Source organism: Callionymus lyra, chromosome 13 (genome assembly GCF_982586985.1).
Source record: "Callionymus lyra chromosome 13, fCalLyr1.hap1.1, whole genome shotgun sequence".
NCBI classification, from domain to species: Eukaryota; Metazoa; Chordata; class Actinopteri; order Syngnathiformes; family Callionymidae; genus Callionymus; species Callionymus lyra.
The window spans coordinates 15172123-15244211 of NC_141830.1; the positions used below are offsets into that span (position 1 = coordinate 15172123).

At 38.3% G+C, this 72089-nt stretch overlaps 3 protein-coding genes across 3 annotated transcripts; all 3 read right to left on the reverse strand.

The window, feature by feature from the left end:
- Positions 1-18216: 18216 nt before the first annotated feature.
- LOC148067516 (calmodulin-1) lies at positions 18217-27300 on the reverse strand. Its single transcript, XM_087806289.1, has 6 exons — positions 27175-27300; positions 23196-23226; positions 22737-22880; positions 20037-20143; positions 19774-19909; positions 18217-19298 (listed from the first exon to the last, which is right to left on the reverse strand). Exons 1-6 carry the CDS (start codon positions 27175-27177, stop codon positions 19270-19272), a joined length of 450 nt encoding a protein of 149 aa, XP_087662415.1. The 5' UTR covers positions 27178-27300; the 3' UTR covers positions 18217-19269.
- Positions 27301-33206: 5906 nt separating this feature from the next.
- LOC148067517 (26S proteasome regulatory subunit 4) lies at positions 33207-37206 on the reverse strand. The gene is made up of 10 exons (XM_087805323.1): positions 37117-37206; positions 36883-36979; positions 36360-36484; positions 36069-36254; positions 35843-35971; positions 34811-34907; positions 34539-34728; positions 34134-34285; positions 33839-33993; positions 33207-33495 (listed from the first exon to the last, which is right to left on the reverse strand). Exons 3-10 carry the CDS (start codon positions 36417-36419, stop codon positions 33361-33363), a joined length of 1104 nt encoding a protein of 367 aa, XP_087661449.1. The 5' UTR covers positions 36420-36484; positions 36883-36979; positions 37117-37206; the 3' UTR covers positions 33207-33360.
- A 2637-nt stretch (positions 37207-39843) lies between these two features.
- On the reverse strand, positions 39844-50879 carry kcnk13b (potassium channel, subfamily K, member 13b). The gene is made up of 4 exons (XM_087805573.1): positions 50514-50879; positions 50066-50449; positions 45762-46528; positions 39844-40467 (listed from the first exon to the last, which is right to left on the reverse strand). The coding sequence occupies exons 2-4, from the start codon at positions 50403-50405 to the stop codon at positions 40312-40314; spliced, it is 1263 nt and encodes a 420-aa protein (XP_087661699.1). The 5' UTR covers positions 50406-50449; positions 50514-50879; the 3' UTR covers positions 39844-40311.
- Between the last annotated feature and the right edge of the window lie 21210 nt (positions 50880-72089).

The window sequence follows — 72089 nt, forward strand, 5'->3', positions numbered from 1 at the left end:
CATCTACGTATACGACTAGTTACCAGTTCCTCTTGGATAAAGGCTAAATGTCGTGTCCTGGTAGAAGTGGAGGAGGAGCAGAAGCATTAGGGGGACGAGGACGAGATTTAATAAGCGTTCATGACGCGTCACGGTCTGCCGAGGTTTGAGTCACAGACCACAGTTTACACCCTCCACATAGCAGCCACTAACACCTATCACCCCATCGTCTTAACAGGCCTACTTTCACCTCCGGCTGTGAACGGCAGAGTGCCCGTGTCGTTCATTCTTATGTAACTCAAGGGAGGAGAAGGGAAGCGGAGGCCCACTCTGTCTTTATGCGCTGTCTTCATTGAGTCTCAGTGGCGCCCCGGGGTGCGTGTTAAGCCCTGTAGACTGCGCACTGGAACATAAAGCACCATCGGAGCCACCGCAGCCTCTTCTACCTGACCCATCCATCCATCCACGTTTGGAGCCGGATTTAAAGCGCCTTTATCCGTCAGCGAACTAAGGCGAAGGCCGCGGAAAAAGGGGCTATTTATATGAAATAGATGCATCCTTTTAATGGTTTACAGAGTGAGAAAGAGAGGGGAGGGTGTTTGAGCATGAAAAAGCAGAGCAGAACAGGGAGGTTTTTTTTTTTAATGGAATCTAACATCATCCAATCATTTTCAAGTCCAAATAATTCCACGGAGCTTTTTATAGCGGAGTGTTTGTGCCGCTTCTGAGGCGATTATGACTGCACACAGTCTGGTGCAACTTTACTTAATAATGTGGCTTAATAATATAAGAGAGTACAACCCAAAAAAAAAAAAAAAAGGCTGAGTACCGGATTTTCCCCCAGTGTGTTAAAGAGTCCACATTAATATTTCAATGGCTGAGCGGTAGCGTCACCAGAAAATTGTGGCCACTCAAAGGAAACACCTGCCATCAGCACACATGAGTGCTTGAGTTGAAATAGGGCGGATCTGTTTGCATATGGGTTTGCGTGTCAATTCGAGTTGAGTTCTGGTGTCATGGTGGTGTCATGGATGTGTCTGGAGGATGCTGAAGTACTGCTACTCGAGCTGTACCCAGTTATTTCTGTGTTCATTCTATAGAAGATACACTCAGTTTTTGGCCTAATTTATCCTGGACCTCTATTGTACTCATCAGCATGTGTCTGTTTGTACTAAACTCTTAATTTATATGTACATAAGAAAATGCACTTAAGCCCCGCCCACTGAACACACTTTGTTTTTCTCAAGCTATAATCTTGTTTACCATAACCACTCCCACTTTGCAGTGGTTGGTCAAACATTAATGTTTGTCACACAGCGTCATGAAGTCTCCATCTCCAATGGAAAATGTGTACAGAAAGATCCAGGGCCTGCTAGAGGAGGAGAGAAGCCCATTACTGCGTCATAATGGACTCTCATTCTGCGAGAGTTCACACGAGGAAGAACTTTAGTAATAGCTTTGAAAACGGTGAGTCATCATGAAGAGGGACTCATCTCTAGGCCGACAGTGACATCATACTTACTACAGCTCAAATACAGACGCCTCATATCAGTATCAATATGACAGCGCGGCTGGTAAATCATACAGAATCACACACAGGCTTCACATCAAACTTGATATAGGCTGTTTAAGCAACACTTAATTACAGGAGCAAATCAATCAATAGGCTCTTATCAATGTTAGGAAAAGGAAACTTAGATAAATGTATCTATTTATAAGATATCGACAAGGCAACAACTAGTGATGGGTTGATGAGGCCTCACGATGCAGCATCTGTTGTTGGAGCTGAATCATGATTCAGTGTCTTTCTTTTGAAAGGCCACTAGATGGCACCTCTCAGTTTAAAAAAAAGATGCCAGGTCTCATTGAGTTTCTAGATCAGAGCTAAATGTTATAATGCAGAGAGTGAGGTATAAAATATTGTTACCAAGCATCACAAATGTGTATTTTTTCAAATCTATTATTTCATAAATATCATGCATTAAATCAAAATGTTGCATTACAATCGATTCGTCAGAATTAAGTGTATATTAAATTATATATAATACACAATATTGTACTCACCAAATACTTGAATCTCCATCAGTAATACTTCCATTTTCAGTTTGTATTTTTTAATTTTCAAGGAATTTCAGTTGCTTTAGAAGACTTGTTCTTTTCCACTCTTTCTGTTCTGACGTCAATCACAGCGACACAGTTTGGGATACAAATGAAAAACGTCTTTCCTACTTTTGCTCAAACACATCTATAGTGTGCCACTAAGCAATATCTTCCGCTATTGGACAATACGCAGCATTGAGTTCCGAACAAGACATTTCAATTCTGGACTGTCTGGCTTAACAACACTTTCATATGAATTTACTGTAAGTGGTGCTTATCCAAACCCAAGACTCTTACATGTCCATCATTTAAACCAGTGGTCCCAAGCAAGATGCTGCAGGTTTTGGATCCAACCAGTCAAGCACATGTTGTTAAACCAGGTGAAGACTGTAATCAGTTGATTGACAGTCAGGTGCTGCTCTATTCTTAGTATGCGAAATGTAGTGCGCCATGGATCGATGGACACTTTCTACCCTAAACGGCCGCCATCTTAGTGACGTTGACGTTGTAAATGGTAAGTTACGTCATATATATATATATATATATATAAATATATATGCGCATATATTTACAGTTGCATTTTCAGCCAGCAGTAGGAGGATGACACGTCTTCGGTGCTGATACCGGCGTAAATATCTCGTGAATATTTTGATTCTCATATTTCTTGATCCATAAAGCATACAGAGGCCAGCCATCTTGATTCTGCTGGCCTCCGCTGAAACACGACTGGATAAATGTCAGAATGACATCATTCGCTAGCTGGAACACAATTGGATAAAAGCTAGTGACATCACTTGCAAACTAGAACATGATTCATGTGCTGTGTCTCAAATCGCATACTAGCGTACTAAAAGTTAGTATTTTTGGTGCGTTAGTCTCAATTCTTAGTATGCGAAATTTAGTGCGCCATGCACACTAAATTGGCGTACTAACACGCCCACAAAACTGAGCATGGTTCGATGGACACTTAAACAGAAGTTACATCATATACAGTATAAATGCATATATATGCATATACTTACAGGTGCATTTTCCGCAGCAGTAGAAGGAAGAGATGTCTTCGCTGCTGATACCAGCTTAAATATCTCGCGATTATTTAGATTCTCATATATTTTCTTTATTTCTTTTTCCGAACTTGCAAAACGTGCTGCCAGCACGTGTCTGCGATAGCTTTCAAACAGCTGCTTGAAACATCGTTAAATAGTAGTAGAAGAAGAAGCTGTCTTTGCAGTGTTTGATTTGAGACATACTATCTGTGGAGAATTTGCATACTAGTTAGTACATACACTAAACTGATGCATACTAACTTCTAGTATACTAAGAGTAGTATGCGATTTGAGACACAGCAATGAATTCTGCTATTAAATTTGGCACTTGAAACAATACAAGAAGCACGGTCAAGTGCATATAAAATGACATAACATAAAGTTTCATAAAGTTTTATGGTTATATATTGAATCTTGGATTTACAGAAATCAAATTCTAATCTTGCAATCCATTTAAATACTTTACTTTGTTAAGGGGGGGGGGGGGGTTCGTTTCTAGATGACTGCAGCTAGCACTGCTTTGATATACATTTTGAAAGCTCAAGAAATGGATCAGACGCTAGACACCAAAATGAAAAAGAAAAAAAAAATCAATTTAGTTATGTAAATTGGTTTTATCGTTGTTAAACATGGTGCTCTATTTCCTGGAACAAATTCCTGAAAGGCTTTTTCCTCAAATGGTTAAATTACAATCAATACTTCTGCTGTTCAAGTGGAAGTGTTGCCATTTGGACACGTCAATAAAAAGAGAAGGAACATTGGGTTGAAAGGATACATGATAAGGGTTTAATGGAACAGCGGCAGGTACACGGAGGCGACGGGAAAACTTAGATTGATGCCTCAGTCGTTTAATTGAAAGCAGATATAATCCTGTTTTTTAAACGTGTGTGTGAATAAACAGGAGACAATAAGGATGGAAGGAAGTAGAGGGGCAAGTATTTGGGATCAGTCAAGGGAATGAAGGACGGTCAAGAAGAGAGTGCAGGCAGGGTGGAGCAGGTGGAGATGACTGATAGGCGTCTAGCAAGAACTAAAAGAAGAGTAAGAATTGGCTGGAGTTGGCGTTACAAGGGTGGATCTATCCCTTGATGGGTATTCAAAGAAAAGAAAATGTTGTCTTGAGTTGTCTTGTACTGTCACCAATGATTGATAGAACACAATGCGTTTTGTGTTGTTTCTCTGTGTGTATTAATCACATTTTGATATATTGCAAATAATAATAATGTTCTCATTTTGTATTATTAACTATTTGATGAACCATCTGACTCTGTAGTAGTATTCTATGAAACTTAACAAATCGAGGAACCTCAAGGTCCCAAACACCCCTGATATGAAGATAAATTATTTGTGAGCTGACACAAGGAGTTGGTTGTGACTGTACTTTATTTGTGTTATTTCATCATGTTTTTGTTGAAATGTGTGTGAGGAAGCCATTATTTGACAATGATTTTGACCTAAAATATATGGTAAAAACAGCATGTGCGGTGAAACAATGCAGGAACGTTACGTTTTTTTGACGAATTGTAGTTCTGCGAGGGACCTGGACGTGAAGCCCGTTGGCCTCTGTTTGCCCCTCTCACTCCAGGCTTATCTCCAGTCGGTGGCGAAGGTGGCACCTGTAACTCTGCGGTAGGCTTTGTCCATCACTCGCCGGCCCACAAGGGCCTCAGCCCGTCCATTATTCATCATCCCTCTCGGATGACCTCTCATAAACACTCTGTTATCATTTAGGATCCGGTGTCACATTAGCGGCTCATTTTCTCTCCCTCAAATATTGCTTTTCGTGACTTCAGACGGCCGACACCCGCTGCCGACACGCAGCCATGGAAGCGGAGGCCTGTGATTGGTTCCCCATAGAAAGGCTCCGGTCGAAACAGAAGACGCCTCAGCTGGTGGTAGCGAGTTTCAAGAGGCCCCCGCTGTCGTCTCAGGTTTTCATCTTCTGAGTCTCCTGCGGGTCGCCCTGGTAACCATTGAAGGAGTGCACTTGCTTCATTCATTAAACCCCCTGACACACTCGCTCAAAGATTTTAACTCAAGTAGGATTTTGTGTATCTAAAAATGGAAATTGTTTGATTACAATACCATTGTTTTTTCTGCCATGTCCTTCTTGTATGTCAAAGTGTAGCTTAAAAGTGTAACAACAAGGACATTGTTAGGAAGGAGAATTGTGAGCAAAAACATATTTCTCTATATATTCTACCTTAACCCCTGTGTTATATCAGGGTTAAGGTGAGGGGGCCCATGTTTTCGCCTGAGTCTACGCCTCCGGGTCACCTTGACCCTGAGAGTTAATGTAGCAATTGATGCTCAGTTGTCTTCATTTTCATCTTTTTCCAGAAAAAACTAAACAAGTCTATATTTGAAGTTTTATTTTTACATATGCAACCAGGACAACATCCTACACGGGCAGGAAGTACAGCAGGTAATTAGTCGCTGCATTACAATGGACTTACATTTTTATCTATAAGTCTAAAACGAGCAAATTTCCTCGGAAAAAACGCCAACTCTTAGTTGACACACGGGTGAATATAAAATGGTTAAACTATCACTTTAAGATAAGGTATGGTGGAGAGATTATTGATGTCAAAAATGATACACGTGAAACTGAGGGATGTGATATAGGAAAAACTCTGAGATAATCAATATATAAAGTGTCTTGTGATTTTATTGTGACACACTTCCTGTTTTGTTCTCCTTGTTCGAGTTTGTTTAGAACCTCTGAGCCTGTTGCTGAAACAGCAGCAGCTATAACTCCATCAGCTGAAGAGTATAAAGCCACACCTTTCCCAGCAGCGGGTGCCAGATTATAAATCCTCCCTACAAGGTACGTCACTTTTGTATTCTCCTACTGTTGGACTTCCTGGATTTCCTATTTTTGTGTTTTGTTAGTTCACCTAGTGCCTGCTTTTTAAGTTTATTAAGTTGTGTGTTTTTCCCTGACCAACGCACTCTTTGTTTTTCAGTCTTCCTTAGTTTGTTCTCCGCCCGGCTCAGTCCATTTACGAAAAGATAATATCGTTCTTCCTGTTGAGGACTGTTTGGTAAATACACATTTTATTTGGCCCACAAGCAAGACTGCTAAAACAATTTGTCCCCTGGCGCCAAAAATACACAAAAATAGCAACCCCCGCTATATGAATCAGGGGTAGAAAATAAAAGAAACAATATTTATCCATAGTTACAACATCTTGTCAATTCCACTTTGGTTTTAATTGCATGGGAGAGATCCAGTAAAGAGTGGGTTCGGCTTTTGTTTGTATCTAATGAACAGATGTGTTACTTTGTCAAGCTGCAATTAAATGAGCGAGAGCTACACGGAGATAAAGCAGGAGGAGTGACTGACTGTGTTAAATATTGTTTATTCCTTGTTACGCTGATTGGCAATAATTTGCACATTAACCTTTTCACAAGCGCTGTCTCACACACACCGAAGTATTAAAATGGTTTCAGCGTCAGAAACCTTGACTTGTTTTTCCATGGAGGAGTTTCCATGTACCACTGGGCGACACTGAAGGTAAGATAAACAAAGTTGAATTGCAGAACGGCTATTTATATGAAGGGAGTTCACAGGTCTGAATGAGCTCGAGCTTGTCACTGTTGAAGCCCGCAGGGGAGACTGGACCGCAGGGGCTGCCCACCAGGTGACGTGGGAGGACACTGATCTGTAGATGCTCTGATCTCTTTTGCAAATACAAGAAAAAGCATCAGAGCTTTTTACAAAATGTCCAAACCTCAGTAGAAAATGAGGATATGGGAACACGTTTCGTTGTTAATTTCCAAAGTACTTAAAGGGATAGTTCACCCAAAATTAAATTTGACTCATTTTCTACTCACCCTCATGTCTAAATAACTATCTTACCTGTTGAAATCATGTTGTTGTGAAGATGTTCTCTGGAGCTAACTCAAAAATCCCTCTTAAAAGTCAAAAAGCAATTGTTGTTTTGTGCTGTGTCTCAAATTGCATAATTCTCTTAGTATACTAGAAGTTAGTATGCATCAGGATAGTGTACATACTAACTAGTATGCAAATTCTCCACAGATAGTATGTCTCAAATCAAACACTGCTGCTACGCACTAACAGGAAATGATGCGACAGCTTCTTCTTCTTCTACTATTTAACATTGGTTGCAACCAGCTGTTTGAACGCTATCGCCACCTGCTGGCAGCATGTTTTGCAAGTTTAGAAACATAAATAAAGAAAAAATATGAGAATCGAAATATTGGCGAGATATTTAAGCTGGTATCAGCACCGAAGACGTGTCATCCTCCTACTGCTGCTGAAAATACACCTGTACGTATATATACATATATGCATTTATATATGACGTAACTTCCTTTTACAACGTCACTAAGATGGCGGCCGTTTAGTGTGGATGGTGTCCATCGAACCATACTCAGTTTTGTGGGTGTTTTAGTACGCCAATTTAGTGTGCACAGCGCACTAAATTTTGCATACTAAGAATTGAGTTGCACTTACGCACTAAAAATACTAACTTTGAGTATGCAAGTATGCGATTTGAGACACAGCATTGGACTTTTTTTTACATACATATTTTGGCCATGACTTCCGTCATGTGACTGTAAATATGGCACAAAAAAGAAAGATCATTTTGTGATTACAAACAAACGTCCCTTCCTGTGGGTGACTGCCAACCGTCCATCAACACACCGGACAGATGACCGGTCCATGCAGAGGACGCGCCACCCGTCCTTCCCCACACTGTCTCCGGGTCAGCATCTTTTCACGAATGCAGAACTTCTCCTTCCAACTGACAGTAGGTTGCTCCCCCTGCAGCGTAAACGTGGCCCACAGCTCATCCAGGAAAGAAAAAAAAAACTCTGACTCGGCTTGTTGCCTCAGCTTTTTTCGAATAAGCAGTGACTGCAAGAAGACAGGGAGGGTAGGCCGTGGGGTTACACAAACACAACGCACAGACAGATCCTAGCTTAAATCAGGTTGTCACATCACGTTGTCTGTTCAGACACACGGACTAGAACAACTAAATATGAGGTGAACTTTCCAGAGTCTTTCCTCTGGATATATATAGTTTTAAAGTTTACTCCCCAAAAAAAACCTGTACACAAGTGGAAATTAGTGAAAAACAAACTCCTTATGAGTAACTTTTAATGTTTTGATCAATAAACATGAAAACTAGTGATGAGGTTTCATGAAACACCTTCGCAATAAAGAGCTCAGCAGGTGGCGCTCTCGGTTTAAAACTGATATGAGGTTTCATTAAAATAGAGTTTGAGAGGTTATAGTGCCATCTATTGTCGACACTGTATCATGAAGCCTCGTCAGGTGTTTCATTAAACCATCATTCTTTCAGTAAGATTGTGCTGAGGATATAAACACAGATTTAGCAGTAGACACACTTGGCTTGTCCTTTGGCTCAGCTCTTCCTCACTGTGTATAGGACCTTCCATTATTTCATCAAAGATCTTTAAGTCATTCTATCTGGAGAATCCTTCCGCCCGCAATGCTTCTTGCGTCGGCACCACTGCATTATATTGCATTTGCATCGGACCTCTCTGCATCGCCTCTGCAAGACCCCCACCCCCCCCCGTCGTCGGACTGCAGCGCTTCACTGCTGAACGTGCAGCTCGGCCAGAAAAAAAAAACCCATTACTTCGCACTATCAATGATGGGGAATACATCAGATGGAGGAAATCCCTGGCAGGAGGAGGATTCCATCCTGGTGCTTCCTCAACTCCTCCTTCCCCTCCCTACTGCCTAGAGTTTCTTTTCCCCCACCATCCCTCCGTTCTCCTCATCCCTACTCCTTTTTTCTCACCACATCTCTTTCTGTCTCTTTGAATCGCTCTCTCTGCATTGATCCCTTTCTCTTTTTCCCTTCCCCCTGAAACTGGGATGAGGAAGAAGGGGGGGATGGGGGGTTATCCCCACCTCAGGAGCTACTGATGCTGATGCAATCCACCTCCACATCCCTTCATCCACGTGCCCCCCGCCCGCCCCCCAACTCCCTGTGCTCGTGTTTGCTTGGATTGCTTTTAGTGTTTGTCAGTTCGAGCTGCATTTAAATGTGCTGTGTTTGCATTACAAGGCGTGTTGAGAAACTGTCGGCCCATTAGAAATAAATCAGAGTTACAGTCGTAAAAGTGTTCACGTGACGCACACCTTTTCAAACGACGTGATTCTCAGATTATTCTTTCATTATATTAAAGCTTGACACGGACTAATGTGTTGATTTAGATGGATCTTGGACCTTTATTGTACTCATCAGTATGTGTTTGTTTGTACTAAATCTCTCATATTTACATTAGAAAATGTGCCCCGCCCACTGAAGACATTATGTTTGGTGAAGCATTGAGGTTAATCACCGCGTGTCATCAATCCAGGAATTCTCCACCTCCAAGGGACCCCTTGTAAAGACAAAGCGGGGTGTGATTACAGTTGGCTTGAAGGAGGGGTGAAGCCATTATTACGTCATAATGGACTCTGCTCTCGTAACCTCTCATTCGCCGAGATTTCAAACTTCAAAACACCGTCATGATGATGAGGGTCTTGCTGCATCTTGGAGAGGAAGAAGTCAACATTTGAAGCATGTGAGTGAGTCAGGAGAGTCGAGTCCTCACATTAGTTGTCCTTTAAAAACAGTGGGGAAGAAAGAAGACTAAATACAGGAGGATTATGGGCCGTACAATTTCCAATTGTAGTATCTAATAAATATGATTCAGATTTAATGAGGATCCCCTTATTGGAAAAAGAGCTGAATTTCTTACTAAGTATGTAATACATATGGATTGAGTTTCAATGAAATGTAATACATTTGAATTTTCATAGAGGTCTTCTGCCCACCTTGTGCCCTTTTCCCTTGACCTGATAGCCCTCACCCCTAGCGAGAGGTCAGTAGTCTACATTTTCCAAGACATCATGTCTTCGTTAAAAGGTACTCCGGTTTCCTCCCACAGTCCAAAACATACAACGCTTGATTGGGAACTTGGGGATATTATCTTTAGGTATGAATGTATTTGTGTGTCCTGTAACACACCAGTGTCCTTTTCAGAGTGTCCCCTGCCTCTCACCGGAAGAAACTGGGATCAGCTCCAAATGATCTCCCCTCCTTAGTATGTAATGTAATTGGATATAATTGAATTATAACAATGGGTCATTGAGTTAACCTTAACTAAAAGGTCATTTTTCTACATAATAATTTTCATACAAAGTTTAGGAGTCTATAACATTTAGACCAGGTGGACACACACACTGATAGACATGACTACATCGCCTGATTCTGAAGTCTGAGTCCTGAATAAAATAGAAGTTAATATGTGCTCATCAGAATGACCCTTCTAAAATCAAGGGGCCCCAAATAGAGAAAGGTTTTACAGTCAGGTCGCGATGCTTGACTAACCAGGCCAGGGTATCTGACCTCTGACAGCAGAGATGTCCCATATTATGTAAAACTGTCTATAATTGGGCGGTTAAAACTGCGCCTATTTAGGGACTTATGGATGTGAATATAATCAGGACGTATAGTTGGAAGAAAATTCACCCTTAACAATGAGTGTCAAATTAGTTTTAGACTTTTCAATGCCTGATGTTGACCCTTTTACACTCGGATTTCTGAACTCTGCTCACGAAGCAGCTTCAGTTGTTCCGTTTGATTAGTCCTGCCTGTCTCTCTTCCTCCACTCCAGCAGGACATTTGAACCGAGACTGTGATTTTATTTCAGTAGAATCGTACAGTCTAGAAAGTGTTTTGGGTTGCACCTGACTCACAATTGAGATAGTATCTAAAAAAAGATGCTGATAATCAAATGCATGCAGCTGAGGTGATGAGTTCAATGAGAGGGATTGAGATCAAATGCTTCGTTGAGCATGAGTTTTTAGATGTTTATTTTGATAAAAAGTAAATTGTTATGGGTTTTCTCCACTGTAAGGCTAGTCTTTCTAAAAAGGGCCCTCAGTCCCAGAACATAAAATAAAAAGTAACCACACATTGGACTAATTAAGGGGCAAAAAAATAATAATAAAAGGGAAATATAGTTATTTTAAATATATAAATAGTTCAAAGTACACATTTTTTTATCTCAGTTTGTTTGACTATATCATTCTTTCGTCTCTTCTGTTAAACTCACATTGAATATCTGTGGGTAACATGGAGCAGACCTGGGAAAAGTGTGGCCTGGAAAAATAAATGGATCTGATATCATATACATTCTCACCAATGAATTTATTAGTGATTTACTGATGAAGCTTCATGAAGCAGTGTCATTATTTTCAGAGTCCACTAGATGGTGGTCTCTGTATTTTTTTCTTCTGTTTTGAACAACTGTTAACTGTGAACAACTATAAAAATGCATTTGGAGAAGAAAATGCATCGTGAATGCTGACCCTGCCGTGCTGTGGAAGTAGTAGTGGTATTACTAGTAGTATTAGTAGTAGAAGTAGTAGTGGAAGTAGTAGTAGTATTAGTAGTAGAAGTAGTAGTGGAATTAGTAGTAGTAGAAGTAGTAGAAGTAGTAGTGGAAGTAGTAGTGGAATTAGTAGTAGTATTAGTAGTAGAAGTATTAGTGGAATTAGTAGTAGTAGAAGTAGTAGTGGAATTAGTAGTAGTATTAGTAGTAGAGGTAGTAGTGGAATTAGTAGTAGTATTAGTAGTAGAAGTAGTAGTGGAAGTAGTAGTATAATTAGTAGTAGAAGTAGTAGTGGAAGTAGCAGTGGAATTAGTAGTAGAAGTAGTAGTGGAATTAGTATTTAAAGTAGAAAAATTGGAATTACTAGTAAAAATTGAAGTAGTAGTAGTAGAATAAAAGTAAAAGTAGTAGTAGTATTAGTAGTAGCGGTAGTATTGGAAGTAGTAGTCGAATCAGTAGTAGAAGTATAAGTAGTAGGTCAAAGTGGAAGGAGTTGAAGAGTTTCCCCATTGAAATTAATGGGGTAGAAAAAGAGGAATAAAAGAAAGAGTGGAGGAGATAAAAGAAAGCTAGAACATAGCACGCTTGAATAATAACACTTAAATAAAGTACTTTTTCCACTATTTTTCCCCATTATACAACCCACTGACAACAGTCTGTCGAGGTAATGATGCCTCTTAGATCACGTAATTGTCCAGCCTTTCAATGTCATCAATCAACCTTCTAAGGATGTGGGAGTAAATTGGTGAACGAGGAGTAAACCCGCACGTGGAGAACCGGTTAATTGGGGGAAGCGTTGGTTGGTTAGCGGCTATAAAAGCGAGGATTCACCGCCGCATATGCAATGAGGGCAACAGGTTCATTGACGATGCAACGCATGTTGCATCCGTTCGTGTAAACTGCTGCTTTTTCTCTTCTTTTTTTTTCCTCCTCCCATCAGCCGGAATCCTAAATCATGACCTCTGAATATTGCATGAGGGTGAGGGTGTGCTTGGATGTGGTAATATTTCACGACAATCAAAGATGGATGTCAATGCAGTAGGAAGAGAGGGGGGCTGAATAAACGCCGCGAATTGATGAGTGATTGGACTCAATAAAAAAATGCACCGTAAGACAAATGGATCCTCCTGGGATGGAGGAGCAAGAAAAAGGATGGAAAAAAAAAGGAGGATGAGAGTGAGAAAATAAAGTGCCCCCGGTAATTGAAAAGGCACAAGGAGTGATTTAGGGATTGGGGGGGACAGTCTTGGGGGGGTGATTGAGAGAGAAAGGGGGGAGAAAGACGCTGCATTGCAGAGTGTACGGAGCAGGAAGAGCTCAACCCCCTGCGGTGCTTCGCTTCAGCACCTCTGTAGTCGTCATTAGTGAACGAGATCCTGCAAAGTCCAGAATAAGAAGAAAAAAAACATCACATTTTAATCCGAATGAAATGTTTTTTTCGCCCTGTTTCCCCGGGTGTTAATGATCGCAGGAGGGGGGGATGGATAAGGTGAGGTGTTTCACTTTTTGAGGGACAAAAGACATATTTATTCTTGCTAGAATAAAAAATAATAATAAAATAAACATTCTGATCCAAACAGGCGTGGAGCCTTATTTTTTTGGGACTTCTGTGACTGTTTATTCAGACTCCACACACGAGGATACATGTCACTATGGACACACACTCTCACATATACAGTACACACTTGTACTGTTTGTCATGAAGGCCCTGGAGGGGGGGGGGGGGGTCTGTCATGTGATATCTATGGCCGGTCAATCCTTCTCCTGTTACCGCCGCTGCAGTGCTGCTGCCGCTTCATTTACAACGTGAAATATTGATGTTCTTAATTTAACCCACGGCCTGCTCAGGTGTCCCGTCCGACCCTGGCCATTTCTAGGCATCCCATAATCCTACGGGATGCCTAGCAAAAACACCCCCCCCCCCGCCCCCCCCCCTCTCTGTGATTGGTCGATAGATTTATTCGGCTGTTTGGTGGATAGTTACGTAAGGACGTCAGTTACGGTTAACGGTCTGTTAAATATACACACGTTGATGTTTTTCAATGTAGCGGTTTGAGGCGAAACTATTCTCCGGCTCTTTGGTCATTTATGATCTTTTTTGAGTTTTGATATTGAACCTTAAGCAACCTTAAAGTGAGTAAAATAACAAATCAAAGTGACTAGAACAACAAATCAAAGTGAATAGAACAACAAATCAAAGTGACTTGAACAAAAAATCAAAGTGACTAGAACAACAAATCAAAGTGACTAGAACAACAAATCAAAGTGAGTAGAACAACAAATCAAAGTGACTTGAACAAAAAATCAAAGTGACTTGAACAAGAAATCAAAGTGAGTAGAACAACAAATCAAAGTGACTTGAACAACAAATCAAAGTGACTTGAACAACAAATCAAAGTGACTAGAACAACAAATCAAAGTGACTAGAACAACAAATCAAAGTGACTAGAACAACAAATCAAAGTGACTAGAACATCAAATCAAAGTGACTAGAACAACAAATCAAAGTGACTAGAACAACAAATCAAAGTGACTAGAACAACAAATCAAAGTGAGTAGAACAACAAATCAAAGTGACTAGAACAACAAATCAAAGTGACTAGAACATCAAATCAAAGTGACTAGAACAACAAATCAAAGTGACTAGAACAACAAATCAAAGTGACTAGAACAACAAATCAAAGTGAGTAGAACAACAAATCAAAGTGAGTAGAACAACAAATCAAAGTGACTAGAACAACAAATCAAAGTGACTAGAACAACAAATCAAAGTGAGTAGAACAACAAATCAAAGTGACTAGAACAACAAATCAAAGTGACTAGAACAAATCAAAGTGACTAGAACAACAAATCAAAGTGACTTGAACAAAAAATCAAAGTGACTTGAACAACAAATCAAAGTGACTAGAACAACAAATCAAAGTGAGTAGAACAACAAATCAAAGTGACTAGAACAACAAATCAAAGTGAGTAGAACAACAAATCAAAGTGACTAGAACAACAAATCAAAGTGAGTAGAAAAACAAATCAAAGTGACTTGAACAAAAAATCAAAGCGACTTGAACAACAAATCAAAGTGACTAGAACAACAAATCAAAGTGAGTAGAACAACAAATCAAAGTGACTAGAACAACAAATCAAAGTGAGTAGAACAACAAATCAAAGTGACTTGAACAAAAAATCAAAGTGACTTGAACAACAAATCAAAGTGACTAGAACAACAAATCAAAGTGACTTGAACAACAAATCAAAGTGAGTAGAACAACAAATCAAAGTGACTAGAACAACAAATCAAAGTGACTTGAACAACAAATCAAAGTGACTAGAACAACAAATCAAAGTGAGTAGAACAACAAATCAAAGTGACTTGAACATCAAATCAAAGTGAGTAGAACAACAAATCAAAGTGAGTAGAACAACAAATCAAAGTGACTAGAACAACAAATCAAAGTGAGTAGAACAACAAATCAAAGTGACTAGAACAACAAATCAAAGTGAGTAGAACAACAAATCAAAGTGACTTGAACAAAAAATCAAAGTGAGTAGAACAACAAATCAAAGTGACTAGAACAACAAATCAAAGTGACTAGAACTACAAGTTAAAGCAATGCGATTTTTAGTCGAGCGACACCAGTGGACTAAAGTGGTTGTTTTTAGCCCAACGTGAAACTACATTTCCCATGAGCACCCTCTAAACGTCGAAAGAGTTACCATGTCCTGGTTTGTAGCAGATGGACGAATTGTCCAGACTTCCATTGATGAATAAAGGATGGATATTGATGAGGTAATGAAGTCTTATGACGGCTTTGTAAATAACCCCCCACCACAACCGGCGCGATATGTAGCATGTTCACACCATCCCCAAGAACTTTGACAGTGAAAATAAAAATCACACAAAACACCTCAAGTCATGGTATATGAGTCATTGAACTAGTTTGAAGTTGATGTGTCATTACAAGTTTTTTGAAAATATTTTAGTACGAAAATATTAAGGTACCCAAAACTAGCCAGAGTTGCTTTAAAGTGACGGCACAATAGTAAATATATACGTATATCTATAAGTTATAAAGATTACTACTTAAAGTGACTAGAGTAGTAACATTACTAATAGAATATCTGCATTACTACATACATGGTAGTACAATTAAGTTTATTTTCAATATTTTACACATATTATTATAATATAATACAATTATTCATATTATAACGCAGTATCAATGAACCATGAACAATTAAAAAGTAGCGCTTTAGTCCGTTTACACCATAAAATACTTTTTTTTTCTTCTAAAAAGTTCAAACTTACAACATTATTTTAACTATGTTCTTATCAGTTCACACGCTTTGGAAATATGGGGATTCCATCATAATATATATATTTTTTAAATTATCATAAGAAGTAGAAGAAGGTAAATAAGATAATAAATACTTGAAAAAGGTATGTGGAAACAAGGTTTACGTTTATTATTTATGAGCAACTGATAATAAAAAAGCAAACTAGATTATATATAAAATATTGTAAAACGAAAATAACATTTAGCTATAAACACAAAATAATTAAATATAATTGTATATTCTTAAAATATTGTTTTCACCATGGCAGCCATGGGGCTCTTAAAAAAACCCTTGTTGATCCGAGTCTCAGAGAAAATAACGACTGAACCATGTAGCTGGACTCTGTGGGAGGAAACCGGAGCGAGAGCAGAGAGAGACGTGAGGAAGAATCAATCTGTGCTTGATCTGCTGTCCGAGGAAAAAACAAAAATCTTCTTCTCTTTTAATGGCAGCTCCTGGCAGACGACGCTTCCTGTCTCTGGCTGACCAGGGTGGTCGATGATGTCAGCGAGCGTCTCTCCAAACAACTGTCGACCAGATCCTGAAACCAGAGCCACTTGGTGGCATAAACCAGTTTGCTAATAAGGTGTATGTCTATATATAGCCAGGAATAATGGATGAGGACGTGTAGGCGGGAGCCTGAGCTTCTTCTTCTTCTCCTCCTAACATGGTTCAATGATGGTCCAAACATAGTAAGAAGAAGTTTGGAATTCAAGGTGATTTTTTCTCTTCACTGCCTTTCTGGCTTTCATAATAGCAGCCGAGCATCGTGGCCTGGTTTTGCCTTACTAGGACAAACATAGAGTCATCAACAGAAGCATGGGGGTTTATTCAAACTCCCACTAGCCTTCTCCAACCAAAAAAAAAAAACCATCCCAGTTACAGCATGTCCCTGTTTCCTAGCAACCAGCTGGGTCTTGAGAGAGGAGAGGAGCGTCATGGATGTATATTCACAGCTGAACGCGAGAGCAAACACTCGCTCCCCAGTGAGCGACTCCTTTTCCCCGCAAACTGGCTTCTCTATTGGAGCCTCGCTTGTTGACAAACATCTGAACCTTATTGTTGTTTCATTCAGAACTTCAAAATAAAAGCTTGCATACCTTTAACCAGACAGTAAGATAATAAAAAAAAAAACCAAGAATCAAATTTAGCAGATTTAGATTGTTTTTCTTTCTTTAATTTTTCAATATTTATAGAAATCTTAAAACTGCTGGAGGACCGCTTACGGCCCCCATCCCACACTCTCTCTGCAGCGAGGATTCTGACTGCTCTAGTAGAAGAACTCACATTTCCCCGATCCTTAAAACTCTGCATTTACTGCCAGTTTCTTTCAGGATCAATTTTAAAATTCTGGTTTTTACTTTCAGATCTATTTATGGTCAGACTCCTCCTTACACCCCAGCTCAGGCTCTGAGGTCTGTGGATCAGAATCCAACTAAAGCTCTATCCAGTAACTCAACCATGGGTCAATAAGATATTAATATATTTGACGAATTGATGGAAAAAAAGAAGTTATGACCTCTCCAGATTTGTTTTATGAATACAAAACGAGTGGGTCTCCGATCTATGGTGTCAAAAATGATAATTAAAATCAGGATCCGTTCATCGACCTCAGGGATGACGATGGAAATAAAAATAAATAATTGTTAACGTGTCATTCCACAGTCATTATAAAGCATATTGGATCATTCTTCACTCCGGTCACAAGCAGATTTACCCTTTTCAACGGGACAAACCTCCACAGAAAAGTTCAAATTTACAACTATTTCAATTCCGGTCACCCCTCCGATCCCTTCCACATGATGTGCAGTATCAATGACTTGCTGGTGAAATCACTTACAGAAGCCCCATGATGCATTGTTTTTACCCAGATTTTAAATCAAGTATAAACTCTATAATTAACAGCTTCGAGAGTAGTTACAAGCTGCAACATTTATTAATATGATACACTATTTTTTTCCTCCATCTTTGGGAGTCATTGTTTTTTTTTCCTTTTTTTTTTTTTAATAGTCAGATGTGGGTCATGAGAATCAATAATTCCAACACACAACTTTCATTGGCCCGACAGGTTTAGAATTTATTTGTCCTCTGTACCCTTTGTCTTTTTCCCAGCTGATACAATTCAAGTTAACATCACAAACTGGATTGATAAAAAAAAAGATTCAAGTATAATTTTTAGAGTAAAACACATGTAGGATATTAAAATGAAAATAAGCTTGGGCTACATTTCCTGTGCAATATATAGATATAGAAACTGCAAAGTCAGAGTTCTGCTTTATGTTGGTACTAATGTTAGATTTGTTATAGTCTTTGATTTAGAGAAAGTGTAGGATCAATAGACGGACAACATTTAAAAAAACAACAAGAGAGAAAATAAAGTTCATGGTCTTTTATTTGAAAAAAAAAAAAAAAAAAGAAAAAAAAAGAAAAAAGACTAGCATGTACAACTTGGAATGAATGTAAACTGAACTCCAGCGAGCAGAGGAGCGAGAGCAACGACACTAGTACGAGTACTTCCCTCACTGCCCGACTTCGAGTCAAGAAAAAGAAGAAAAAAACATAAAAGTGAAGGCCAGTGGTTCCCTCTTGTAAGAAAAGAGGACAGACTCCATCTTAGCAAAAAAAGAAAGAAAAAGAAAAATCATAAAGAAAGCTCACCTTAAGACTCTTTTAAGCCCCTCTTAAAAAAAAAAGGACAGGAAGCACAACTAAGATGGCCGTCCGAACAAAACAGAAAAACATGCCAAACATCTGAAAATGTCATTTTTGTACATAGTTTTTCTCTTTATCTAGCATACAATTATGTCCTATTCCACCCGAGTCAGACTCTAGTCTCGTCTCCCATCCTAACAGCACAGGGTTCCTTCTCCAAATACAAAAAAAAAAACTGTACCAAACCAACAAGAGGACAGCTTATAGTGGAATCAGCACGCTCTGGTTGCCCGGAGGGGGGATGGGGGTTAGTGCTCCAGTCTCAAGCTGCATGCATGAAGAACAGAAAACAGAGAGAGAGAGAGAAAGAAGAGATGGCCGTCCCAGACATTTACCACGAGCAAATGGAACTGGAGGAAGTTTGCCAAATGCTTCCGCTGTAGTCTGAAGGTAGTAGTTACAGGGTTCGTTGTCATTATTACGTTGTCAAGTACTGATGCTAAACTGCTCTCTGGGGCGAGGGGGACGGGGTCACTAACCATCGTTATCATGCAGATATTTTTGTGGATTTTTTTTTATAGTTTTCCTGTGTGGACAGAAGGATATTTTATTTCAACATTCAATATTTTCTATACAGAAACAGTATGAATAAATGAACATTTTGTCTTTTCCAAGAGGTAAGTAAAACATTTGGATTTTTTTTTTTTTTGTGTTTGTTTTTTTTTCTTTTCTTTCTTTCTTCTAAGAGGGGACAGGATGGGGGGGTGAGCAAGCTTCACTTTGCAGTCATCATCTGTACAAACTCTGTGGAGAAAAAAAAGCAGAAGACAACAGGAGGTCAGGGGTCAACTCAAAACGTTCAATTGTCCGCGAGACGGTGGAAATTGTTCAAAAGTAGGACACTTTTCAAAGCCAGACTTATGGACTGTTAATAATATACCGACAGCCTTCTAGAAAATGAGCGCAGTGTCTCATGTAATGTGCTCGGGGACTGACAGCGGGGGGGAGGGGAGGAGGAGGAGGAAAGTGAAAAGGCTGCCGGCGCGCTGATGATAATGCAGAAGGATGGATTTCTCCCCTCTCTGCTCTTTCTAATAACTGCGCGACACTCCTCAGAGAAATACGCAGATTTAAAAATAATTTGATTGAAAAATGTTTTCGGTTAAAAGCCGCAGCAGCTCGGAAAAACACTCGAGCCGCTCCGTCTGCGGTGACCACGGAGCATCGGTTTTTCAGAAGCCGTCACACTTTTGCGTCTCAGCCGGAGCTGCATATTCACCTTCATAGTTGACTTGTCCGTCTCCGTCGATATCTGCTTCTCTGATCATCTCGTCCACCTCCTCGTCTGTTAGTTTCTCGCCCAGGTTCGTCATGACGTGACGCAGCTCGGCGGCGCTGATGTAGCCGTTGCCGTCCTGGGTTACACGGGAGGAGGGGATTAAAAGAAAAATTCCGACCCCCACGTCTTAAATTCCCCCCCGGAGTTTATTTTCTACAGGCCAACTTTAAAAACAGCCAGTGACGAATGACCCCCCGCTTTACCTTGTCAAATACCCGGAATGCCTCGCGGATTTCCTCCTCGCTGTCCGTGTCCTTCATTTTCCTCGCCATCATGGTCAGGAACTCTGGGAAGTCGATGGTTCCATTACCTGGAATAGAGGGGGAAGTGCGACCTTGATTTAATCAACTATGAAAGAAGCATCCAATTCCCTAAAAGCAGATGAGCACGGGTGACATAACAGAGCATTTTAGGCGATGAAAGCACAACCTGGGTTCTGGTCACAAGTCGCCGGGGAACACATTTTGGAAATTAAATCCTCATTGATATGGAAAAAGGCTAAATCAATTTAAGTGATTTTTAAATTATTTTTTATTAACCATTTAACCAATAAAACAATACAATTGACAACACAACCATATACGGTGTTGGGTAGCGATGGGGTCTTTGAAAATAACTACACTGGATCATGAAACCTCTTCGACCCATCACTGGTGTTGGTTGTGAGACGAGTTAAAATGCAAGCTTGATGCGACTCCAACCATTACATACATAAACATAAAAATGTTATATACTAGAAATATAAAACATTAAAGTGCTAGATAACCCTCAAGCTTGCGTTTGAATACAATGGTCCGCCTCTACTGTATTGTGTTCTACTGGCACCTACTCGCAGCTAAACAACACCAACATCATTTTGTACGACAGAAAGACGATCTCTTTGTGACTTCCTGGTAAAACTCTTGATTATGGTTGGCGTGGTCCTACCCCTGCCAGAGGCAACCAGACCACCCTTATGGACGCACTTCTAAATCACAATGCTGAACATCATGGGGTAGTCAACGACCTTTTGGTGGATGTTAGGAAATGCTTCTCGTGAGCAGCAGTGTTATCACAAATGCACGCATTCTACGGAGTGGGTGGTCTTACTCGCAGCTGAGATAATGTCAGCTGCTGCGTTATTAAGTCCACGTACACGTGCATAAGGATCAATGTCCATGTTGTCATGTCAAGACGGGATTACCCGGGGGTTAAGACCCCTCTGACAGGAAGAGAATCCGTGGGGCTCTCCATGGCTCACCGAGGGAAGCAACAGGGGGGGTTAGTTTGAAATCTCATCCTTTCATATTGAGCAAGTGTGCATGTTGGGCTATAACTAGAAAACCACAAAATGCATTTAATAATCATTTGTTATGGAAATGAAGGTTACAAAGGGCAATGTAGCCGGGAGGATTAGTCTTCGAGCAGGGGGGATTGTACGCAGATTAACCGATGACAAAGAAAAGCTTCAGAGAATAAAAAGAAAATAAGACGAGTACCGAGGGAAAAAAATAGGAAAGGAGTAACATGATAGAGATGCAGTTCTTGGGCAACAATCTAAAGACCCTGTTACGCATTGCGCAATACGGCAAAAAGAGGCAGCACATGCCGCCACTGGAGGTGGAACACGGAGGAAAAGGAGTGGTCAATTTTTTCTTTTAATGGATTAGCTGAACGGCTTCTGCCAACAAAAGCTTTAACATATTCATACACTTATTTTTCCATTGTGACACTCCTCACAAGGCCCTTGGTCAGCAGATAAAGATGAATCTGAAAAGGACCGGCTGACATCCTATGGCTGCTAATGCAAGTACTGGATGTGCAAAGTGCAGAAAGGCCTTATGTAACCACTTTTATTTTCCATTACTAGCTTCATCGTCTGACCTAGATTGCATCAGCCAGGGGAGGCAGAGGCAGAACAAGGGGATGTCAGTGATGTGTGTGTGTGCATGTGTGCGTGTGTGCAAGCACTAATGATAGTGAAGATGTTTCAATGAGGAACAAGCAAAAAAAAAAAAATGTCCAATCGATTTCCCCTTGGTCAATGTTGCCCATTAACTAAATCCTATAAGCTGACTCTGAGGAAACATCCCACCTGATCGCCCAACATTCCCGTTGGCTGCACAATGGACTTTCCAATTATTGTGCGACTTCTTTTTCTTCACACGAAATGTGCAATGAAGGCTTGCTTGAGAAGAATTAAATCCTTATGCATGCATGTATGACTGATCATATCTTTGAAGATAGGAATTAGTTTGTGCAGCAAACCAACCATAATTTGTATTTCAAGGCATTTCCCCCAATTCTTTTTGTACTCATGTTATTTCCAATGCAGCAAATCTAATAAACTACATTATTTAATAGTACGTTTTTAGATTACGCTAGTTTTTAACAGCAAGTGAGCCAAAAGAAAAAATGAAAAAAAATGTCCAGGGGATGAGCTTGTATCTCCTGCCCCGCGCATGACTCCACTCGTCAGCTATGAGCGAGCTGAGCACTAAACTGCTGACACACCGCGACACGTCACCTCATGGGAAAGCTGGTCCGACAGTTGGCTCAGACAGTTGGTAGAAAGAGGTGGATCGTTGGAAACGTGATGGATGTTCCACTCTGGCAACTGTTACTTTTGAGGGTAAACTAGATTCCGTTGTAACAAGTCCCACAGAAGTCTATCAAGCAAAAAAACAAGTGCAGTATTGCAACTTTAACTAGCATAACTATTGGCTTAATCACATTTTTTCAAAGTTATCTTTGCACGGTTATGACACGTCAAAATGCTAATGCCTGTATTTCAAATGACATTTACTTTCCATGGGTTTGCTGCGATTGCAAGACCATTCTCCACTAAGAAATCTAAGAATAAAGATGCGTGTAATCGTCTACCAAATAAACAAGTTCTGGACGTAATAACAAGTCTAACTTACCGTCAGCGTCGACCTCATTGATCATGTCCTGCAGCTCGGCCTCTGTGGGGTTCTGTCCCAGCGACCTCATGACGGTGCCAAGTTCTTTGGTGGTGATGGTGCCGTCGCCATCCTTGTCGAATAAGGAGAAAGCCTCCTTGAACTCTGTAGACGTGAGGGAAGCAGAAAAACACCTTGTTGGACGATTTTCAAACGGTCTTTGAGGAAGAGTAAATGACACTTCTGTTTGTAGACTACTTAACTTAGCAACTTAAGGCGTATAAAAGCACTGACTGTGGCGAGGATTAGCCTCAGAGGTTTATCACGAGCAAATTCGCTACAGAGGGATTTTGACAAGTATCCAACCGCTTTGACTTCAGACAGCCAACATGTATTTGTAAAGAATCTCTTTTTTAAAAAAAAAGTTGGTTTGAAGCTTGACTGCTTGTGTGAATGAATGAAACAGGCCTGTGTTCCTACCTGCAATCTGTTCCTCTGTTAGTTGGTCAGCCTGTGGAAGGGAAGAGAAAAAAGGTTTCAAACAAACGAGTCACTCAACACAAGCAGTTATTCCAAATTCAAACAGTAAAGTCATCACATTCTGCAGCAACCGTGCCCACAGACTTCTACACAGTGGACAGAGTGTTTTCGGCTCAGAACCCAACTTGTAAAGCGTCTATTCATAAGTTGCCAAGAAATACCGGAGACAATCTCCCTACCAATCCCAAGTCATGCTAGCTTGCACACCGAGTTATTTAGTAAAGCTAATACTACGACTCTAACCAAGTACGATTGGAATGCAAACATCTGGTGAATTACATATTCAACTCACCAAAGCCATGTATTTAATAGTGTTAAATATGCAAGACATTTTAATGGTCAATACGTTTGTACCATTATTTAACTAAACGATCAGTTTGACAGTATGCTAGTTAAAAAAATTACAAATACTGCTCCATGGCAAAAGTTTAATCTGTGTTAATTTCAATGCAACTTTCAAATGCAGCAGTTTGTTTAACATTGAAACCACAAAGCAACTTTTCGTGCTCCATTATTACACTCGTAAACTTATTAGATGTCAAAGAAACAGCTTTTCCATTTTAACAAGTAGTCAGACGAGAGGTTGTGGCTGGTTTGTCCCACATGAGGTTATTGCCTAGCAACAAGCTTCCCTTATAAAAACAAGTCTGGAGACCACGTCGAAGCAGTCTAGCAGGATCAATGTAGGATAACATTGGACTGATTTATGAACTCTACCACAAAAGGGAAAGAAGCCAGCTGTGTTGGCTTCTTCGAGAAAAAAAAAGGGAGATGGAAACACCTAATTTAAATGGAATGAAGAGAATGCTGATCTTTTTATATAGGCCTATAAAACACCTTCCTCAGCACCACTGCAGGTAAAGACAAGTCACAGAATGTTTCAATTTGCCACCTTACAAATTAAACTTGTTAACATACCATATTGACATTGTGCTAAGCAACCAGTAAACAGACTTTCTTCAAACGGTAGTTCTAATACTTTCCATCGTCGGGTTTCTAAGATTGACATCACCATTTGCTATGAACCACATTTCTGAAACCAATATTTACATTTTTCCAACCAGCAACACGGCTGAGTAACCATAACACGCATCCAATGAACTTGCGCCTTTGTAAGCTCACACAAAACTATTTATCTTTTAAAGTTTGCCATACATACCGGTTTTTCTGGCCAATATTCTTTTTCACATCTATCTGGGGGCAGTTTAGCAAGCTAGCAACAACAGGATGGGCAGTAATGACTCATTCAGATGTACTTTTAGGATAAGCTGATGTGATTCAATAAACTTCCTTTAATACAATAACAGCTTTGCTTCCCCCTGCATGGGTCTTTCATCTCCAAGGATGAATCATTGAGAGACTTTCAGCCCTGACATGAGGACACAAAAGCAAAACTGGCCAATGGGCCGTGCCTCAACAATTGTAATGCTTTGAACACATAAGGGAGTTTGTGAAATTAATGGTAAAAATTTGAACACTGACAGGATCCATCTGCCCTCAGAACAAAATTAACTGGTGTTTGCAGTTATATCTACTCAGAAATCCATCCTAACCCCTTGAGAATCCTAATAAATCTAATCAAGGTATTTCAACATAAGACCCAACGGCATTGGTTGGTCAACCGCTCACATCGTTGGTAAGGTAATATTCTCAAAAAGTATTGTAGTTCTGAAGGTGGTTTGATTGGCCAGCAAAAATAAAACAACATGTAACATCTTCATGTTTTCCTGGCTTCCCACAAAAAGAATGGATGCTCAGACAATGAAGCTATTTTTCCACAAGTAAATTATAGTAGACACACAAGTACTTGTGCCTAGTATTGTTTTAACAGAAGGTAAATTAGTAACAAATCTATAATGATCACTGTTATTTAGGGATGTAAAGATTTTGATTCCCATGTTGATATGTACCAATCGATTGGCTGCTAAAAATCATTTCCATTAAAGAACAATCCAACATGCAAGCACCATGTGAAGCTCAAAATTGGTTAGATCTTCCAATAGGTGACAGTAATGTTATTAAACCTTAATTGACTGTAATACATCTGCAACAACTTACTTTGAAAAACGTATCTTCTTCATTAACAATCTTTTTTTTTTTTAAACATGCATGTTTTGTTAATTTGTCAGTCCTATAAGCTGCTGGTTATTTTAAAATTCGTACTGAAACTTTCTTGTAACAAAAAATGATCAAAATTTTTTGCACTACATGACAACCAAAACCTCTGGACACTAATGGTGGTCATAGATGTTTTGTTAGTCGTTCCTGTTGAATGTTGCAAATTCATTTAGTTCATTTGGCCAGAAGTGCTCTATGGGTTTGTAGTAGTTGTGTCTTGGTTCAAAGCGAGATTAAAGTTTCTTTGTTTATTTCTTATACACATAGTGATTTAGAGATCAAACTAGTGAATGCACAGGGAGACTAGTCAGGCGAGTTTTAGACATGGCAGAAGATCGAGAGGGTCATGAGACATCTCTACTCCATTCTAGACCAACCCAGGAGGAGTTAGTCTCGGTTTAAACTAGGTTAATAAATCTATCCATGGATTTATAGCCACAGAAGGGGAGTAAAGAGTTTGTAGAACTGGAACTTTTGTTAGGTGGTCAACATTTAAAAACAGGTGATTCAGTGACTTTGTTACACACAAGCAATTCCCTGAAAGAGCATCTCCATACTGGACCAGCTGTCACTATGACAGATGGGTGTGACACACCATCGCTACACACCCTGGCACTGGGCTACAAACAATCGGGAGTTAGTGTGACACACATTCGGACACAAACAACCACTTAATCTCTTTGAAACTGGACAAAAGCAGGAGAAGCCCCTGGGGGGAGGGGGCACTTCATATAGGGACAGGAAGGGCGACCTGCAGGGCGAGCCAGAACCAGAACCACCGTATGGTGTGCGTTGGTGGCGAAGCGTGGCCAACTACCAACTCCGTAGAATCTTCATCGACAGTGGGGATATGGGATGGGCTTGAGTGTTGCAGCCAAGTGTGTAAATTATTCACTGCAGAGGATCAAGTGTCCGACACGTTACAAAACATACATCGGCCAACAAGAGCGTCACAGGAACACGAGAGGGCCCCCCCTGGACTTGTTCAATACTTCCACTTCCAAGACCACCACCTCATGCTCGTATTGACCAACATTGTTCACACTCATTTCAAGTGACATTCAAGTACGATCATTTCAAACCAGTCTAGAAAAGTGGTCCAGGTCGGATTCTCACCTCCAGGTTTTGCATCATACCAACAAATAGTTAAATGCATTTTATTGAATATTAAATAAAAAGGATTTGACTTGTATAAAACTACAGATTAGCAAGGGAGTAACCAAATAGGTTGACGTTTTTATATATATATATATATATATATATATATATATATATTTCGAAATTACCCAGAATTCCCCCCCAAAAAGTCCATATTTCTATCCTATTCCTTTACGAATGGCGGGGATAAGAGAGCACATGGTTCCCCACGTATGTTTCTATACACGCCTCTGCACGGACAGCAGGAAGAAAAAAAACGCATCATGATGTTGCAAAGAACTAGAAATATTGTTTAAATAATCTGGAGAAAAAAAATCCCAGTCCAGATATTTTGCTCGATCCGCAGCCGGCATCCGGCTCCCTGACCTAGTATAGACAATAATGCTCCACGAAATGCGCAGTTATGAGCGGAAAATAAAACATAAATCGGCGATTAAATATCATAAACCTGTTGAATAAAAGCGGAATTATTTATTAAGAATAGAATTGGCGATTGAATTAAAATACATTTACGGGCGTTTCCGTATTTTTACGCATAAAGCCCGCGCGAAAGACCTCGAAATGACACATCGTTTTTTTTTTTTTTTAAATAAACCCGGTGAAAACATCGACATATATGTAAATAAGAGTAAAATATACGTACCATGATGGACGGGTTGTGTGCTTGTCGGTGTGCGGCGGGAGACTCGGAGCGTGCTCGTCCGTTAGATGGAGTTCCACTTGTAGGTTAGAAAAAGCGGGTATATCGGCCGTGGCCAGGAGCCGGGATTTTCTTGTGTGTATCCCTCCGCCGCGCTGCTGGCGCGGATCACTCACTTCCTTATTTCAAAGTCAGTGCAGCGGCTGCAGACTCCAGATCAGCCGAGCACATGTCACCCCCCAGATCTGCACCTTTAAACACAGTTTTAATGCACTTTATTAACACGTTTTTTTTAATTGGATCATCCAACTATGAAGTGATCATTGCATGTCTAAACTAAATAAACTGCGTAATGCTGTGTAAAACTTGTCATTTAGCACTTTAAATAAACCAACAAGATCACTTTGCATTGGATTGTATTACAGTTCTGCAGAGAACTGCAGAGATACTGCATTAAAAATACATTTAATAACAACTAATCCACGTTTAAATGTAAAACAAATACAGCTTCAACCCATCTATATTTTTAAATTCACATTATACTAAATTAAACATTAATTAAGTTGAAGTAAATGTCAAAATACTCCTTTTGATTTTTTATTATGACTCAGTACCCAGTATTCCAGTGGGTCTATTTTCCCCAACGCGGATGGATACCGCCTGTGAAGACAAGCGGCCTGGTTGGCACAGGAGAATTTGCAGTCACCGGTGTTAAGTCGCTCCGGATTGGCTGCTTCAGACCCGCAATATTATACTCCATGTGTCGGCGACGTTGATTGGATACATTGGACCTGCATTGCACCAGGCAGTGGCGCTTGATGAAAATATATTAAACGTAAATGTGGCTTATATAAACAATCTTATACATATGTAAGGTATTCTAAAGGTATTTTTGTAGTTGCTACGTAAAAAAAATGAATTGTTTAAATAAAAAAATAAAAAAACGTATTCGATCGCCTCGTTTTTTAAAGAGTTTTTGTGATAAATACTTTTTATTTCTGAGCGTTTGATGTCATGCTTTTGTATTTAAATGTTTATTTTTAGTGTCTGAGTTGTTCATGTGAAACGATCAATATTAGGATGACAAGGCAAACGCAGACAAGTTGTGTGGACTTAGGAGTTCCGCGTTTGCTCAGCGACTGGTAAAACTGGCCACAGCGCCACCCAGTGTTCAAAGAAGGGACAGAAATGGAATTGAAACTAGAAAGATTGCATTTCCAGAAGAAAATGCAGTGTGAATGCTGGCCGTAGCTGTAGCTGTGCAGTAGTAGTATTAGTAGTAGAAGTAGTAGTATTATTATTAGTAGTAGAAGTAGTAGTATTATTATTAGTAGTAGAAGTAGTAGTAGTATTAGTAGTAGAAGTAGTCGTGGAAGTGTAAGAGGAATTTATAGTTAAAGTAGAAGTAGAATTAGTAGTAAAAGGGAGAAGTAAAGTAAAAGTAGTAGTAGAATTAGTAGTTAAAGTATAAGTAGTATTAGTAGTAGAATTAATATTGGAAGAAGTAGTAGAATTCGTCGTAAAAGTATAAGTGGTAGGTCAAACTGGAAGGAGTTGGACATGAGTTGAAAAGTTTCCCCATTGAAATGAATGGGGTAGAAGAAGAGGAATAAAAGAAAGAATGGAAGAGATAAAAGAGAAGTTTTCCACAGACTAAACACAAACTATATCTACACAATGAGAGAAACTAAAGTTTCATATCACCTCTGGGTTTTGAACCCAAGACCTCAGTCACCAAGAGCGAGGTTCATACCACGAAATGAACAGAGTTTTATTTTTTCCTATAGCTTGTCAAGTCCAACTCTTGTTGGCGTCTTTGGACTGAAGCCATTGTTGTGAACTTGGAGCGTCTTCTCTCTCTGACTGACTGACTGAGACCCTCCATTACCTCACAGTTCACAGGTGCTGCTCATTAGTGACAATGACTGAAGCAGCTGCTGCTGGTGCACTCTGGGAAATGCAGTTCTTTCACACACTGAGATTCAACTTAACAGTATTGAGCAATGGTTCCTGTATTTTTGATTTTGTCTTTGAGTTCTTCATAGGTTCTAAAAACATTGTTGTCTCAGTGCATCAGTGAATCTGTGATCCATCGCAGGGTCTGGTTGAGGAAGTCATGTGTTCATTTATCCACGATTGCTTTCACCTGATCAATCGTGTCATCTTGGTCTTTGTTCAACAAGTAAACCTGGACGCTCTTGTTTGGATTCATCAACTGTTTACTTCTGCTCCAGGTTCTTCTAAAAGGAACTTTTTCCTGCTCCAGCCACACTGTACTTTATTATTGATCTGTTTTTACTTTCTCCACTGTAGTATTACTTCAACTGTAAAGTGTCTTCAGATAACTTTGTTGTGATAACACACTTTAAATTAAATTATTATTATTATTATGAATTACTCTCAGTACTAGTACTACAGGTACTCGTAGTAGTATGAGTACTCGTAGTACTAGTACTCGTAGTACTAGTACTCAAAGAAGTAAAGTAGTACTAGTATTCGTAGAAGTACTACTAGTATTCGTAGAAATACTACTATTTGTACTACTCATAGTAGTACTAGTACGTGTAGTACTCGTAGTAGTACTAGTACTCGTAGTAGTACTAGTACTCGTAGTAGTACTAGTACTCGTAGTACTAGTACTCATAGTAGTACTAGTATTAATCGTAGTAGTAATTGTATGTGTGGTACTCGTAGTAGTACTAGTATTTGTAGTACTTTTAGTAGTACTAGTATTCTTAGTAGTACTAGTATTTGTAGTACTCGTACGTGTAGTTCTACTAAGAGTGAAGGAGTAGAGGATTGAAGAAGTAGAGGAGTGAAGGAGTAGAGTATTTAATGAGTAGAGTATTGGAGGAGTGAAAGAGTGAAGGAGTGGAGGAGTGAAGGAGAGTATAATTATTGGTATAACTATAGGTATAAGTATAAGTAGAACTATAAGTATAAGTTTAACTATAATTATAAGTATAACTATAAGTATAAGTATAACTATAAGTTTAACTATAATTATAAGTATAACTATAAGTTTAACTATAACTATAACTATAAGTTTTACTATAATTATAAGTATAACTATAAGTTTAACTATTGAGTAGTGAAAGAGTGAAAAAGTGGAAGAGTGAAGGAGTGGAAGAGTGAAGGAGTGAAAAGAGTGGAAGAGCCAAAAAGTGGAGGAGTATAAGAGAGGTATAAGTATAAGTAAAACTATTAGTATAAATATAAGTATAACTATAAGCATAAGCATAAGGCAGTACTAGTGGAATTAGTAGTGGAAAGCATCACAGATTGAAGTGGAAGGAGTCAAAACATGAGTTGAAGAGTTTCCCCATTGAAATGAATGGGGAAAAAAAGGGTAGAAAAAGTGGAATAAAAGAAAGAGGGGAAGAGATAAAAGAGAGGTATAACATAGCCTGAAAGACGGGTACGAGCTGAATTGATAAAAGTTTGAATGGTTCAAATCGGATTAAATTTGTGGAAGTAGAAGTGGCACAAAGTTTACGGCAGAAGTAAGAGGAATAATAAAGAGAAAAACAGGAAATGAAGCATTCACACAATAAAATATCAACAATTCACTGAAAAAAAAAAGAAATTGTTTAACAACAAATTACGAGAATCAAACAAAGTCATAAAAGTATTTAAATAAATACTTTTAATAGTAATGTATTATAAGTAATTAATTTTAGTTTCAAATAAAAAATTAATTCTGTTTCATTTTATTGTCGTAATATTTTATTTTTTTATTTTTTTGGAGCGCCTTCGATTTGTTTCCAGAGCTCAGTGTTCCCCACACGTATTAGAGAGAATATTCCCTTATATGGTCATGTCCTACCAGCAGTCCCATGATGCATCTCCCATTTATGAAGACGTGATGTTTCATTCTAAATAAGGCCTGAGATTTCACACCTCTGCCCAACAATACTTTTTTATTGGAAAAAAAGAAGAAAAAAAAACCCTGACTGATCCCCCTGTGTTTTGATAACTCTTTAAAATATAATTTAGGCGCAGACTTCCTTAAAAGGTGACAGTCTCAGGGCAGTCACTTTTAAACCTAACTCAGGTAAAGTATGTTCATGTGATCGTTCATGATGCTTTATATTAACTTTAACTTTATATGGATTTCATTTGACTTTTCATGTTGATTTCCTTCTTTTTGTGTAATTATTTCCTTTAAATGTCAACATTATCTGGTAGTGGTGGGTTTAAAACTTTATTTGAATTTATTCATGTTTAAGATGTTATTATTTTCGTGTTTTCAAGAAACATCTTTAGACATTTTTATCCGTGCAGGCTTTTCCTTAATTTTCTGAGACTCCTGTGTTGTTCTCGGGGTTATCTTGACCTTTAAAGTATATACTGTATTTTATTGACCCTGGTCTGGAAAAGCCCTCTACAAATATAACTTACTTACATACAGTATGTAACTAAACAAATTGCTGATTTGTGGAACCTTCAACCAATAATGACAATAGAAGGGATTCTGAAAAGGCTTTATGACACCATGTCCGAATTTTCAATGGCCACTAGATGGCACTCTCCACTGTATAATATTTAAAACCACTAGGTCAATGAAACCTCAAGTCATTTCAGAATCAGAAAACTTTAATTGCCAGTGTTGTAAACACAACACAGGAATTTGTTGTGGTCAGATTATAATTATATTATATATATTATTAAGATGAAATAAAAAAATATGGAATAAAAAGAGATGGAACACTTACAAATTTATCTTGTTATTATTTTATTTTAATTGATTGTTTTTTTATTAAAAAAATGCTGTATGTATTGGCTATTGGAAAAAACAATTTCAATAAAGTTTTACCTTATCTTAAATTAAAATATTGACATAGAAATAAAAATAATGAACAATGATAAAAAAAAAGACTTTAATAAAACAATATCCATGACCCAGGCAGCAGACGAGTATTCTAAACCGAGGGCCCCAACTGCTGAGCTCTTAAAAAGCTCTTTGTATCGTGAAACCTCGTCAGCTGTTTCACGAAAACACCAGAGATTAAGGAGGGTGAAGAAGAGAGTGCAAGCAGGGTGGAGCTAGCTGGCAGCTGGAGTTGAAATAGAAACTTCAAGAGGACATTCATGAGACACAGGAAATAATGGAGGGCTAAGAAAGGAGCCTTGTGTAACCCCGTTGATTTAACCCACTGGTTCACAGACAAACCATGTGACAGGAAGGTCCGGCAACAGTAACTCGGAAGCAGACGTTGCCGTCTGAGCTTAGAAGCTTTTACCCTCAAGTAGCACGGTTCTAGAAAGTGTTACTTAAACTCAAAGAAGCGGCGTAAGAACGTGTAGAGGACACTGTGCACACATCACGGATCAACGGCAACACAGATGTGACATTTCAGAGAATGCCAACACTGCGGTCAGCACTGCCTGCTGTTTCAGCAGCCATCAGTGTCTGAGAGCTCACAGGGCCTGTTCTGAAGAAGAAAAAAAAATAAAAATCAACTCACAGCCCAGTTGCCTTGAGCTGACAGGGCGGACGCCTCATTAAAGCCCTCGTGGCTCTTCTTCCCGGTGGTCAAGCAGCGCATGTTTGATTTGAATATTCGTCTTCCTTCTGCTGATTGTGCAGCTGTTGAAATGCGTGACTGATTGTTTTGTAGAGCAGAGGTGGCTCTTGGAAATTGATTGGACGCCTGCTGCATGGGCCCACTTAATGCTGAGCATCCAGGATCCACATGGATCCACATCAAGGCGAATTAAATCAACATTGACATCTCGCCCCCCCCCCCTTCTTCATAGAAGACTGTTTTGAATAGAAGACACCAACGACAAATCACAAGCAAACTATTTTTCTTTGCATTAGTTACACTCCGGTGCAGCATTAGTTCACTGACATTACACAGCCTCTGCAGGCTGATGTTGAAAACACACTCAAGTCAGTGATGAAGCTGGAATGACATTAAGCCTCATCATGAAGTGAAGGGTCAAGGTCAATCGCACAAGTGGTCAAAAAAACAATTGAAGATTAAATAAGCAAATATAAGAAAAGTACATTTAGAGATGAGGCAACTCAGTTCTATTGTTTTATCATTTATTCATGATGTTTAACAGATAAGAATGTAGGGGGAACCCAGACATGCACGAAATATATCAAAAACTCTATGGGGAGATGAAGAGCTCGACTCCCTCACATGACCGAGGACATACAAAGGTGGGGGGATGAAAGGGTTAGAGGTAGAGACCCTCTGGTGTCCCCTCCTGCTTCTTGTACAGGACGTTCTCCTTGGACTTCTTGAAGTCTTCGTTGGTGACTTTCATGCGACGCTCGCGCAGAGCCATCAGGCCCGCTTCGGTGCAGATCGCCTGAAAATAAATAGTTTGTAGACTTAAGTTAGTTCACATCTTAAATAGTAACATGAAATAAATAAAACAGTCATTGAAAGATAATAAATGAAGAAACATTGAATCCCGTTTAGTCATTTAATATTCGATAAGCAGACCGTTATCTTTATGTGAATTCTGATAAGCAAATACGGAAGATGATTTCATTTCAACATGTTTTTCCTTCACTGGCCACACGAGGTCAGTATAAAACAACTCAATACGTAGGGTAAAGAATTGACATTAAATAGTCAAAAAATGCATTATTCAAATACAGTCAAATTACACGTCAGGGAAGGGGATGCCTTTTAAGTCTGATTTTCACCTTAATATCAGCTCCTGAAAGGTCGTCCTTGGCCAGGATGAGGTCATCAAGCGTGACATCATCAGCTACTGTCATCCTGCTCGTGTGAATCTGAAAGATCCTGCGCTTTGTTTTCTCATCGGGCAGTGGAAACTCAATCTTGCGGTCAATTCTTCCTGTAGACGGTCAAACAAGATAGAAAAATCTTTAAAAACACACATTACTTTACAAAAAAAAGGAATATTAATTCAGTTACTAAACATAAGTTGTGTTTATTTTAATAAAATAAGAAGCATCTCATCACAGTTCGACTCACCGGGTCTGATGAGAGCAGGATCCAGTGTCTCTATCCTATTTGTGGCCATGATCACTTTGACGTCTCCCCGCGAGTCAAAACCATCCAGCTGGTTAAGAAGCTCCAACATGGTTCTCTGGATCTCCCTTTCGCCTCCCGAGTTGGAGTCATACCTGACACGGCAAAGACAGAATGTGAATTTGATTAATGACTCAAGGAAATATTTAGACATTCAATTTTTTTAATGAGATCTCGGCTCCTTCATTAAAATCACTGTCAGCCGTCAATATGTGCTCTTGGGTACATTGATGGTTAGAGTCAGCAGGACCATCTATAGTTTCTCAATCATATCCATATGAATAGCGGAAGCAGTTTAATGTCATTCTTGTTCAAGCAGTCACTCCTTCAATCAGTATCCACGTGTACCTCTTGGTGCCGATGGCGTCGATCTCGTCGATGAAGACGATAGACGGAGCATGTTCCTCTGCGACCCTGAAGAGCTCTCGGACCAATTTGGGACCATCTCCGAGGTACTTCTGAATCAACTCAGAGCCCACCACTCGCAGGAAGGTGGCAGAGGTCTGATTAGCGACGGCCTTGGCCAGCAGCGTTTTCCCTGATGAGAAATTAATCAAGTTCCATCTCAGGTGAGGTTTTGAAACGGTAAAAGAAGGAGAGCGTTTAAGAAAAGTATCTACCTGTGCCAGGTGGTCCATAGAGGATAACACCTTTAGGCGGTTTGATGCCCATTTCTTCGTAATACTCTGGGTGTGTCAGAGGCAACTCAACGGACTCCTGCGAGAAAGACAAAGATGACAAATGTATACATTAAGAACACTCCTCACAACTAGTATAGTTTATGATGCACTTTATATGTAAAGCAAAGTCTATATTTAAACAAAAATCTAATTCAATGGATGTGTTCTAAATTCCACACAAGATATGTCATGATTTACGATAAAACTAAAAACGTTCTTGCCCTACTGTGAGGCAACACTGGCCATGCTTCAATAAAGAGAAAAAATGACTACATATGGAAGTTTTTTTTTTTAATTAGTAGTTGAAATGTTTACTAGCATTATGAGAACACCGAAAATAACAGTGCAAACAAGGCTGCACATTTCAGGCTATTTAGGTGAACACAAATAAATAAAAACAATACTTTTGTAGAATAAAGATAAACCTTTATTGAACAAAAATGTTCAAATCAAAAAGCTTTTTTTTTCATTTACACAAGAAGGAAGATAAAACCCATTATTTTTTATGCTTTCATACATATGGCAGGAAGCTTCTCTCATCTCTTTAGAATGTCTAGCAAAGTTAACTGCTTTATTTAATACTAGTCTTTGTTGTTATTTCGAACTGCTCATACTCTGACTGCTTTAACAGGTGCGAGCATGTGACGACAGTGCAAAGATAGATCTACATTTTCTAGATCAGATCGAATATCTTACACATGGATCAGAGGATCCTTAAAAAAAAAAAATCCTTTTCCGTTGTGCATGGTAATAATTGATGTTGTGTCGTTCAGAACACCATGCGCCTGTAAAGGCACATTTAACAGAAAGTAATTGTAGCGGAACCAATTTGATTTAGAATTGAATCGAATTGAAGATTAACTTTAGACTAAAATGCAGTTAAATTGCGTGGGCCTTTACCGTTACATAGAGCAATGAAATGTATCTCTTTGGTATAAAGCAGAATACTTGCAATAATGCATTTTGCCGTACCTTTATTTCTTGAATCTGATTATCAAGTCCACCAATATCAGCATACGTTTCTTGAGGGGCCTTTTCCACCTTCATCACTGTAACAAGTGGATCCGTGTCGTCCATCAACACTCCGATCACAGCGTGAACCTGTGAGGTACAAAAAATTATTTTAAATTTGAGTATTTCTTCAACCAAAGAATGTTTGAGGATATATTTGTCAATATATTTGAATGGACCAAATTACCTTGTGGTTAAGCAAAACGGAGCACCCTGGCTCCAGCAGATCTTTATCCACAAAAGACAGGATGCTGACATAGTGCTCCGATCCCACAGAGGTGGAAACGATGGCATGGTTGTCGTCGATTATTTCTTCCAAAGTACCCACGGACATGGGGGTTCCGCGCAAGTCGTCCACCTTCGATCTCTCTTCCTATAAAGTTTTTTACAACACAAGTTATCATGACATGATGGGAACAAATATCATAAACTGCTAACTGATCACAAGTAATAACAATAATAATAGTGCATTTCTGACCTCCTGTTTCTCTTCTAGGGGTTTCATTTGTTCCTGGTTCCTAATAAACTCCTCCTCCATCAATAGATAATCCTTGATCCGCTCCTGTTTCAGCAGCTTTAGGCGGCATTGAGTGTGAGGAGTAACTGAAATAAAATATTGCCATTTAAAAAAAAGAAACATGTACAACATTTTGTTTTTTAAAGATTTTGACACAAAAACAACACAATACAAGACTGTCAACATGTTCAAAGAATGTGAGAAAGATTAAAAACAGCATGAGACCATTTAAAGGCTTTACAATAAATGGTTTCTTCATTGCCATGTCAACCGTATACAGTGCAACACAGCTCATTGTTGGCTCAATTATTTACTTTGGCAATAATTGAGTAATTCTTGAATACATTTCGATTAATGTTAATATTTCTGTTCTACATTTATCTTCAAAATAAGTACATTGCTCTATTGCTATAAGTCCAAGAGCCACTGTGAATCAAATTAAACTTTTTTGTTGGTAAATTTTCTCCTCCAACATTGTTCTTACCCAATGGAAGTTTGCTGGCAGCATCTGGTCCCTTTGTCTTCTTCTTTTTCTTGCCAACTCTGGTAGGAATTGGAGGTTCATATTTCTTCTTTTTGTCCTGAAAACAAAATTACAAATTCAGATTATTGACTGTGGATTTCGAGCAAAACTGCATTTCCCGAACATGTAGACACAGAAAGACATTCTCGACAGAGTTGGACCACAACAAATAAAAAGACGCTGTGTCATTCTCACCTTGTCATCCTTCTTGCCTCCCCCTGGACCGTGACCTCCACTTTGGCTTTGACCCTACAGAGATACATAACTAAGTTAATCCAGTGATAAATGAACTGGGCAGAGTCGTTAAACGGATCAAAATCGAAATTAACGTAGCAAACTAGCTCAGCAATGACAGCATCGTAAACATGGATACAGCGCTATGATTCGTGGCGAAATTGGTTCGTTTGCTTTCTCGTACGAACATTATAAAAGAGCAGACAAATTGACAATGAACACGAAACCTTTATATATTTTGTTTTTCCAATAATATTTAGTGTGAATTGGCTCGATGAAACAGAGCGCTGCTAGCCGGCAGAGCTAACTGAGCTAGCCTTCAGAGTGATAGCTATTTTTGTAACTCAGCCTCCTCTTCGTATATACAACTGAAATATGTCGGACGTCGTTTATGAAATATAATATTAATATTTGGCCTGTTTACAACGCTTTATCTTGCGAATAATCCAGGTATTCCAATAAAAACTCAGCCGAAGAGAAAACTGCTTGCTCACTTACCATTGTTGCTCGTCGCTATGTTGTGACGTCAGAAGTACGGCGACTCGAAAGGATTTCTCACGACGCAAAACAACGTTTATAAATAAACCGATATTTGAAATAAAATGTATAAATGATAATAATTTTAATAATCAGAAATAGGTAAATTATCTTTATTATATTTTATACTTTAGTTTGATTTGCATTTCCTGCAAAGTGATTAAAAAAATACATTAAGAATATGTTTATTATTAATAAATACAAACAAACATGTATTCACCAATCGAACGTCATGCTGCTTTTGCTCAACCATGTTATAGAATAAAAAAGAGTATTTCAAAAATTCCCATGAATAAAAATGATATCTTTGTCTTTATTCAGAGTAAGTAAGTAAGTAAGTAAGTAATTTTTATTTGTATAGCGTTTTTCTAGACCAAGGTCGCAAAGCGCTTTAACAATCAAAACAATATTCAATAAAGTATATACTTTAAAGGGCAAGATAAAACTGATAACACAACAGGAGTTCCAGAGTGTAGTGGTTTACATTAGACAAGAACATTTTAATGGATGTTGTATATATAGAATAAGAACAATATTGTACAGTGCTACAGAGATCCATATGTCAGGACGACATTCCCTGTAGCTCTAATGAAAACTCTCTGTTAAAGGTCAACTACCAGCTGTCTTCTGAATCACAGGGACTATTTACCGGTAATTGCCTTCTTTGTGACTTGCGATATGTAACATATTTACATAACTAGTAAACTAGTAATTAATAACTAGACAGACACCAGACAATTATTCTATATAATTACTTCATCAAAGAATTTGAGCCACTTTAATCTACCTCTCCTTGAATGAGAAATGCATATCCATGAACATAAACAGTTAATATTGACAAAAGAGTAATTCATAGAGCAACGAAACAATTGATTAATTTCCCCGGAGCATTGAATCTATCACTTTGAAATGTTCAAAAGAGTGCTCTTCAGGTGGGATCAGTAATGAGGACTGCAATGTCATAATCTCCCTGTTTGGTGACTCAGAGACAAACAAAGACTGATTTGTTTTTGTCCTCTGGAGGCACTTGAACACACAAAGTGCGCATCTATAAACGACTCTGTATTGACAGTGTTTATTAAACCCATTTGTAAAAGCATCTCAGGTGGTTTTCACAGCCTCATCAAAATATATGTAATGTTATATGTGATTAAGTGTGGTTTTGTTGTGTGTATGAACATCTTTTTTGGGGGCATTTCCTATTGGGGCTTACTACAGTAGTCAGCCTCCTTAACCACTTATGTTTTCACTCATCATGTCCTCTGTAACCACATCTATTTACCGCATTTGGTGCCTTCCTAGTATTTGTTTTCCCGTGGCATCTCCAAAAGATTGAATCCAACACTTCCACCCACTCTACTCACCTTGTTGAAACCAATTGTCTTGTCTCTAGACTAGAAGCCGATAATGAAAAACATTTTCTCGACTACTAAATATATTATATAATTTCCACTGCTACGTCCATATTGCAGTAAGTTTGGATTCTGTCCCAGTGACTTAGGGCCAGAGGCAGGTGACACCCTAAATAGGTCAAACATATGGACATATAGCCCACATATTGCATATACGGATAAATAACTATTCATAATTGATGTGCTGCCCTACATAATACATACATTATTTATCATTTTTTACTTCTTATCCATGGGAGTGCTAATATAACAGCTGATTGGTGGTTCAATTAAAGGGTCTTCATATTCAAAGACCACTAGATGGCGCTCTATAATCAAGTGATGAGTCAATAAAGCTTCATGAAGGAGTGTCCTTATTTTCAGTGCCCACTAGAAGTCACTCTGTCCTGTATAATATATGGCTTTAAACGACGGGTATTCATTTGAAACATAAATACATGAATGAACAACAGAGCAAATGCAATAATTTCTGTAAAAAAAATAGAACCAGAGCCATATCACAGTTTTGTTTCTCTCTCAATCCTCATAACTCGCATCCAACACGGTCAAATGAAAAAGGGAGAGTAATTAAATATACCCTTAATATAATTGTTATCTTTTTTATTTCAACTGTATCCCAGTGTGGCTCAAGCATGTCAATATTTACACCTTCAGTAAAAAGTAATACATTGTGTTACACTAAGTTAGTTATTGAGCACGAGCCACTGAAATGGAAGCATCTTTTGTTGAGTCCGTTTATTGTCATTGTAGGTACATCATCATCATGTACTGGTCATGCTACAACATGGCTGCTTTAACTTGACATAAACAACGCAAATGAACGAATGTGGTGAACGATGTAACAAAGAAACTACTTCACGTTATTTATTACAAATTGACACATAAACAAGGTCTTGGAAGTGAAATTGAGTGGAAGTCTTGGAAGTGAAATTTCTATTAAGGCTCTTCCCCCCCCCCCTCCATTGCCATGGCAACAGTCCTTAGAGCCTGAACATACAGCAGAGCAGATTCCACTTGTGAGACTCAGAACAACTATCATGCATCATTCATGTATCCGTGTCCTTGACGTGGAGTTTATGTTGAGACGGATTTCTCAGTCCTAGTGCAGCCACTGAAACAATAGTTCAGGTCATAATGTCTGTGGAGGGAAAAGGCAGTGGATTTGTCTCATCTTTGTATCTCCTGAGGAGGATCAAGATTCTCTCGCCTATCTGTCCACACTGGTCTCTGCCAGGCGGTTATTCATGATGCCAAGAGCTCCCACTCCTCCCGAGAACCCGTTTTGATGGGAGCTGGAGCCGCACGGTCGAGGATGACCGACGGCCATCTCTGAGAGCTGCTTCTGCATGATTGCCAAGTTCACCTAGAAGACAGCAGAACAGAAGAACAGACATTGTGTTATGAACATCATGTTCCCATGAATTGACACAAACAACACCATTAGGATGGTAGGATGCTAGGATGGTAGGATGCTCCATCCCAGGTGTGTTAGGGAGAGGTACCGCAGGTCCTTCCTCCCTGCTGCCATCAGACTCCACAACAAGAACACAGCAAGATAAAGATTTAACAGCACCTTTCTTGTTATTTTTGTAAATATGTTGTATATATAATATGGTGCAGATTTCAATTTTATTCTATTTAGATTTTTTTCATTTTATTATTTTATTTCTGGGTGTTTTTATTTGTTTGTATATTGCTCTGCTGTTTAAACTGAATTTCCCCTCGCGGGACAAATAAAGGATTCTGATTCTGATTCTGATTAAGTGTGTTTAATTAATAAGTGTGATATACACTCTACAGTGTACAACTCTATACCTTTTCTATTCTTACAGAGTCATTCCAAGTCAAGGGAGGAAATCCAGCCCATTTAATGAAGCAGAAAATGAATCTGAATAAACACATAATATTGAGATGATTATAATACATATAAATGCATACAGCATTGGAAATAATAAAGAGACCACTGCAAAAGTATTACTTTCTCTAATTTGACTATTTATACGTGTGTGTTTTGAGTAAAAAGAACATGTTAGTTTTATTCACTAAACTACGTTCTCCCAATATACATATAAAATATTGTCATTCAGAACATTTATTTGAAGAAAACTGACAAATTGTCAAAATAACAAAAAAGATGAAAACTTTTTCATATCTCAAATAATCAAATAATGCAAATAAACCTAGTCGATATTCATTTTTAAACAACACAATACTAATGTTTTAAGTTAGTAAGAGTCCGATCTTTAATCACCGTTTTCATGCTTCTTGGCATGCTCCCCCCCAGTTGTTCACACTGTTCCTGGGTGAATTTATTCCACTCCTGGTGCAAGAATTAAAGTAGCACGGCACCCCATGACAATCAGAAACCCTCTGCCAAATTTCACAGTAGGTACAGGACACAGTGATTTGTCTTTGCCAAGGACGCATGAATCAAGTCACATACAAAGTTGTCTTGGGAGAAAACTGCTCTTGACAATGTTCTTCCAACTCTGAGGATTTGTTTTTTCAGCAGATCAGTGCAAGCTCGGTCAAGAAAGCTGTGGACGGAGGACCACCAGAGCAAGATCCTACCATGGCCAGCCCAATTTCCAGACCAATAAGCAAGACAGCTGGGATTAAAAATTCCACCAAATTTGTTTCCTGAACTCATCATTAAAATATTAGTATTGTGTTGTTTAAAAATGAATATGAAAAAATATTAGATCAAAAATATAATTTATGACTAAAATATAACACACTACAATAGACTAAATTAAAAAACAAAGCTCAGCGAGAGTAATTCCGTGAAGCGCAACATGTTATTCATTAAATCATTATCATCCACTTATTCTCTTAATATGGTTGCTAAGCAAGCGAAACGTGGAGGACACAGCGTTCTGATTCTGATTGCAAGAAATGAACATGTAACAGATCTGATTATGATCCACTTTATTCCTAATAAGAACTGATATTGTGATTCCAAAAGGCTATAAATTGGGAACATGATTTAGTGGTCCTGGGCTCAGAGTCTGTCATAAGGCCGGACAGGAATCACCAAAACTGTTCCAGGGAAAAGTATTTATGTGGCCCACCTTGACATTTAAACTACAAAAACTGCTCATGTGATCATGAGCTATACTACTTCGTATCCCTTTATTGTAATCTCTGTGATAACCAAAGATATTTTCAACATTCTCTTCGATACGGTAACGCTTTAGAATGGGGAACACATATTAACTTTTAATAAGCTACTTATTTATACCTGTATTAACAGGAGATTAACCACTTATTAACTATTATAAAGTACAAACTCACACCTTATCCATATCCTACTCCTAATAATATGATATTAAGGAGTTCACGCTGAACAACACCTTAATTACTGATTATAAGCAGGAAATAAAGACATAATTAAAATTAAACTAGCTTATCTCTATTTACCCCTTATTATGTGTAAGTACAATGAGAGAAGAAATTCCCTATTGATTATACCTTTAAAGTTAAAAAAAAAGGACTAGTATTAATAGCTTACTAATTTTTCATAAATAAGTGTTTGCAATTGTGACTGTGTTCACTATTTTAAAGTGTCAACATATGCATACTTCAGTTATAATTGTTTACACGATTTCTTATTGTTGAGTAATTGTAAACAGGTGTTACGGTGAAGCCAGAGTATCCCTATCCTTTGACTTGCTAGTAAGAGAGTGTGCTAGCTAGCTAGAGCAACAAACTTGTTTTTAGCTGAACTAACAGAAATATAGCGTACTTGTGTTTGTTGCAGATTTACTATCGAAAGCCATTTTCAAGAAGAACTTTTTAAGAAAAGATGGACTTCGATAAGAAAGTTAGGGCGATTCATAGTGGTCATATGATTTGTTCGCCACTTTTAGTCCTAAATAATGTTGCGCCTTTAAGAGGTTAATGCTTATTCTTTTTTTGTGTAAAGTTTAAAAAGACTCTGATGTTGTTTCCTCACTAAAGACATTTATTCTGGCCACACGAGTTATCTCTCTGTGATGCAACATCTCTTTATACTTCTTTCTTTAAATCGTCAATATGTAACTCTGGAGGGATTGACTCCACATGGTTCTCATTCTTGGGTGGTCTGGGGTGCAATGTGATATCGCTGCCGATTGAACGCTGGCTGTGGTTGTTCTTCCGTGTTTTGTTTTTCGTGATGACTTTACCAACATTCGATGTGCGAAGCGTGTATTGTTGTCATGGAAACCACACCGACTCGTAGTCCGGGTGATATTTTCACTGATGCGCTGATGTTGTGCTCATTTGATAATGCTTTAAACGTCTTATTGACCACTGGAGGCCTTTGTGTGAAATGCACTGGATTGAAGTTATGCTTAAATCAGAAGAAAATGTTTCACAGCCTAAATAGAGGAACTGAATAATGCTCATTTTCTCAGGTCAGCCTCCTTCCTTTTAGCTTGTTCTGATCCTCCGTCCTCACCAGGCCGTTAACTCCTCAACTCTCTTTTGGTCCGACATGTTCTGTTCCTCCGACATATTATGACTAATCGGTCTCTTCTTCTTCTCGTTTTTGTCTCTAAAGACCCTATAAACCACTCATCCAACATTACGTACTTATGTACTCAAGCCTCTCTTTCACTCCAGCTGCTAAAGTCAACCTTGACTCTGCAACTGCACTTTATTTCTTCATCTCTCAAGATTTCTGTGCACTTTGCCTTCTGAAAAGATTCAATGAATATTCAAGACCATCCAAGATAATGAAGATAATAACGAAAAGTTTGCCCTTAAAGCAAAAGCTTATTTTTTTTTTACATAAAGAGATAAAGAAAAGAATGATAACATTGTTTACACAAGCCCAAAGCGTCTAAATCATGATTACCTAAAATTACACAACCACAGTAATTGGTCTCTATGGATACAAAGACAGTACTCTCCTCCGAGCAACAATAACTTTGTCTCTGCAAAATAGAAAAGCAATTGTATTTATTAAAGACCAGCATATAAAAATCTCCACACTGCCAGGGGTGAACATATATGTGAAATTTAAGTTGAGTCCATGTCACAAAGCCCTTGGAAAAAGAAGTTGAAGCTGAAAGCTAATCCTGTATGTTAGCAATAGAAGCCAATTTTGAGAAGTGTAAGAAGTCATTTTCAGTCCCAGACTTGTAAGTGAAGAAAAAGTGAAAACCAAGGTGTCTTTATCTGAGAAAAAACTCCCCATTGACAGCAGGTGTCTTGGTTGGAACAGGCAAAATGCCCTAAATGGCTACCAAAGGTGTTAAGAATGGAACATTGTTCAATATCCTGGTCTAGTTTCGCTGCACCTTGCCAGCCTCATGTTCATGTGGTACTTTTCAGTAGCCATTAAAGGGATGGATCATCCAAAATTGAAACTCATTTTCTATTCACCCTCATGCCGACAAAGGGTTGGGATCAGAGTAATCTCTTCTTTTTTAGAGTTACTTATGTCCGTATGATGGTCGCGAACGAAGCTCATTTTCTTCGTCTATAATGTATTTTTAAGGCCCATTAAGGCCCAACAAGAGTAATTGTAAATTTCATGAAAGCTCCCAACATAGACTGTAGACACTGGCAGCTCGCGCGGTGTTTAACAGTTGTGTGTCCTGTCTTGTTAGCCTTTTAGCTTCTGTTCCAAACAAGCTTAAAATACAGATTATTTATGTTTTTTTGGAACAATGTCTCATGTTGAGGCTTCATTACAAAGGGGACGTTACACGTGAGCAGTACTGAGGTATTTGAGGTATTGGTGATCACAATATTTTTCTATAAGGCACACTTAAACTCAACTTAAATTATCTTAAAAATCAAAATGTCCCCCTTATAACCTGGGGTGTGTCCCAAATCATGCACTTCTGCACTTACACTTAATATTTTGAGTGCAAAAGTGCGTCCCGATGAGCAGTGTGCAAAATGTAGTGCGCAATGAGCACTCAATTGAGGCACTCAAATGGCCAGGAAACTGAGTGTGGATCAAAGGACGCTTTCCACCCTCAACGGGCGCCATCTTAGTGACGTAAATGACGCTAAACAACGCTTCTTTGCAGCAGATACCGGCGTAAATGTCTTGAGAAAACATTCTACCAACAGTAATAACAAAATGAAACTCAACTTAATAACTTTCAATTGGCGAAAATCACTGTCGAGTTCCTACGGCTGGTTGCAATCAGTGTCAAAAAGAAGTAGAAGAAGAGACGGTCGAGTGATTTTGGGTAAGTTTGTAGTGTTTGATTTCAGACGGTACTACTGTCTTTCCAAATTTGAACTAAAGCAATGAACTTACATAAGTGCACGATTTGAGACACAGCACTGGTGTGCCTTACGTAATAATTTCGGTTGTTCTTACTGACCTTGAAAGGATTTTATCATGTACACAGGACTTGATAAATCTATCAAAATGTTTTAATAATGAAGTAATATCTATATCTATTTTGTAAGCTACGAATCCGCACCATTATGGGCCATAGCATGTATCGGTGAGGCACTATGGGAACATTGAGTAATACTTAATAGGTACTGTTCTTCAACATTATTATATGGTGTGTGTACAAAGACCCCAAAATGAAACCTGGTAAGAGACATAGTAGTCCGGAGTATACAGTAACGTAAAGTAAAGTATGTTGTTCTGAAGGTAGTCTAGCACAGACAATGGATGCTCTCGAAGAATTTGTCTCCCACCTTGTTTGCTGCTAGAAAGTCTCTCATGGATACAATCTCCCCCGACATCCTCCGACCCGTTTCGGTCTCGCTCTCGTTGATGCCGTCCGTCTCAATGGACGGGTCTCTTCGGGTACGCACTCGACCGGGGGCCACCACATTCCTACGGGGATGTCTGTGGGAATGTTGGCCCCTCCTGGGTATGCAGCAGCGGCCGGGGGCCTTTAGTCTCCGCAGTAGACAGTTCAGGAACTGCTTGATGACGATGGAGATGACGTTGAAGAGCGAGTAGATGCAACAAACCCCCGTCAGGATGAACAGGAAGTTGCCGATTTGATACGCTGTCGTGGCTTGGCCTTCGTAGACCACCCGCTGGCTGCTGACCATATCTCCGAACCCTATGGTGCTAAAAGCTACAAAGCAGAAGTAGAGCGAGTCAAAGAAGCCCCATCCTTCAAACGACGAGTACATCAGGGAGGCACAGCAGGACACCAGGATGGAAGCAACTCCCAGTATAAGCAGCACACAGTAGACGGACGGCTTCCAGTTAGCGGCGGGATCTCCCTGTCCCGCGGCGTCTCTTCTCGAACTGAGTTTCGCGCCGTTTTGCGGAAGCGCGACATGGTTCTGGTGCCGTTTGCAGCAGTATTTGAGCACGACGGCGATGATGGTGATGACTCGCTCCAGAAAAAGGTTGAAGAAGAGAATGGTCGCAGCACAGCCGATGAGGCCAAAGAACATCAGGAACACTTTCCCAGCGACGGTGGCAGGCGTGGTCATGCCAAAACCTGCCAGGGAGAAAGATACGATCATAAAAATCATATTGTTCAAGAACTTTTAAACACGACATTTGGGGTCTTTGGACATTTTATGCAACATATATTTCAGGAGCTCTGTTTTTTAAAGGGTTCCATGATGCATGTTTTAGTGTAGACAAGAACATGGACAATACAGTAGTAGGCATCAATCAATCCCTTGCAGGAGCCAAGGTGTCAAGCAGAAAAGCTTTCACAAAATGTTACTCTGTTGGCTAGATGAGATTTACCATTGTGCACATTATGGGATGGTAAAGATGAATTTTGTCCTTTGCCTAAATCCCCTCTATATTGCGAGACCATCTATATAACACATCTATGGTGAAACACACGTTTTTTTCTACAACATGCTACATTGAACAAGTAATGATTGAAGACAATGCTCTTTACTGATGAAAAATTGACGGCAATTTATTTGCACACAACTGAAAACATTGGGAAACCAAAGAGGTAAAAAAGAGACATGATTTCTCCGGCATATATTGCATTTTAGATTCCGTTGATGATTTTTTTTCAGGTCAGATCTAAGCGTACGACAAAGTTTATGGTGGTGGTTGACAATGAGCTTAAAATATTTGTATGTTAGGATCACACAAAGGATTTAGTTTTTTCACATAGCAAGATTAAAAGTCATAAATATTGTGATTAAGTGTTAATTTTATGACTTATAATCAGCATGACTCTCATATACTCGTGAGAGTATATAAATAAATAAAAGATTTTAACATTGTAGAAATACATATTCATGTTATTTTAAATGATCATTTTTGCAGCGAAACCTGGAAGGTAAAACTTTTGTAACATAAACATCATGTTGAATTTGGCGAAACGCTGCAGTAACACGACGACAACGATCCCACTGTTTAAGCATGTTTATTATTTACAACAAAAGACTAACGGGCATCAACCAACATTTCCTAGTTCTCTATTCACAGATCAATGTTGATAAATCATTCAACCCTGCAGAAGATTATACACATACATTTCATTGTGGCACATAATGAAAACATTCCTTCCTTTTCTAAATGAAAATGATGTGGTTTTGCCACTTTATTCAGGTTACAATTGGCTGTTGTAACCTGTTGAGAGGCAAATAAGCCGAAGTGAGTTCATTTTGCATGCTGTGCCTTTGTATTTAAAACATGCTCCTTCTAAGCTGCATCATGTGACCTCACTCGAACAGTCCTCGAGAAGATTGAAAATCACTGATTGAACAGATCTCATCCTCCTGATTCCCTCCAGCAATTTAATTTGAACAGACATCGGCGACTCCTACGCACTTTTATTTTTCAAAACCATCTTCATAATCCATTCTGTTTTTACAACACAAAAATGTCTGATGTAAATATATGTAAAGTGGCGTGTCTGCAGTGCGGTAAAGCTATCTCCGAGTTCATTAAATCTTCTCGCTTTTTATATTTTTGAATGAACGCTGGCGACGAAACCGTTGAATAACAACAGCGGGCATCACACATTGTGTTGTAATTCTAAACAAAAATGCTTGCATTAAATGGATTCAACTCTTATTGTGTTTACCATCTAAAATGGGTAATACATGACTGTTTCCGTGCTTTTAGGGTTTTCAGAAGCTCCGAAAAATAGTAATTAAAAAACATCTGCATGGTCCTCACAGGTCTAGGGACAATCACACGTACTCAATGTTTACATATGCCTTTAAGAAATACACCAGTTCTTCATGAAAGGCTCGGGCAGGATCGTAACTATACTATTAGATTTCTTCTTCATGAAAATATCAGTGGTCAATATAAGGAAAGATAAATATTAATAAGGTACAATAAAGCTTTTTAATTTGTATTAATTTTGTTGTCTGTGCAGGTGCGTGTCAGTGAGGACAAAATGAGTCCGATTGAATTTGAAGTAAGTTTTATTTGTAAAGCTCCTTTCACAGACCAGGGTCACATTGCACTTATAAAACTAACTTAAGATTCAATGGAACTCATGTCCCCCACCCACCACACACACACACACACACACACACACACACACACACACACACACTTCTTACTAACTGTTTCCTTGGAATAAAAACCACAATCTAATAATGGCCCCTTACAACAACATTATAAAGGCTTGCAGTATACTGCAGGAAGAAGAAATCAACCGCTTAAATAAACATAACCAGAATAAATACAATTTAATATTATGTTTTTGATACAATTTGCTGATTTTTATGACAACGTCAGGTTGTTATGATTACAGCGGTCATTCTATAAATCCATGTGTCCAGTGTCCATTGAGCGTCCACAAATATACGACTGTACAAAATGTGTTTAAAAAATATTAAAAAATATTATTTGTAACTTTGATGGACTTTAATCATGTTTCACTGGCAAATTACACAACAAAATGTTTAACATAAATAGAATCTACTGACATATTCATATGAAATACTTAATACTAGGATAACAAGTCAAACATAATGAGAATATCTTAAACCAGGGGTGTCCATCCTTTTTCAAAGAGGGCCACATTTGATGAAGTGAAAATGAGCTAGGGCCAAATTTTAACAGTCACACCATACCAAGAGATTTAACAATTATAAGTTCAAAATATAAAGTGTCTCTATCATCAACCACTTAAAGATTAAACCGAAAACTTCCATTCATGTTTAACTTTGTTGTGATTATTTGACACAAGGAATTTGTCTTATAAGAAAGATAGTGTGACGTTTATTTATTTGTAACCATTTTAAAAAAGGTTGTCTATTTAACATTTTCTGGTTAAATATTACAAATTAACGGAGGCCATATAAAATATGTTCAAGGGACCCAAATGGCCCTACGGTATTTCAACACATCCCGGATGGTTGTTTTTTGTTTAATCTACTTTTTAAAAATAAATGGTAAATGGCTCTTAACTTATATAGTACGTTTCTATGCTTATTCATCAGCCAGAGCGCTTTACACTAAGTAACGCATTCACACACACAATCACACACTGATGGGAGTAGGCTGCAACGCAACGCGCTCTTAACCATCAGTAGCAATCGGGGTAAAGTGTCTTGCTCAGGGACACAATGCCACAATCTCATCTATGGCTGGGATTGAACCAGCAACTTCTCAGACCACAAGCAAACCACTCTACGGTGGAGAGCAAAAGATATAGAAAAATCTTTAGTTTTTTGTGTTTAACATGCAGAAATAAAACTTAATTGTTTTAGTATAAGTTCATATTTTAAACATCCTTAAATATGAAACTCGTTAGAAGAGATTTTGCTAACCCTTGACTGACCTAAAGAGGGGGTTTCAACCACAATGGACACTATGAGCAGCTAAAAGATGTTTCATGGATGCTCGATCATTCCTGGTCACATGGCTGGTGTGAAGTGAAGGAAGAAATGAGAGGTATGATGAACTCAACAACAATCAATACATCTTTATATTCTGGAGAGAGAGAGAGAGAGAGCGTGGAAAGTACTTTACTTTGGTGATGTTAAAAAAAAGAAGCTTAAATGAAAGAAAAATGTAAAGTTTGTGAGTTTCCTCTCACCGATGGTCGACACCACGGTTCCGACGAAATAAAGCGCTCCGGTGAAGTCCCATCGGGGTCTGATGGCGTCCACCCGGATCCCGGCCACGTTCGCCTCCTCGTAGCTGCGCAGGAAGCTGTGGATCTGCTGGGTGCTCACGTTGTACTTCTGGCTGAAGCGCTCGAACCTCAGCTCCCAGCGCTGCTTCGCCTCGCGCTCCTTGGGCCGCTCGAGCGCCGAGAACACCGCCGCTCCGCACACCAGGTAGACCACGATGAAGATCGCCAGCAGCACGAACCTGGCATTATCCTCGTTTATTGGACCGGAACCGCAGCAGCAGCCGCTCTTGGATGCCATCATGTGAGGATGATCGAGCGGCTCTGGAGGATCTGCGACATGTTGAGCTGGGAAAAAAAGTGGAAAACGTTGGACTTGAGTATTAGAAGGTTAAAAAATAAATCTTTGCACCTTTTGGGTCCAGTTCCTTCAGCCAGTGGGTGTGATTCTGCGCGAGAACTGGACACCTGTGGAGTCGTGCTGGAGCGAGCAGAGGCTCCGTCTCTCTCTCTCTCTCCGCCCGCTCCAGTCTCCTCCCAGGCGCGCCTTTACGCACGAGAAACGAAAATGAATCCAGACTTACTGCCTTTTTGTTTCTTCTCAAAATTCATCAAACTCAGGTTTTATAATGTCCTCATGCCTTTAAAGGATTTCGCGTTTGATGACAAAACCTTTTTTTTTTTTTTTTTTTAACCCGTCGGACCTTTTCCACTTTAAAGCGAAATACATGGAAGCGTTATTATTTTATATTATCACTTTATGACGGACTAAAGGTAGTCCGTGGATTATAATTAGGTTAGGTAGAACTTTATTGATCCCTCAGGAGGTCTCCTTTCGGGATTTTTTTTTAGCAAATACAGCAATTTTTCATAAAAAATAATCAAAATAAAATAAGAACAAGAACATAAAGAGAAAGAACAAGATGATACAATCTAAGTCTAAAGATAAAGAACATAGATCAAAGAAAAATAACAAAGACAAAGGATAAAAAGATTAACATAGAATAGAACATCATTATACTTTTACTCCACTTCTGCCCCCGAACTCAGAATTGAACAATTAAATAGTCCGAGGAATGAATGAGTCCTTGAGTCTATTCATAAGGAGCATTCGTGCACTCATTCTGCTTCTCTGATCACTGATGACAGTGTTCAGAGGATGACTGTCATCATACATGATGGACAGCAGTTTGTTCAGTGATCTCCAGTGATCTCTTCAGTGATAATATGGTATTTGGAGTGACCAAAATTTAGTGTTAGAATGTGTGTTATTATAATAAATACAAGCCACGTAAGTAAGTATGTAAGTAAGTAAATAAGTAAGTAGACTTTAGAATTTCTTTATTGTCATTGCACAGAAGAACACAGCAGTGAAAAAGAGGCAACGAAATGTCGTTGCTTGTCAACCGTTTAAAAAACCCAGCATAGGGGGATTGTATAAATATAAATATGAATTAGTTATAAATAGAGCAATAATATAAACAGAATAATTAATTGTTTTTAATATTGCATATAATTAATGTATATAAAAGTATAAATATAAATAAGTAAAAAAAGTGCAATATATATATGAAAAGAACAAATAAATAATGTTTTAAATAGTGCATTGCTCAAAGTAAAGGTTATTTGTAAAGCGCCTTTCTAGACCAGGGTCATAAAGCGCTTTAACAATCAAAAAACAATACACAGTTAAAATATATACTTTAAAAGGAACTGGCAGCCAGTGAAGAGGATTGGGGAAATGTGAGTTATTCTACTAGAGCAGATCAGAATTCTCAGTGCAGAGTTTTAGACTTTAGACTTTAGACTTTATTTTATTTTCATTGCACAGAAAACACAATAGTGAAACTGGCAACGAAATTTTGTTACTTGGCAACCAGGGCCGGGTCTAGGCAGGGGCAAGAGGGGGCCTGGCACAATGCCCCCTCAAGATTTTAACTGCCCCCTCATACATGCCTGTCTAGACCCGGCCCTGTTGGCAACCGTTAAAAAACACAGCAGAGTGAATGTATATATAAAAAGTTTAAATATAAATATTAATAAGTTAAAAATAGTGCAATATAGTATAAACTTAATAAATAAATAACGTTTTAAATATTGCATATAATAATTAATGTATATAAAAGTATAAATATAATAAGTTAAAAAAAAAAGTTCTACTAGAGCAGATCAGAATTCTCGCTGCAGAGTTTTGTATTAATGATGAGAGCTTAAATACATATGGAACTCAGAACACCCCTGGAAGGCAATAATCTTTGGCATGTGTATCCACCTTTTACTTAGAATTCATTTTTGAGATAGATTAAATAAACATTATAAACACAGTGATTAAATGATTTCCTTGACAGTAGTAACAACTTGTAAAATAATCAAACAAACCCACTTTTAAAGGGTAAGTTTACACACATTTCAAACGTTTTCAACCTCATGTCGACCGTGGGTTGTGATTATTGTCAAAGTAATTGGTTCCTTTTTAGAGTTATAGGCTAAAACATGAGTACATTTGAATGTAGTGACTGGAGCTCACTCTTTTCTAATGTTGGACACGCCTATTCTAGACAAATTAAGAAACTATTAAAATGAAAAAATGAGGGTAAAAATGATGGCAATACTTAAAACATAGTATGTTATTATTATTTTTTACAAATCTTAAAAATAAAAATGTTAGAATTATAGTGTATTTTATTTCTATTTATTTTGACGGACTAGGAAATCTCTTAAATTTTAAAACGCACAAAAAAAGTGTTTTGTGAGTAATAATATACATTGCACATCAGATAGTTTTACTCTGATCCCATGAGGTCCACTGGTTAACATGGCCTCATCTGGCTCCCTCGCTGCGCTTTCCCAGGTATAACAATGTTCTTCACAACTTGACTGGGTCTGGACGGCCCCCCATGGAGAGTCTGTGGGTCAGAGACAATGTTTTCATATGAAATACAGAGACCTTTTCAACTTACCAGGAAGATAAAACCAGAAGAGCCTTTATCGCGCTGTAATTAAAGTTCGACTTACCAGTCGTAAAATATCTCAAACATCAATATCTAAAAAGAGGGAGTTTAAATTACCTATAAACAAAGCGAAGGCATAAAAGAAACTTACATACATTTGGATGGGCTGTTGGCCTAACGAGAAATAAAAGTGTTTTGTATTGATTGACCTGGAACTCCGATTTTTGGTGGAGCATATTCATCGGAATGGTGAGATCAATACAATCTGACCTTTACGATGTCTGATGAGGGATTCATGTTCCAGGCCTTATCCCCCCCGAATGTTGTGTAAATGTCATCACGGAAATGCGGTTCGAGATGAATAATTCAGGGTCACAGGGCCGACACACCAGCCTGTAGATTTCTAGGATGGTTTGCTTGAACCAAAGTAGATTAATTTTAATGGGGATATAGGTACCTATAAAGATGACAGTGTTGTAACATATGTTATCGCTGACTTACAATAATAATAGAAAATTATTTTCGTGGTGAGTGTGTGACCCTAACATAGATGTTAAAGTATGTACTTTTTTTGAGTATTGTTTTGATTGTTTAAGCGCTTTGTGACCCTGGTCTCGAAAAGCGCTATATAAATAAATATTACTTACTTACTTACTTACTTACTTACTTCGGGGGCATACAAACTCCATCAGAACTGGGCCACATTTGATGACAGAAAAAAGATAAACAATGAAATCATAACAAATTTATTGGAGAAAAGAAAAAACAGATCCAAGCGAATCAACAATGAGTTGTGAGGAAAAACGTCTTTTTAGAAGGCAGAAACCTTTAGCAGAACCAGACTCAGTGTTGACCGCCTCATTGTTGGTGAGACTCCTTTGTGTCAGATTTACAAATATATATACCCAAAAGAGAAGCTTATTCAATTGGCTACTGGTTATTTCATATCTCATAGATAGATAGATAGATAGATAGATGGATAAATAAAACCCGTTTTCACTGCCTCAACTACTAGGTTAGGTTAGGTTAGGTAGAACTTTATAGTTTTTTTTTTCAATTAGAACACAGCAATACAGACGATTATTCATAAAAATTAAAATAAGAACAAGAACAAAGAACAAGATGATACAATCTAAGTCTAAAGATAAAGAACATAGACAAAGACAAATAACAAAGACAAACGATACAAAGATTAACATAGAACACAATGTCAAGATACTTTCACTCCACTCCTGCCCCCGAACTCAGAATTCTACAATCTAATAGCCCGAGGAATGAATGAGTCCTTGAGTCTATTAGTGTTGCATCATGGAAGGAGCATTCGTGCTCCATCTGCTTCTCTGCTCACTGATGACAGTGTTCAGAGGATGACTGTCATCATCCATGATAGACAGTAGTTTGTTCAATGATCTCCTCTCAGCAACTGTAACCAGTGAGTCCAGCTTCATGCCACAGAACCAGCCTTTCTGATCAACCTGTTCAACCTGTTGACACTCCTCTTGGACACATTTCCACCCCAACACACCACAGCAAAAAACCAGACACTGGCCACCACAGACTGGTAGAACTTGCAGAGGAGCTTCCTTCAGATGTTAAATGATCATGAAGCCTCCTCAGAAAGTACAGTTTACTCTGAACTTTATTATATACATGGTCTGTGTTGCAGGACCAGTCCAGTTTACTGTCCAGCCACACGCCGATGTACTTATAGTTGTCAACTATCTCCACCTCGTCGCCTCTGATGGACACTGGACGTGGCTTTGTCCTGGACCTCCCGAAGTCCAAGACCTCCTTGAAGCTCCTTGTTCAGCTGCAAGTGGTTCCTCTTACTCCAGTCCACAAAGTCACGTATCAGACTTCTGTACTCGTCTACGCTGTTGTCCCTGATGCATCCAACAATGCATGAAATAGTTGATGGTTTTCTGTAGTTAATAAAGTTTTGCTTTTAAACGTACGTCCTTGATATAGTATATATAAATATGTTTCTACTGGTTCTAATAGTCATTTTACATTAGTTTCATTATTTTTCTGTATCACCCTTTAACCTATATAAGAGTCCTATCGAAATGTATGACTTATGATTATACATTATTAAGGAAAATAATAAAATAATACACTCACATGCACACACACATTTATTGTATCTATTAATAACTTGAGGTCATATCTACATGTTTTGCAGTTATTTTTCAGCTTAACAGCCCCTTGTGACAGTCAAAGTGTATCATGTGGCTCCGTAGAAAATTGAATTGTCAACACTTTTAGAGCATGAATGAATCAGGCAGAAGTGGCTGGTCAATAGTCCCTAAATAAATCCTTTTTTTTTGTAAGTTCCTTTTTGAGTGTTTTCTGAGCATGATTTGGAACAGTTTATTATTCGGGATAGAAATGTATTTAGGATGCATCGTTCAAGAAGAATATTCCATACAGCAGAGCAGCCTACACATTCAATAATGATGTGTATTTCTCCACCGTCTATGACGGAGCTGTTGTCTCGGGAATAATGAACGCTCAAGAGGTCAATTCTAGCTGATGAGGATTCATGTGTGTCAGGAATAGAAATAGCTGTTCAAAACAATAGATAAGGGTTGTCACCATACCAATGCCAGTAAAGATTTATTGTATTGAAAATTAAGTCTTTACGTTTAAAAACACAACTTTATTAAATACAGAAAACCATCAACTATTTCACATTCAAAGAGTGGCGATGGTGAAGGTTATTTTTCATGATAGATGCACAAATAAATACCAACAACTATTATACAGTCAAACAGTGTTGAGCAGTACAATAATAAAACAAAACATTTAAATAATAAATATGAAATTAATTATAAAATCAACATATAATATTTACATTCAAACAGTGCTGATGAGCAGGGATAAAAAAAGATTATCTTATAAATGTGTAAATAAATAAAAATAAACTTCCACCTTATTCATTCATGCAGTGTTGTTGTTTATATAAAGTAAATATGTTTTGACTCTTGGCTGAAGTCTGTGACTCTCTTGCCCCTGGTCAGTGTCAACTGACCGATACTGATACTGTCTGTCCGGTACTATCGCTTTATTTTTTTGGTGAGCTGGTACCAAATTGGTACTGAAATATTGGTTGTTGTCACAATCCTACAGTATATTAAACAGGAAACAGCAGCACCTCGTAGACTAGACACTGCTTCATGAAGCTTCATTAACCCATTATTATAAAATCACAGTATTGGTAACAATTACTCGACTATTGTAACGTAAATTATCACAATAACATTTTGCAAAAACTTTATACTATTTACTAAAAAGGTAAGTTTCTATATATTCCACAGTAACCACCTGTTAACCAGCCATCTTTTTTCAAATTTCTATTTAGAATTGACGCACACACGCTTCAGTGGCACCAAAAATGTTTTAATTGACACATGATATTGTTGTTGTTGTGTACACCCAGTGCTAACACCAAGCGAGCACTAAGTACTCTCTATAGTGCCATCAATGATATGCAAACCACACATCCAGAAGGAGTTTTCATTGTTGCTGGGGATTTTAGCCAGGCCTATATGAAGCCTGTGCTTCCTAAATTCCATCAACATGTGGATTCTGCTACCAGAGGAAATAACACACTGGACTTGGTCTACACCAACATTAAGAAGGCCTTCAGAGCAGCCCCTCGCCCCCTCAGCTCCTGAGACCATCTCTCTGTTATGCTAATTCCAGCAAACCAGCCCCTGAGAAAAACCTGCTGTAAAGAAGGTCAGAGTTTGGCCAAAGGGCGCTATATCTGCACTGCAGGACTGTTTTGAATGCACTGAATGGGAGATGTTCAGAGAGGCTGCAACAGACGATCAACACGCAGATGTGGAGGAGCATGTTGCTTCTGGGACCGGTTACATTCAGTGGTGGCAAAAACACACGCTGTCTGAACAGGGCCCAAAGAATTCTGTCCGACCCCACACACTGCCTTTATGGACTGTTCTCTCTCCTCCGCTGCAGAACAGAAAGATTTAGCAACAGCTGTTTAAAAAACGGGCGAGTTGTACATTTATCCAGTATATATTTTTGTATACTATTTATTTGTTGTTTTTTTTGTTACATGTTATTTAAATATAAATCCTAAAACCTTATGATATGAACGCACATTCAATTCTATTTCAATGTATTTTGGGGGATAGTAAATATTAACAAAAGGGACTAATTCATTGAGGAATGAGAGAAACTAGAGTCATAAACTCATATATTCTACCATCAAGTCATGGGGCTGCATGTGACACCAGCCTGCCCTTTTCCCATGACTATGAAAACACAATAATATTGGACATTGTTGCAAAAAAACAAACATGTTGCCATGTCCGGTGTTAAGTGTGCTTTTGATTTTGTCTTTCCTGTCCCTGCTTTTCCCTTCTGTGTCACTTTCAATGACTGCAATCAACACAAGCTACATAATCATCTGGGTTCCAGTCCATAGTGTCATATCGTCCATTCTGCAGTGTTGGTAACATTGGCCCATTGTTCTTTGATAACTTTGTTTCCATTTTCTGTCCATTGTATTGTTGTATTTGTGTGTTAGTTAATTGTTGAATTGATTTCCCTTTGAGTCTCACTTTTCTCCTGAAATAAGAAATAAGGGCAGGGCAATAAATCACAATTTCACAAATTTGTAAATTCCTTTTGCACTTACCGGCCACATACATAAGGTCCAACAAAACGAAAAATAGAGCACACCTTTTTTTTTTTTTAATTGGGTGCTTTACTAAAGATTTTTCATGAGGCCCTATGGATCCACTCTGGTTACCTTTTTTCCCCACACAGAACTTTCCACAACATATCCAAAGCTCTTTTTCAAATGTGTACAAAAATCTATTAAGGTAAGGTAAGGTAAGGTAGAACTTTATTGATTCCTCAGGAGGTCTCATTCGGGAAATTGTTTTTTTCCAATAGCCACAGCAAATACAGCATTTTCATAAAAAAAATCAAAATAAAATAAGAACAAGAACAAAGAGAAATAAAGAGAAAGGAGAAGATGATACAATCTAAGTCTAAAGATAAAGAACATAGATCAAAGAAAAATTATAAAGACAAAAGATACAAAGATTAACATAGAACAGAACATCATTATACTTTTACTCCACTCCTGCCCCCGAACTCAGAATTTAATAGCCAGAGGAATGAATGAGTCCTTGAGTCTATTTGTTTTGCACCTGGGAAGGAGCATTCGTGCAAAGAGAATCTTTCCCATAGGAAATATGTGCTGTCATCAGTTGTTCAATCTCATCTCTTCAGATCAATTTGAGATTCTCATAATCTTATCATTCTGTGATCATTTGCTCTTAAGGGACCCTTAGGAGCAAGACATGAGCTAAAAAGAGACAAGACACCAGTAAGGCAGAAGAGAAGAAGGATAAACAGAGGAGATCTCATAATTGTATCCCCTTGATCTCAATGATGTCTGATAACCTTTGAATGAGAATTAAAGAGAATAAAATAGGATGAATCTGAGACTTTTATGAGGCAAAATCTTGTCCAAAGAGAGACTTTCAGGCCATGGGCCAACACTGTACCATCTGAGTTATGACACTGCATTCTCGTACTATATATGAGAATGATAGTCTCACAGTGAGTATTGTGCAACACCTGATCCAGGCTGTATTTGAGAAATACGAGAACAAATTAAGAATGCAATTTAAAAATTAATTATATTCAGTAATTAGAAATGACTGTAAAAGAGATAAAACTTTATTGATCCTTCGGGAAATTGTTTATTCCACAGTATTTAGTTTTAAAAACAATACTAAATTTTAAAAAAGTTTAAACAGTATAATATCAATTAATAACCACACTGTACTTTATATTTGTTTATTTTTTTATTTTATTTGAACTTGGGTTGGGGCCGGTGTTGAATCAAATCTGAAATAAGCAGTAGTGACTCATCAGTTTGGAGCCGTGTCGCCGTCTCTGTCCAAACTGCATGTGATTAACAAGGCGGCGCCGTTGGGTGCACAGTTGGAGAAAGCTACGGTCGTAATACGGCTTCAAGAATCTTCAAAAAGGAAACAATTAGCCTTCGCCGCTCTTGATCCACCGTCACCACTTGTCCTCGCTCGCGCCCCCGCATCACACGGTGGCATCTGTGTTGCCTGGAAACATAGGGGCTGGTTGTCAGCGGCAGGTCGAGGTGTGTAGACGTGTTGCTGTGAAGCCGTGTTAATTAAACCTGGAGAAAAATAAACAACGCTTTCCGCGTTAAATAGAAAAATACTCACACCGTTTGACCTTCGTCTCGACAGAACTTCAGCGATGAGAGGAAGAAGACGTCTAGCGCCTCTAATAGCGTTGAAGTGCTTCAGTCAACTTCAAATAATGCTTATTTTATCTGATGAGGTGTTAAAAGAATTGTTGTTTAAGGCGATATATTTTGCAGAAGAGAGGGTCATGCCGAGGCCACAGTTTCGTGAAGCTTCATCAGCACATTAGACACACTACAGTATATTTTTAGAGTGACAGACTTCCATTACAGACTGGTCAGACAAGACTATATGCAGCAAATTTTTCATGACCTACAGAACCTGGTTGATACTGTTACCATGGTGACATGAAGCACGGAGAGACCTTCATAATAAGAATTCTGGCTACTATAGCCAGGTGAAGCTTCATGATGGCTGACTGTTTTTAACAATAAGCCAATAATAATTGACGTTTAAAAATATATATTTTGTCCAGATTCAGAGAAACAGATTTATTTAACTACCTCCCTGAACAGGTCATATGTGTTACGCTTACACAACTTCTCTGTTGGTCAAGAAAGCTCATAATTGCCCTAAAATGTGCGTCACTGTCCAACTGTTTCAGTCGAGAGCAATTATTCCGAATCTAATTCCACCTGAGCACATCTCAGTGTATTACTGTGTCATTGCTATATTTAGGCTTCTACCTTGACCGTCGGCCCGGGTAAGATCTTGTCGGGTAAAAATGAAGACGTCTTATTGGTTGGTGGAGCCTGGAGAGGTTGAAAGGCTCAGAAGCGTTTGAAGTGGAGGCGACGTAAGTGATTATACACTGATTGTACGTCCTTGGTTGGTGTTTTGGAGAACACACAACAATCGTTAGCAATACAGGTATTTCTTATCTTAATGTTCATTTCACAAAACAGGTGCCAGGAAAAACTAAAACAATAATAATCGAAGTCAAAGACACAAATACATATAGTCAAAGACATGAAAGAATTGACAATTGATGTACACTTACATTTTTGTTTTCTTTTTTAAAATGATTAATATATAAACATTGCAGCAGAGTGCCACACAGTGATAGAAGATTTTGATTCCTTCATTACATATTATTCTTATGATGAATATGTTTATTTTAAATAATCCTTAAATGTTTATATTTTCGATTCATAAAATGTAAAAAAAACAAGGGTGGCCTTGTTTCCTAATTTCTTGTTGATTTTTATTATTCATCCATCTATACATTGATCTTCCATGATCAGGTCACAGAGGGTATCAAGTAGTGATGAGCTGATAAAGCTTCATGAAGCAGTGTCATGTTGTTTAGAGGTCAGTAGGTGGCGCCATTCTTAATGTAATAATATATAATATAATAAAATAATGTGTTTTTCATAGAACAGTTCAATACAAAGTAAAATAGTGCAGAGACCGCCATCTAGTGGACACTTAAAATAATGACACTGCTTCATTAGCATCATCCAAAAGCAAGAGGTGGAGGCTTTCCTCTGCCCAAAACCCATCCTTTCTAGATACCAGACCAAGTGAGGAAAATGCTTCTTTAACTCAGTCCAAGATGAATCTTTAAACCAACCATTGGTTTGCTCTGGTGATCAAGTTTAATCAGATTTTCTTTTTTTTGTCCATATCATATATGTTATAGGGCATATATCTATATATATATCTATATAGATATCTATATATATCTATATAGATATATATAGATATATATATATCTATATATATCTATATATATAGTTAGAATACTAATATAATAGTCTCCTCTTAATATCCAAGAACCAAAGTCAAAATTTTTCTCCACTTATTTATTAGATCTTCTTGAATGTATTTAACCAAACAATAAATAAATGGAAAATATGAAAGGTTAATCAAATCAAAATTACATCTTTGTTACCTTATCATATATACACAAATACAGTATACAGTATGTATAAAGTATACAGTTGACCTTTATAAAAGTAGGTCAATTGTGATTCATGATAATAATAAAAAACTAAACATATTAACATCTTGACTGTTTGCAAAGAAACGGGATGTTTTTTATCAGACAAAATATGAGACCAAAGAGAGTCGCAGCTCATTTTCCCTTCAAAAGTTTTAACATTGTAATGTATTACATTATTTAAAATGTATTTACATTGTTTGAAATTCATCAAGAAAATGTTTTGATAATTATCAGTTGAACTATCTACAGCTAAGGGCTTATTAAAATAATGTACGTGCAGTACATTTGTATTTGTCACCCTCTAGTGGCTAAAATTGAAAAACACAGATGACTAAAGACGTTCGGAAACTTATTTTAAAAAGGGAAACATGGGAAAAGAGTGTTAAAAGGTATCCTACAATGTTCATTCAGTTAAAGGTCATTAACCTGGGATTGTTGTGATTATTATTATTATTACGTTTTATATGACTAAAACGTACTATTTTACTTACTTTACAAAAAAAACAAGAAGTATTTGTATCCGAGTCTTATATTTCACGTATCAGAATCAGAAACTTTTTTGTTGTTGTGTCAGTACAGAATAAAATAATGAAATAAGCTAAAACACAAAAGAAGCAATAGAAAAACAGAACCAATAAAATATATAAAATAAATGAAAAAAGGAAAACAATAAACAGAGAATAAAAAATGAAAATGAACAGAAAAATATGGGCAAGGGGCAAATGAACACCATTTGCCAGAACCGACCGTCAAACGCTTAAATAAAAAATGTAATCCTAAAATCCCTAAAATCTGAACTCTATAAATCACAAGAAACAGGCATCATCTCCATTATGGCTCCCTGCTTCTACCTCGACCTGTCAGGGTTTCGGATCTCAAACAGATGAGAAGTATAAACAACCTTTTGTGTCCCTTCTGGACATCTGTACTTCCCTTTAATGCTGACGATCAATCTCAATTTTGAAAAAGACTGAAGTGTCCTCAGTGGACGCTAGAGGGCGGTGAGATACTAGTATATTCTTTAAATGTACTCTTGAGTCCTTTTTTTCCCCCTCACTGATCTGTAACTTCCCTACCGTGAGTTTAGACACCTGTCCCCTCATCCCTCTCTCTCTGATTTTTGTGTGGGCTATAATAACACAAGATACTGTATTTGTGTGTGTGTTCACTCGTCTGTGTTGTGGAACAAATTACACAGCGGCTGGGGAGCCAAATGACTAATCAGTGGTACACAGATTAAAATCCAATTGCTGCAATTTGAAGCCACACAGGAATAGTTTTGAAAATGAACTGCTACTGTGTCTTCGCTGTTTCTAAGCTGACGTTCGACAGTTATACAGTGAAGAGCTTTTAATCACGATTGTCATTGATCATTTGGAAAAAACACACACTTTCATTGATTCACATCGAATAAAGAAGCACCACATGGTGATGGAAGGTTTGAAGATGGCTGAATAATATTTATTTTATCTTGAGTAATGATAAGTGAAATGATTATCCCAGTTGTTGTTATAAAAGTATATATAAAGGTAAGGATTCCCCTCGTTTCTTTCTTTTGTTGATTTTGGTAAATATAATGCAAATACAATGATAATAACAAACAATAACATGACATCTACATTTTTGCCTGATAATAACAATTTTCCCATCAGTAGCTATGACATTACGTTAACAAAAAAATGCTTTTAGGTATTGCATGTGTTCTTGTTTATCTGCTGGTTACATTCTCCAAACAAGAATGAGTACGTGATCGATTGTTTTTGAAGTTTTTGATTGTAAAAAAAATATATACAAAGAGCTGAACTACTAGTTTAAAATGTGTAGCTCAATAATTAAGAAAAACAAACACCTTTTGCATGTTTAAATTATCTACACATAAGATGATGTGTTAGAATACAAAAAGTTAAAAAAATATATCAATTAAAATGAATAGCTTGAATATTTGCAGCAGAGTGCCAGACAGGGATTATGAGAAATTAAGTAGTTAAAAAGGATAAGAGTCACAATTATTTCTGAGTAGTTTGAGGTGATATGTCGTGTTTAAATAAACCAATTGACTTTAAAAAACATTTGGCTTTGTGAGATGTGGTCTGGGACAATGAGTTCCCACAACAAACACTTATCCACCCCGGGCTTAAGTGGCCCGACATCCAGACTTCCCCCTATCTCGACCGAGAAATGAATCGGGAGGAAACTTGTTTAATTTTGTCTACACTCGGAAACATAATTCATTTCATTGCTGCTCCCTGAGCCACACGTCAAGAGGCCAGATTGAATGATGAGCTGAGATGAAACCCGGCAATCGACTCCCGCTCCCATTAAATTACCCCCCCCACCCCCCATGATAAACATATGCGGTTGAGCAGTCGGAATACATTGAGGGGCAGAAAAAAATAATCTCATTTGGTGTGAGAGTGTAAAAATCCTGTTTGCATGGATGAGAGTCTTTGTGCCCCAGTGTCTTACGGCAGGAGACGGCTGGAGCCGGAACAGTCGACGACTGATTGAGAGAAGCAGAAATGTAGTTTCGGAACAAAATATCTTCATGCCTGCCCGGTGAATTGGAAATGATGTAGATAAAAATGATAGGAATAGAAATGAAAAATAGTTCCTGAAGTCCCTGTTAATGGAGAAAGTTGTGATTGGGTAGTAGGTATATACCGCCTGGCCTCTATAATAAACTTTATTATCCACACATTGAATGAAAAAACACTTTTTTTATTGTCCAATAAGGTTCTTTATGAAAAGATATAGAAATAAAAAAACTGAGTGATTCGGTTCCTTAGCTTTGCTTCAACATCTATCAGAGGGTGTCCCCTCACCTCTTGTCTGTAGAATCTGGGACCCCCCCACAACCATCATAAAGGATTAAGCGGTAAAGATAATTAATTATTAATTAATGAATAACTAGAGACATGATAGTTGTGTTTGGGAATTGAAATGATTCACGAAAGAGTTTTTTCGTTTTGTCATTTGCATGAAAGATATGTTCTGAGCCGCTCTAGTAGAAGAACTCACATTTCCCCGATCCTTAAAACTCTTCACTGGCTCCCAGTTTCTTTCAGGATCCATTTTTAAATTCTGGTTCTTACTTTCAGATCTATTCATGGTCAGGCTCCTCCTTACATCAGTGATCTGATCCAGCCTTACACCCCAGCTCGGGCTCTGAGGTCTGTGGATCAGAATCTACTGATGGTTCCTGAACACGGTTCCGGACCAGAGGAGAGAAATCCTTCCAGGCTGTTGCTCCTAAGCTTTGGAACGATCTTCTGTGTGTTTGATGATCTACTGACTCCTTCTAGAAACATCTTAAGACATTTTTATTTGTGCAGGCTTTTCCTTGATTTTATGGGACTTTCTGTGTTTGTCTGTATGTTGTCTTGATCTTTTAAAGAATATATTTTAACTCTGTATTCTTTTTGTTTGTTAAAGCGCTTTGTGACCCTGGTCAAGAAAGCCGCTTTACAAATAACTATTACTTACTTACTTACTTACTTAATTTTCTATAGTTTCTCCCCAAAATCTTCAACAAATCTTCAGTTTAATCGTTTTTAAATTGCTCTCTTTTTTCCAATTTTTGTGGAAAAGGCAAGCTGATTAGTCGGAGCAACTTTTTTTTTTAGGGTTTTGGCTTTTATATTATACGTTAGAAAGAAATTAATGAAACTGTAAGTAAGTAAGTAAGTAATTTTTATTTGTACAGCTCTTTTCTAGACCAGGGTCACAAAGCGCTTAAACAATCAAAACAATATTCAATAAAGTATATATTTTAAAGATCAAGATAACTGTTCAATGACAAACTTAAAAAAGACTGTTTTCACTCATGCTTGTTGCACACAATACATCTGAGTCTTTTTCTCCAACTGCAGTCCTCTCTAAATCACCCAAGGATACGCTAAATTATCACATCTGTTCATTTTCTGCAGTGTCCTGCTTCTGCTCATTCAGGTGCAGAAGTGAAGTCACCTGGGAGCTGCGGCGCCCCCTCTGGACGTAAAGCTAATTCACCGGAGCAGCTTTGAGCAGATGCCTCGTTCAAGGACATGTGTGGTGGAGGAGGGGGAAGAGATTTTTTTCTTTTTTTTGCCAACCAGACAGACCGTTTAAAGTATCAACAAAAGCCCACTTTCCTGAGGTTTTTCTTTTTCTCCCTGTGGTGGGTGGGAGAAAGGAAAACAACTTTTGTTGCATGCTGCTGGACACAATTCACAACCCTTGAGTCGGTTGAACAATGAAAGGGAAAAATGGAGTCAGTGGAAATTATTCTTGGAGATTCTTAATCTTCCGCCAAGGAAAGGTTAATTGAGGACACTGATCCCACCTCCGGCAGATGCAAAAACCGCCGGTGGACATTTATATTTAGTGTTCAGACCTGATTCCTTTTTAATGTATTAATTTTAGCAAATGTTTTGTACTTTTTTTTGCTGACATTTCCCTCATGTCCATGTTAATCTTTTTGATCCCCTCCCCTGTGTTTCCAGCAGAGTGGATGAGCTCAATTAAAAATAAATAAATAATGTGAACGAATGACAAATAATATATATTAATTATATTAATGATAAACTCATTTCTTGGAACAGTGTATTCCATTTCCGTACAGTCACTATTTTCCAAATGATTGATAAAAAAAATTTCTTATGACATGTCCAGATAATGAAAATAAAACTGCTACAAAAACTCAAAGCAAGAATAATGAATTGTAAACTGATATTATAAGATTAACCTTTTTAATTCAACGATGGGTAAATTGTAGACTTTTTCTTAACTACGTATTCTTTGTCGGATGAACCATCAGGAACGTCTTTTCATCTGAGACCTTTTTTTTAGTGAGCAGGAAGAAACAATTCAATACATGATTTGTAAACAAATACACACAAAGAAGGCCAATTGTGAAACAAAGAGTTTACAAAATTGCAGTGACACTATTTTAACACTAGGGGAGCTAGAAACACTATTTATAAAACTAGGGATTGGGCCTTTATTAAAAGAAAATGATATACAGTTACAGATTCACTCATACACGTACTTTATAATTCACTTTTACAAACTAAAATTAGGTTCAGCTTTTAAAATCTCCTTTGTGTTGTTAAAGTGATAGTTCGACCAAATTCAAATTTGAATAATTTTCTACTCACCCTCATGTCGACTAAAGGGTTAGGATTATTTTCAGAGTAATCTGTTTCTTTTTAGAGTTATAGGCAAAAATGTTGTTGTCTTTGTCTTCATCTTCCTCCAAAAAGACACTTAAAAACATTCAAATACCTTGACGTTGCTCATCTGTAACGTCCATCTTGTATTGAAGCCTTGACGAAAAGGAAATTCCGGAAAAAAAAAAGAATAACACTGTTTTTCAAGCCTGTTTGTTACAGATGTTTAAATATAACGAGTGATATAAACCGGAAAACTTCAAAAGTACTCTATCGCAAGTGATTCCAGAGTACACTTTCTGAGTACTTCCATTTCATACGTTGATATTCTTTAAATGTCTGCCAAAAATGAGTTTAAGATATAGTTTTATTTCTGTAAGAAATCTTTTCATCGAGGCTTCAATACAAGATGGGCCTTACAGACGAACACCGTGAAGGTATTTGGCTGTTTTTAAGTTTTTTGTTTGGACGAAGATGAAGAGTAAAACAATACGGCTCCAGATGAAGATACATTTTTGTCAATAACTCTCAAAAGGAACAGATTACTCGAAAAATAATCCCAACCCTTAGTCGACATGATGATAGTAGAGTAGAAAATTAGTGGATTTGAATTTTGGGTAAACTATAGCTTTAATAAGTGAAATTATTAAGCTTCAAGTGGTTACTGATTCTTGTCACTCTTAGAGTAAGTCATTAAGCAAGCTGAGGAGAATTTGTATTTATGAATTAATGAAAAAAAAAGAAAACCCTATCCATTTAATTGCAAACATGCAAATCAATCAAGGATCTTCTCAGAACCCCACAAATGAATGTGGAAGGACATCCTTGAAGTGCTGTCCGAGCATACCTGAGGCAGATCCACCGACATGCCATTCACATCAAATGATGATGGGAGTATGACAAGTATGGATGTTTATTTAGTCCCTCAGCCATGAGCCATGCCTCTGTCAATAAATCATTAAATCACTGATGGCCGGGGGCTCGGTCACAGGACCATCCAAAAGTCATTACTCCAGATGGTGCGTTAGGATGAATATCATTATGCTGTGCCCATTCCCCCCCATAGGTCCTCTCCATCCCTCCGTCATTCTCACCCTCTCATACTTTAAAGAGCATTTTGTCATTGACTTCTACTTCTGTGGGATGAAAGAGAAGTTGTTGTTTCTTCTCTTTGCTGCAGATAAAACCACTTTGAGCAGGTTGTTCTTTTTGAACTCCTTCTTGCCATATTTAGGGAACGCTCTTTACCAACCTCAACTAAAGAAGGAGATATATAAAAAAAAAAGGAAGAAAAGAAGGCTCCTTAGGCTGGAACTCTTTCCTCTCGTGCTCCTCTCTTTTGGCTATACTTCTAAATTTACCCATCCATTAGTGGGAGCCACAGAAGACTTGCTTGAGCTTTTAACGAGGCGACTTCTTCTCCTCGGTGTCATGCTCTGCTGGGCTTCAAAACACACATCCCCTCTTTTGTGTCTTTATTACAGCTGCTGCTGGATATCGCTGAGCTTAAATATGTGTGTAGCGTGTGTGCGGCTTAAAGCCGGCAAGCTCGGGAGATGCGCGAGTCGGCGTGTGCGGAGAGTAATTTCCCCGACAAGATTGAAGTATTCGAGCGGATGACTTACTAACTGGGTGTCATTGATTGAGGCTCATGTCAGTCTTGCCCAACCATCGCCTCCTCGGCTCGCCTTGTCATCAGTAGTGGCACAAATGGAACATGTTTCTGACACCATCTGACACACTTTATGATCCCGACGTGAAGGAGCAGTTCATGAAGTTGTCAAGACTGCCTGATTCCAGATCTAAGAAACCTGTTAGGCAACTAAAGTGTTGATTTGACTGCGTATCAAATGGACCTTGGACTTCTAAGGATCTTAAGACCCGCCCACTAAAAAAATATTAGTTTTTCTGGAGATTAAATCTCTTTTACCCCAACATCACCCGCTCTACTGTGATTGGTCGAGCTTAACGTTGAGGTTCGTCACCGTGCTTCATCAATCCCGAGAGTCTCCACCTACAAGGGACTTGTTGTATAAACAAAGCGGGCGTGATTACAGCTGGCCGGAGGAGTGAAGCCCATTATTACATCATAATATTTTATATATTATATATTTTAATATTTTGTAACCTCTCGTTTGCTGAGATTTCGGAACTTTATAAAGTAATAACTTCAAAACATGGTCATGATGAGGGACACACTGCATCTTAGAAGGAAGACTTCAACATTTGAAACATGTGAATGAGTCAAGAGACTTGGGTTTTGACATTAGTTGCCCTTTAAAGGAAGCCATGTTTTGAATCTTTAAATGTATTCAACTGATGTATGAAGTGCCAAGAGGGCTACAAATCTTGGAAAGACAGAGCATATGTTCCCACTTAAGACAGGAGACAATCATTACGATTATATATCTATATTTTTATGGTTCTGATTTTGCAACTTTCCGACCAAAACTTGCAATCTCTCGATTTTTACTTTCCTGTACATAATCATCTTTTTGGAATAATCTTGTAATCTTGAACTAAATGGGTGCGGAGAAACAGGTGAATGTAGTCAAGGATTATCTCTAGTATTTTTATTTTCCTTCCATTGCAACAAAAAGCATAACAACCACCATCACTTCCATGTTGGTGTATAGCGGTTTTGTAACGTTCCTCTTTATTTTATCACGCAAGATCGTTCTGGCTCAGAGGACTATCTTCTGGATCGTATTATAACAGGTATTTGTTTGTTAGGTGTCTTTTTCAAATCCTCATGCAAAGCGTAATTTTAATAAATTTACTTGACCATAACCATCTGTGGTCACAAGCTGTGTGTTGTTCAACACAGGTGGATTGAAAACCTTATTAGACGGTAAAGTTCTTGAGGAAGTCCAGCCACTATTAGGGGTTAGGGTATCATAATCCAATCTCATTCAGTGATCAATCACCTTTTTGGCACTTCTTTCTGTGCTTGGAATTTATCTAACAATCTTGTTACCCATGAAGTTTTCCCTGGCCATATGACATTGGTTGACCAGGGCTTTGCAGCGATGTGTGCACTGATTCAAATGTATTAGCCTTGTCCCATAAAAAGAGCGATACCTGCCCTGAAAACAGTCATTTAACCCACTGATAACAGCAGTATCCGGTACCAGTTATGGATTCAATAAAAGTGCGAGAAGGGAATCTCTCTTGAGCCTCTAAATCCCTCTGTCTATCGATTGAAATTACTTGTTTTTTTTAGAGCTTGAATACATTTTGGAAAGAAAGTATTATCCCATGCGAGCATGACAACAACACAGTAACTCCTCGTAAAAAAAAGGGAAAGTTGGTTGACTTCAGTCCAGTCTGAGGAAGCAGTGATATTTTAAGACGTAGTAACCCACATGACCAGAACAACCAAACTTTATAGATATCCCTGGGGTGGTGAGGAGTTAAGTAGACTGATCTTCACAGAAAATTGACAAGGCAGAATAATATTTTATCCAGATCCCAAATAGGACATAATACACAAAAACATCACCTGTTTTTGGATACAAAAGTTTTTCATCCTATCTTTTGCGTTCCATACCATTTGTGGTTTTCTGTCACTCCATTTAGTTTACATATGATCTTGGTTTTGTATTGTGGTTCAGATAGTTGTCTCCACTAGTGCGAGGTATAATCGTCATATTCATTGGCAGAAACACAACGGTTCCACCCAATGGGGCGACCAGATGAAGCACCACTCCACACAAACACCAGCTCCGATACATTATGAACGGCCTCTTGAGCCCGGTCTCTCACCTGTCACTGCTGCTTCCCTGACTCTCCCTGACCAAGCAGAAGCGAACAGGAAGCCAAACTCCGGAGAAAACTCTAAAGTGGTGGTGTAGCGGCGGTAATGGTGGGCTCCGCCATGAGAATTGGACCCATCTCCTGACGTGGGCAGCGTTTGTATTTTCTCAGCCACCGATGCTGGGCTGGCTGGCAGGCTCAGGAAAAAGAACCCATCTGTTGTATGAGATTATTTCAAACCGGGGACGGCACAGGATGTCACCTGTTTCTAGAGACTCAGGGGACGCGGTATTAGAGAAAAACGCTTGTGTTTGTGTGTGCATTACAGCGGAGACATTTCCTCAAAGCAATATGTTCCATTATCCCGTCTAATCGGGAATCATGTCTATTGTTTAGTCTTGATATTAAACTAAACCATTATATAGAGGTTGAGGCGACAGGGTCACTGACTACTATACCACTGGAAACACAAACGACTATAACTCATTACTTTCCCCGACAGACGTGAGAAGGAGAACATTAAAAAAACTGTTAATGGACGAAAACACAATACATTCCATTGGTCTTGGGATCACACAAAAAATGGTTTAGACTCGGAACGGATTTATCCTAAAATAATCTTATGACCTTTCTTTGTAGTTAAATGAATATCTTTAAGCTTTATCTTTTTCTTACTAAGAGGTAATGGACTGCTAGCATGACGGAGTGATCTGACCTGTTTTATTGCCTCAGCGGGTGCCTGTTCTCGGAATGGATGGCCTTCCGTCCCCCCGTCTTGCCACCATTTGATGAATCAGTGGTTGAAGCTGCCTTTCAAGGCCCTTGAGGGTATGCACGAATGACCCGGTGACACTTGATGAATTTGTGAACGTGTGCAGGATTAGCCAACTATTACTAACTGCTAATCCTGAACATCCATCTTCTTTAATAACGCCAATACCTTCGGGGTTTCATGATTGGCTTCTGGCTGTGCTTTACCGAGGTGTTGGAGAGCCTAAGCTTTGACCATTGTTGATCATCCCTTCTTGGAGTAAGAAACATAAGTTCTTCGAGTGCTTCATTAGGTTTTGCATATAAAGTGCACCAAATTATAAGGCATATTAAGTAAAAGAATACAGTAACTTTCAACCTCATTCAGTTGTAATACATAAAAAAAAAACCACACTGTCTGATAGCGCCAAATCAAACGTTAGCGTATTCGAAATAAGTCTTAAAATTGTTTAGTTATAAGACTTAAAATACAACACAATGCACTCATTTTTTCAGTTCATTACTCTTCCACACATTCTTCATCTTCAGTGTCTGATTTGGAGAGTGGCGTAAGTCGATCGTCCAGTGCTGTCTTTAATGTGTCTTCCTGTCATCCACTGCTGTCACACAGCTTTCACTTTAACCTTAAACGCTCTGTTGACACCAATGTCTAGAGGCTGAAATACTTTAGTTAATCCACCCGGAATGATGGCTAGCGTGTTCGTGTTACGTTGTTCATGTTCACGTTGTACTTGTTCACGCAGTTCTTGTTCACGTTTTTCGTTTTCACATTGTTAATGTGCACATTTTTCTTGTTCACATTTTTGGTGTTCACGTAGTTCTTGTTCCCGTTGTACTTGTTCCCGTTGTTCTTGTTCAAATTGTTAATGTGCACTTTTTTCTTGTTCACGTTGTTCGTGTTCCGTTGTTCTTGTTCACGTTGTTAGTGTTCACGTTGTTCTTGTTCACCTTGTTCGTGTTCACCTTGTTCTTATTCATGTTGTTAGTGCTCACGTTGTTCTTGTTCACGTTTTTCATGTTCACATTGTTAATGTGCACTTTTTTCTTGTTCACGTTGTTAGTGTTCACATTGTTATTGTTCACGTTGTTAGTGTTAACGTTGTTAGTGTTCACGTTGTTATTGTTCACGTTGTTAGTGTTAACGTTGTTAGTGTTCACGTTGTTAGTGTTAACGTTGTTAGTGTTAAC

Coding starts and splice junctions, on each gene's coding strand:
- LOC148067517 (XM_087805323.1), bottom strand. CDS start 36,419: ATGGAGGAGGAGTTTATTAGGAACCAGGAACAAATGAAACCCCTAGAA. Junction 34,908..35,842: donor ATCAGATTCAAGAAATAAAG/GTACGGCAAAAT, acceptor TCTTTCTCGCAG/GAGTCCGTTGAGTTGCCTCT. Junction 33,994..34,133: donor TCCTGCTCTCATCAGACCCG/GTGAGTCGAACT, acceptor GACCGTCTACAG/GAAGAATTGACCGCAAGATT.
- LOC148067516 (XM_087806289.1), bottom strand. Junction 20,144..22,736: donor CAATGAGGTCGACGCTGACG/GTAAGTTAGACT, acceptor CCTCTATTCCAG/GTAATGGAACCATCGACTTC. Junction 19,299..19,773: donor CGGACAAGTCAACTATGAAG/GTGAATATGCAG, acceptor TTTTCTCCACAG/AGTTTGTACAGATGATGACT.
- kcnk13b (XM_087805573.1), bottom strand. CDS start 50,405: ATGATGGCATCCAAGAGCGGCTGCTGCTGCGGTTCCGGTCCAATAAAC. Junction 46,529..50,065: donor AACCGTGGTGTCGACCATCG/GTGAGAGGAAAC, acceptor TCTCCCTGGCAG/GTTTTGGCATGACCACGCCT. Junction 40,468..45,761: donor ACTTTCTAGCAGCAAACAAG/GTGGGAGACAAA, acceptor GCTGTCTTCTAG/GTGAACTTGGCAATCATGCA.